The sequence below is a fragment of the Papaver somniferum genome, chromosome 4, assembly GCF_003573695.1.
Source record: "Papaver somniferum cultivar HN1 chromosome 4, ASM357369v1, whole genome shotgun sequence".
In the NCBI taxonomy this organism is placed as follows: domain Eukaryota; kingdom Viridiplantae; phylum Streptophyta; class Magnoliopsida; order Ranunculales; family Papaveraceae; genus Papaver; species Papaver somniferum.
Genome location: NC_039361.1, coordinates 21,203,923 through 21,276,011, shown reverse-complemented (window position 1 = coordinate 21,276,011; position 72,089 = coordinate 21,203,923). Strand labels below are relative to the sequence as shown.

Below are 72,089 nucleotides of genomic sequence, written 5' to 3'. Positions count from 1 at the left end.
AACATGATTAATATGAGAGGCTAAACCCCAACACTGGGATGATGGAGGAAGCCGTACTTTATACATATAAAAATTATATTTAATTCTTTTATGACTTCTTGAACTTTTATTAAATGTTTTATGATTTTTCTTAATTGATTGTCATTTCTTTTGATGGTTTATGCTTGGTCTTAGTACTTTTGATATGCCATTCTTTCGATTTACAGTTAATCTTCTAAAAATCTACCTTGGCAAGAATGAGAGTCTTTTTATTTAAACTATAACTGTTTGGAAAAAAATATAATAATTATATGAATAATTATGGTGGAATCCTGAATCCTAGTAACTCTTGATCCTGTGACAATTTTGTATATATTTATGTTTTAAAAATCTATTCAAGTCCGAGCAACGAACTTTTACTACCACTTTCAACACTATAACAAAATGGCGCAGTTGCCGGGGACTAGCAAATAATAAGTTTGGGGGTATTTGATAGACGCATTTATGTGTCTATTTTGTTCTCAATATTATGTATTGTTAGACTCGATTAAGTACTTATTGTGTTATTTTGTGTTCTTGTAGGAAATTTTAGAGAAATAAGCCCTTGCAGCGAAATGGGCTCAAAAAGTGGTGTTTTACACCCCCAAGATAAAGTATTAAAGGAACCCCACAAATGCACTGGAAACGTCACAGAAATGTCCCGGAGGAACCAAGAAAAAATACTATTTCCACCCAAAAATTACTATTTCAGCCCCAATTGCTAAAGGGACACCAGAACTGGATTAGGGGGAGGCCAGTTTTCTTCCCAAATTCAAATTCCAAAATTGGCGGGAAAATTTGGTTATTTACTGGCATATTTGCCAATCGATTTTTGAAGGAGTTTCAGGCCGATTCAATGGCTGAAACTCATTGGGTATCTTCTGCTGGGCTAGACAAGAAGGATATGGGTGTTGGATGCGATCAAATTTGGATGGAAAATCCATCAGATGAAATCAGAGCAGACGCGTGCATGGAAAATATTTCACGGGGTTTTGATGAGTTGGAAGTGTGCTTCTCGTGTTTGGATGGGGCTTGGCTATATTCTGAAGTGTGTTTGAGATAAACAAAGAAAATATACTCACCATTTACAGCTCCAGACGCGTATAGAGATAATTCAGGGAAGAAAATATTCCGAAATATTTTTCTTCAATGGCCGAGTAAATGAAGATTATTTGGAGTTAATGGAGGAGATTCAATGGTTCAATTACGTATAAATAAGTTCATAATGTGCTACAGAGAGGTTGTCGAGAGTTTGGGGTCGAGAGGAGGTCCAGAGAAGCAGAAATCAAGAGTTGATGAAACTCTGTTGCTGCTGCTGCTGATGATGAAGAACACCAAGAACACGAAGAACGGACCTGCAAGGACATTCGTTTATGAACAGTGTCTAAGACGCACAGCCGTGGGTCGCACCGCAGTCTTAACAGAAGCAGCACTTGTCTTTTATCGTTCATTCTGTGACGCTTTTTGTGCGTCGCAGATTACAGTTTTACACCATTTTCTCTTCTTCTCATCATTTGTAAACCATTTTTGAGCCATAATAAATTATTTTGAGAGCATTTTTACTATGATGAGTTAAACCCCAACACTGGGACGACGGAGGAGGCCGAGCTTCATACATGGGTAATTTTATTAATTCTTTTTAAGACTTTTGAATTAAAAATTAATTAAAATATGATTTGATTAAATTGGGTGTTATTTGATTAGATGGGTCATGCTTAGCTTAGGTGATTTGATGTTCCATGCTTAACATTTACTATCAATGTTTTGAGAATCTACTTTGGCAAAATAAGAGTCCATATATGTTTTGAACGATTATTGTTGAGAATAAATCATTGAGCCCTATGTTATGAAGATTGGACGAATCATTAGTCCCAGTACCTCTCTACCAATTTGTCAATATTTTTGTATATAATTTTTATAAATCTAAAAATCCTCCACCTTCCTTTAAAGGACAGTCGTTTACCAATTTGTCCTTTTTAAAGATTTTTTCGTGGTTGTAATAATGAGGTTCAAACTCTCGGACTTGTGAAGGTGGAGGATTTTTAGATTTATAAAAATTATATACAAAAATATTGACAAATTGGTAGAGAGGTACTGGGACTAATAATTCGGCCAATCTGCATAACATAGGGCTCAATGATTTATTCTCAACAATAATCGTTCAAAACATATAGGGACTCTTATTTTGCCAAAGTAGATTCTCAAAACATTGATTGTAAATGTTAAGCATGGAACATCAAATCACCTAAGCTAAGCATGACCCATCTAATCAAATAACACCCAATTTAATCAAATCATATTTCAATTAATTTTTAATGCAAAAGTCTTAAAAAGAATTAATAAAATTACCCATGTGTGAAGCTCGGCCTCCTCCGTCGTCCCAGTGTTGGGGTTTAACTCATCATAGTAAAAATGCTCTCAAAATAATTTATTATGACTCAAAAATGGTTTACAAATGATGAGAAGAAGAGAAAATGGCGTAAAACTGTAATCTGCGACCCACAAAAAGCGTCACAGAATGAACGCTAAAAGACTAGTGCTGCTGCTGTTTAGACTGCGCTGCGACCCACGGTTGTGCGTCTTAGACACTGTTCATAAACGAATGTCCTTGCGGGTCCGTTCTTCGTGTTCTTGGTGTTCTTCATCATCAGCAGCAGCAGCAACAGAGTTTCATCAACTCTTGATTTCTGCTTCTCTGGACCTCCTCTCGACCCCAAACTCTCGACAAACCTTCTAGGACTCATGTATCTCCTATTTATACATTCCAGGCGCATCAAATCTCGCCATTAATTCCTCAAAATTTTCACAGTAAAGGAAAATTATTCTAGGGAATAATTTCTTATTTTCTTTCTCTGCATGCGTTAATTGTCTTGATAATTTCCAAAATCTGTTGATATGCAACCTAGGAGAATATCTGCACTTAACTTCCACAACCCATGCAGCATCTTTACGTAATTTTCATTCCAAGTTTAACTGATATCTCTTCTTTCCTGCTTTAATCAAGAATCGATTATCTGGCAAAATTTGATCGATCCCAACCACCACAATATCTTCTTATATCCATATCACATATACCCATTAAGTTTCAGCGATTTAATCTCCTTATAACACCTTCAAAAATCGATTGGAAAATCTATCAGTGTATAAAGAAAATTTCCCGCCAAAATTTATTTTTGAATTTGAGAAGAAGGGTGCCCCTTAATCAGAGCTGGGGTGCGAATATCAATTGGGGTGGAAATAGTAATTTTTTGGGTTCCTCAAGCACATTTTTGGGGGGGTTTCCGGTGCATTTATGGGGTGCCTTTAGTAATTTTCTCCGGGGTGTAAAACACCAGTTTTTGAGCCCATTTCGCCGCAAGGGATTATTTCTCTAAAAACATCTACAAAAACACAAAATAACATAATAAGTACTTAATCGAGTCTAACAATACAGAATATTGAGAACAAAATAGACACATAAATGCGTCTATCACGAGACCAAGCAATCTAAAATCCTAGTTACTTAGCTTCAGCAGTATTCCAATTTTTATAACATATCGAAGAACCTAAGTTCTCAATAGACGTTATAATACTAGATATCCTACCAGAACAGTTGTTCTCTTTAGGACAAGATCTAGTAGATCTTCTTGATGTATTACAAACTGTAAAGGATCGAAACCATTTGGTAACAAACTCACTTTCTAATCACAATACCGAAATATATATGATAAAAGTATAGTTGCGGATCATCCATTTGTAAGATATATCTGTTACCAGATCCGAAGCTCCTAGGTTACGAGATCTAACAAGACAATGACTACCGAAATAATCAATCTTGATTACAAGGTGTATGATAAAATCACTAACAACTTGTAGATCTCCAAAGGCTTATATCTATCGAAATAAACAACCTTTTTGTAAAGACCCTCAAGCTCGTCAACGCTATTAGACTAGTCAAGAGAGGTTTTAGCCGCTAATAACTCGATTAGTTTAACACGAACATTAATTAATATAAATTAATCTAACAATGATCTAGATACGAAACTAGTATCGTTAGCTAGAGCTCGAAAAGTTACGCAAAATGGACTACTCGAACGTGTCATTCGGACATCGGACAAAGAAGATATCTGTTATTTTAAGTGAAGGGTAAAATGATCATTTCGCATTGAAGGGTTATCAAGGCAACCGACTTTCTTCTCAGGGAACCCTCTGTGGATAACTCAAAAGCAAATTGATAAGGTCGAGAAATTATATTTCTCTTTCATTTTCTTTTCTTTCTTCTTCTTCTTTCTTCTTTCTTCTTCTCGTTTCTTTCTTCTTCTCTCCTTCATGTTCTTCGCCTACGAGAGAGTTGAGAGTGGTGAGTGAGAATTAATTGATGAAAATCAGGTAATGATGTTGTGAGACGATGCGGGGGATGTTGGAGATGTGAATCATGATGAAGAACAATTAGGGTTCGAATCTGCGAGTATCTAAATTAGGGTTATAGAATTGAGTTAGGTTTTGAAGATTTAAGAGATGAAATTAGATCTATGGTTGGATGAAGAAACAAGGGTTAAGGTTTAATTGAAATTTTGAGTCTGTCTTGGAGATGAACTGAGAAATTAGGGTTTATGTTCTTCCCTAAAATTGAGATTAAGAAGAATTAGAAGATGAATTGGGACTTCTGAGGAATGATTAGTGATGGGTTTGACACGGATTAGGATATAAGGTATAAAATTAGCCTAAAATCGATGTTTTGAAGTTGTTATCAAATTAGGGTTCGGTTCTATGGTTAAGAAGATGATGGGGGTTGTTTCAGTTAATCGATGATGGTAACTATAGAAGTTTAAATTGGGTACTTGTTGTTGATTGAAGTTGAGTGATAAGCACGTAAATGCTACATTTTATACAAATTCTGATCATCCCGAAAATAAACGGCTAAGTTGGAAATTAAATAGCATTTGCGACAAAAGCACGTCAACTCCACTCGGGCCTTGCTAATGATGAGACGTGGCAAGTTACTCAATGTCAGGGACAGCACACAAACTGAATTGTGTTTGTTCATTCGAGCAGACACGTGAAACTCTACTAGGTAGAGACTAATCAACAGTATGGGAATGAAGGCAAGATCGATTCAATAGAGGGAGAGGATTATGAGTTTTTATCGTATTAGAGTGAAGCAAACAAAGAAAGAAGACAAGAGGATCATTTGGTTTTGAGCTCAAGTTAGTGGTGATGGAGTTTTAACGTTATTGTGGTCGAAATTGTGAACTGTTGCCACTGGTGGTTAACGCCAGAGAAGTTGAGGTTATGACGGCCGCTGCATGGACAGGTGGACGTGACTGAGATGACAAGAATATGGAGGAATTAGTGGCTTGAAGTGATTGGTATGGGGTCATACTGGCCTGAATTGTATGATAAATGGCAGCAACCAAGTTAGAGCTCTGTTGTTGGAGTTGGATCGTACATTGAACTGTGTTACTGGTGCATGAAAGAACAGAATGGAAAGTCATTGAGCTGCGGGTATGGATTGAACTGTAACTGGTGGAGATGCTTAGAGGTTCAGGTTGATCGGATCTATGAACTGAAATACAGTGAGGAGAAATGGACAGTCGATACTCCTTGAGATTTGTTCTCGGTGCTACCAAAAGAAGACTCGATTGACAAGTTTGAGAAGCTGGTTCCATAGTTGAGATGCTGGTGTTGGCTGCATCCATTTTGTGTGCTGCTGGGAAACTGGTGCTGGTTTGTCGATCGAAAGAGATTAAGGTCGCATTCAATTGTTACTGGTGGTGGAACAACAGTGATAACCATGGAAGAAGATGAGCATTAATCGGCTGGAAAAGCAATACTTGAAATGTGATGTTTGATCGAATTGAGGATGGTACTATGCTTGGAGGGTCAGGGTTTGGATTCGGAGGAGTGGCCTGAGCTTGACGAGTTAGTTTTGCCGGTGATGATGGATTGTATCTACGGTATCCAACTGCAGGCATGGAGATACTATTCACGGAAACTATAGATATAGATGGTTGTTGTTCGAGTTAGTCTGCTGACAGTCGATGGAAGTGATGGAAGTGATGATGTGGTCGACTAATGGAGTTGTTAAGCTCGAGTAAGAGCTTTTGTTGGTGGATTGGAGATGATTGTTGCGGATGGAAGAAGGTGCATATGTCCTGGCAATAGTAGCTGACTGAGAAGGTTGCAATCACCGCAGGCAATGGGTGTTGTCTGTAGTAGAGAAGGAGCTGAACGTGGAGGTTACGGTCAGAAAGTGGAAACTGGTGTTGGTGTTGCAGTCGGATCCAGGGAGTACTCAGATTTTGAAGGGCCTGGATATGGAAATCAGCATGTGGCTGTTTGATGGACTGGGCCTAAGCAGCTGCTAGGTCTTATTCGAGGAGTATATATTATACACGAACAGAAACTCAAGGAGGAGGCCGGTTTTTGGAGTTCCAGTTTGAGGAGCCGCGGCTACAAGCAGAAGGAGAGCCGTCGAGGAGCTTAGGGTTTGAAGCTTATTTTCTCCATTTTTGATTAGCTAGGATTATACACCCATATTTTTTATGGTATTTAAGAAAGTCATGATTAGCTAATTCCATGTTAGGGTGAAAGGATGAACTTGTAGTATTTATTTATTTTCATGAATAATGGTTCTTATCAATCGAACTTAAAATTTAATAATTTTGTCTCTCTATCAATGTTTAGTTTCTAGCTAGATTTTTCATGTGCTATGCCATGTATAGTTCATTGTTGGATTAGTAGAAAAACTCATTGAACCTAAGTAATAATTGAATTATGAATATTCCTCGACTCTTCATGCCATGTATGATTAGTGCTTAGAAATTCTACTTTTAGGTGAGAACAAATACTTCATTTTTGATGATTCTTGTCAATGATTCGTAAATGCAATATCTTCCGTGTATGAGTAGTTAGGTTGCCGCTCTACATGAGTTTACTTGAGACCCTTTGTGGTTGAACACGAGTAATTTGCCTGCAACGAATTCCTGGAACCCTAACATCTTCATATTCCTGGTTACCGACCCTTCCTTTGAATTCATTTTGTAACTTTAGTTTATTTTTCTGTTATTATTCTTTCAAAAACCCAAAAACATTATTGTTGGTTAGTTAATTAAGAATACTGATTATTGATATTTCCACCGCTCCTTGTGGGAACGATCCGTACTTACCTCTGTCTACTAGTTAGACACCGTGCGATTGCGGTTTATTACTAAATTGAGGTAATTGCTTGAGTATTACTAAATTGAGGTAATTATTCTTATCAGTAAAATTAGTTCAAATTCATTATTCGGTTTATAAGTTTATTAATGGATTAAGGATTCTAAATGATATATGGGTATGAAAGGGAGTGCAGTTGTAGTTAGATTGTGTTGAAATACAGAGAGTTGGTTTGAGTTGAAGTTTTAGATGTATGTCAGGTTATTGTAGTTGAGTGTTTTAACCAATTGTCTATGGAGGTAGCTGTGGTGAAGGTGGTACTGTTTTAAGGAAATAGATGATGATGTTGTGGCAGGATATGTGTTGGTGGAATAATCTGAGTTGGTGGTAGTAGTGTTGCAGGTGTTATGGTGTAGTTGTAGATTGTAGTGTTGTTGTTATAGTTGAAGTTGTAAGTGGAGTGACAAAGTATAACATGGCTGATTTTAGCTGAGGTCAGATGGTGTTGGTGTTTTTCTGGTGATAACAGAATTGGAAATAGAAATGGTGGAGGTTTGTTGTATCAGTAATGTTGCAAGGAGTGGTACTTTTGAATTCCAGATGCAGATACATCAGTTTGTAGAATTGGAACTGGATTCTGGAAATGGAATGGGGGTAGAAATGATGGTGCAGGTTATGTAGGAATGAATGAAGGTTTTGCCTGAGTTGAGTTTATTGAATGTATGTTCTGGTGGTGCGAATTACTGGGAAGAAGTTTTAAAGAATATATGTGTTGTTGTGTGTTTGTGGTTGTTTGGATATGTAACTGAGGTTACTTTGTGTTGCAGATGAGATTATAGGGTGTAGTTAGTGATTGCTGTGAAAACTTGCGGCTACTACAATTGCAGGTAAGCTTGTTATAAGTAAAATTACGAAGTTTTCATGAATTGAATCTATAGTTAAATTGTTACAGATGAAATAGAAGTTCATGTATAATCTAGTAGAATGGGAATCCATTATTGAATCAATGATTTAGACCTATTAGTCATCCTAGTTAGTTTAGCTGACTCAGTGTATCTGACTGAGTTGCCTGTCTTGACCTGAGTTAGACTATTGACCGATTCTAGTTTGACTCAGTTGACCGAGTTAACCCTTTGACTATGGACCTGACCTGACCTTGGACTTTGATTGTTAGTTGACCTCTCTGACCGTTAGTTGACTTTAGTGGACTTGGGCTTAGAGTTAGCTAAGAGACTATAGAACCGACCTAATTGAATTACTAGACCTTAGATGTGCTAAAGATGGATAATGAAAATGGGCTTAGAACCATTAAAGTAGCTCACTTAGCCTATAAATTAGAGAATTGTATGAAATTATGTTATGAGCCTTGTGTGAGCCTTTTGGCTAAACTCTTAGAGTGCTTGTATGATTAACAGTTAGTTATTAACAACAATCGATTCAAAGGATGAACCAGTGGATCGTGGATCTCGAGGTAGGCGTGACTTGTCATCAAAATAGGTGGAAATACTGTTAACTCTTTTGAAACCATTGTTGTCTCTTTTACAAAAGTTTATGTTTAACAAACTCATGCATTGTCTGTTCGTGCATTTCATGCATTGTTTAGTTTATGTTATGATTGTTCTGTTGATTCTTTGAATCTTTCCATGAATTGGAAAGGACTTTTAATGTATGTCATTATGAATTATTATGGGAAATAAGAATTTCCACTTGTGGTATATAAGATACGCTCCTTCACATTTATACCTATTTACTTTTAGCTTTTATGCATATTAGGTGTGGAACAACTCGGCATCAATATATTATTAGGTGTGGAACAACCCGGCATCATTATTATACATTGTTTGACGAATGAGTTTGTCCATATACATGTTTGTGTATTTCCAGTGACTTAGTCACTTTGATGTTTGGGAAAACATGTATTGTTTTCCAAATCTTGCTCATGATTTCTTTAAAGTTAAATGTTATTCCTGCTGGGCACCCCTTCTAGGGATGATGTGCTCACCCTTTCCCACTTTCAGTTTCAGAGAAAAATCAGAGTTGCGCAGCGAAATCTTCGAGGAGTTGAGTCTGTTTGTTAGATTACTTTCGCTATGTTTATTATGTTGTATATTTTATTTGCAAACCAAATGACTATTGTATATGTATCATTTGAAAGGAGTTCTTGTATATATATTTCTGAGCGGAGCTAGGGTTAAGTTTTGTAGTAGATTTCTTAATTTAATGTTTAAGTAAATGATTTAGATTCTTAGTGCCTCTTTATTTAGTTAATCTCTTGACTAATCAGCTTCTAGCTTAGGGGGCGCTACAGTGTTGGTATAAGAGCTCACTATTAGATCTTACATGGGAAATAATATAAATAACCAGTGCTAGTTAGTGAACTAAACTAGATTAGTACATAGCTGGGTTGGGTTGTGAAATAAATCTTAATCACTAAAAGCTATCAATAACTAAAACATTTATTTGATTGATTGATTTTGTTTGATTGTTTGTGTATGTAGGGAAGTAAAAATTGTAGGGTACGCCAATAACTTTAGGTAATCAAGATTAGAGAATGATTAGTCTAAAAAGTGTGAACACGTAAACAATTCAATACTCAAAAATAGTGAAATTAGTATTATTGATAAATCTTGAAAGTCACATCGAAATTTATTAAACACCTTGACTTATACGTAGAGTCAAAAATTTATAATCACATAAATGTTACTCCCTCCGTCCTAAATTAACAGTCCGCTTTGACTTTGTCAAGATATTAAGGAAATCCTATAAAATGTCGTGACTAGCCTTTGACTAGCCTATTTAATGTTAGGTTATTACCAAAACTAAAATTATTAGTGTTAAAAATTCTAAATTGGATAGTATTATTGTTTTAGGAAATATTTTAAGAAATGAAAGCAAACTTATACTGCTTTTATTATGAAATCCAGAATTTAAGAATTTTTTTTCCTCCATTTGATTTTGGTTTCCTGCACTAAAACTTTGGAGCCTTTGGAATTTTTATTTGAGAGGGAAAAAAAATTGAAATTGTAGATTATTTCCTCTTTAGATATACTCGACCATGAATTTGGAATTTTGTCATAAATGTTTTTGTTTAAAAAAGGAATGACAATTAATACAAAGATATGGAGTAAGGCTGTCCGTATCTTCTGTGCCAAAGGCAATATGAGCCACCTGTGCCAAGCCAATGAAATCGCCCCACGTATTCCTCTTTATTTTTAATATCAAAACCGGATATAATTTCCTTAATCCACTCTTCTCGGTTTGGAAACAGTATCAAAACGGATTCCGTTAATGAATTTGGGAGAGAGAATATAAATAAATTATTTTCTGTTATTTTTATATAAATAGAAAATATAAAAAATATTTGACCGTATATATACACTATATATCTACTTTTATATACTTCGTTCATGATGCTAAGAAAAAAAAAACACAAACAGTTGAGTTTTATGGAGCCTGATGATCTGGAGGTACTACTTATATGAATACTAATCATATTGTATATTTCACCCAGTCAAAATATGTATGTTGTTTCTAGATTTCATATGCTAATTTATGTTTTGTATTTTGATGTTGTAGAACGCATGCCCTGCGGATAAGTTTATAGAAGGAAGTCAAACTAATCGAAGATTGGATTTTGATCAAGGTATAGATTTAAACACTTCTTTAACTGATGAACTTATTGAAGAGCCAGAAAATACTAGAAATGTTGATGAAAGTATTGAAGAGCCAACGAATACTAGAAACGTCGATTTAATGCATTTTAGAATACGAAAAGAAGAAATTCCTGTCGTTGGAATGGAGTTCGGAACCGAAGATGATGCATTCAAATTTTATAATGCATGCTTTTATGATGGGTTTTAGTGTTAGGAAAAGTAGAACACATTTATTCCAAGATGGCAAATTGAGAGACAGACTTTACGTTTGTTCAGCCCAAGGTACCCGCGAAGAAGATAAACGCGATGATACTGTACAAAATCACCGAGCAGAAACGAGGTTTGGGTGCCTAGCAGAAATGAAAATTAATCGCACACCCGATTGTAAGTATCGTGTTAGTAAATTTTTTCCGTATCATACACATGTGACTACAACTCCTAGTAAGTCTCATCTTTTTAGGTCACACAGAAAGCTAAATATCGCAAATGCAGCTCAAGCTGATATGGCTGATAGTTCAGGAATTGCTCCTAAAGAGGCTTTTGAGTTTATGAGTAGACAAGCTGGTGGTCGTGAGAATCTTGGGTTTATACCTATTGATCATAAAAATTATTTACGTACTAAGCGAACAAGAAAAATAAAATATGGAGAGACAGGTGGTGTATTAGAATATCTACAAAAAATGCAAGTAAATGATCCTAATTTCTATTCTGCTATACAAGTTGATGAAGATGATTTGATAACTAACATTTTCTGGGCTGATGCAAGGATGATGTTAGATTATGATCTGTTCGGCGACGTAGTATGTTTTGATACTACTTTCAGGAAAAACAAAGAAGGACGACCCTTTGCCATGTTCGTCGGAGTGAATCATCATAAACAATCAATTATTTTTGGTGCTGCATTATTATATGAATCTGCAGAAACTTTTATCTGGTTGTTTGATACTTTTTCCAAAGCTATGTCTGGAAAAAAGCCAAAAAGTATTTTCACTGACCAAGACGCAGCAATGGCTAAAGCATTAGCTTCACAGTGGCCAGAATCATGTCATCGGTTGTGTATTTGGCATATTTATCAAAATGCTGCAAAGCATCTTAGCCACGTGTTTCATAAATTTACCAACTTCGCAACTGATTTCACAAATTGTGTCTATGATTACGAGGATGAAGAAGAATTTACAAATGCTTGGTTTAAGATGCTTGAAAAATACAATCTCAATGGAAATGATTGGCTAAGAAGATTATATGATCTAAAGGAAAAATGGGCACTAGTTTATGGGCGAGACACCTTTTGTGCTGAAATAACCACCACTCAACGCAGCGAAAGCTTAAATAGTCTTGTAAAAAGATATGTCAGCTACAAGTATGATCTATTGCGTTTTTTCGAGAATTTTGAAAGACTAGTGGATGATCGTCGTTACGAAGAAAAAAGGATGGATTTTAGAGCGAGCCAAAGTACTCCTACATTATCATTTCCAGTAAAAATTTTGAAGCATGCAGCAAGTGTTTATACACCAGCAGTATTCAAGTTGTTCCAGATACAACTATGTAGAGCTCATGATTGTTCCTTTAGCTGCTTTAACGATGGTGAAAGTGAAACATTAAGTAAATATAAAGTTATTCCACATGGGAAAAAATACCACCGCACAGTCATTTATGACTCGAAAAATAATAATGTTTCATGCAGCTGCAGGAAATTTGAATTTGCTGGTTACTTGTGCTCACATGCTTTAAAAATCCTTTGTGTAAAGGATATTAAGAGCATTCCTGATCAGTATATTTTGAAGAGATGGACAAAAGATATTAAGTGCGTTAGCACGAAAATCGGTTCAAATCTTCATGAAAAAAGAGAGTCAAGGGAAAATGTCGTAAGGAGATATAGAGAGTTGTGTAGATCATATATTCAACTAGCAACAAGGGCAGCTGAGTCTGAAGAGGTATATGAAATTGCCAAACTAGGACTGGATACCACGTTGAAGGAAGTTGATGCAAGTTTGAGGGGACTTACAATTCAGGAAGACCCAATAAACAAAGACATCACATCGGAAACTAGCGATGACCCAAAGCTAGTTGTCACTGCTATTCATAATAGCTATCAAGCAGTAAAGGGGATTAAAACAAAAGAGAAGGCAACTGGTACTACTTCCGTTAGGCCAAAAACCGCTTTAGAAAGAGCTACACAACCAAAAAAACCTCGACAGACAGTTTTAGATCCTCATGAACACCCATCTGCACTTCCACATCAAATCCAACAGGTAAAATTATATTTTCTTGATTTTTGATTGGATACAAAGTTCATTTCTTAATCAATCATCCATTATCAAGGCTAAATAATTTAGTTCATTCTTGTTAGTTATTAAACATTTTTATTCATGTCTCAGGAACCAAATTCATTTACTGGAACCATGGGAATATATAGCAGTCAAATGTTGCCGATGCCGTCATCGACATTGATACCTCAACGTAGTAGCCATGAGCTACCGATGCACCTACCCATGTCTCTGCCTTCGCATGATTTCTATATGGGAACCATGCCTACATTGACGTCTGTACCTATCTATAGTAATCCTATGTTACAGACAAATCTACCTTCAAACAATGTGCCGGTAATATACTTTTCACGACTGTTTTCATTTTTGTACGCATGCTGATTGTGAACTCAATTGTACATCTCATGTTTCGATGATACATGGTCATTTAACTAATTTTAATTATTAATATAATAGCAGTGGTATACGGGAGGTAGTGGAGGCTACAATACTACAAGCAATTATCAACAACATTCCAATGGCATGGTTAACTTCTTACAGGTACAGTTGATGAATTTGTTTGTCTTCCCTGTTCCCCTCAAACATTTGTTCATTGGACCTTGCTACTGAAAGAGAACCTTGTTACGTCAAGGATTTGGGTCATTGAAGCTTGTGCGCTTCATAGAAGCTGTTTTATATAAGTTAATTAGCAAGTTAGTTCAAATTGATATTTGTATATCTAATTATGTGTACATTTTTATAATGATTTGCAGGAACAAGTGCAACTACAAACAAGACAAGGCAACGAGCAGTTGAATAACCTACATCCCCGCAGCTACCAATTAGTGAAGGAGCAGGATATTGATGCAATTATATTCTGTCTTTCAATTAATAAGATAATTTAGAAATTTTTAAATTGTTATATTTATGCTTTTAATACAAAAATTTTGATTTCAAATTGTTATATTTATAATTTAAAAATTTTGATATATTGTGCATTATCACTTCCTAGCGGTAGGTAGATCAGATTTCTAAGTGAAACTGAAAGACGGCCACACTAACAAACGCCTGAACTCTTTTTTTTTTTTGAAGCAAATGTAGTCTATATAGCAATGAAAATAAATTAATCTGATAAATTTAACTATAAAAAATAATTTATTTATATTCTCTCTCCCAAATTCATTAACGGAATCCGTTTTGATACTGTTTCCAAACCGAGAAGAGTGGATTAAGGAAATTATATCCGGTTTTGATATTAAAAATAAAGAGGAATACGTGGCGCGATTTCATTGGCTTGGCACAGGTGGCTCATATTGCCTTTGGCACAGAAGATACGGACCCTTTTTCCTTATATATGATGATTTTGAATTAAGTTTATATTAAAAATGATTTTATGATTATTAAAAATAAAGGGTATACTTGATAGTTTAAGGGAAAAGTATGTCTATAAACAGAGCGGACAGATAAAAATGGACAGACCAAAGTAGAAATTAGGACAGATAAAAACGGACAGAGGGAGTAATAATTTTGTTGGAATTTAGTAATATTTGCAGATAATACTTCGACCATCAATGTTAATAATAATAATATTATAATAGTAATTGTAGATGAAAATATATAGTAATAATAATTTTAATAAGTAATGTTAGCATTTATCCATTAGAGACACTAATTTGGCTGAAGGGTTGGTTAAGATTATGAATTCAAGTGGCAGTGAACCATTCTAAGGATGTCTACAGAACAAAAATATTAGCAATATGGTCTTAATCATATGGGTCCACAAGATGCAAACAAAATGAAAAACATGGAGTTACAGTAAGTCCCTTCAGTTGTCCCATGCCAGAGGAAACATTAACAATTCTCGGTGAATCAGAGAGATGAAGTAACGAAATAAGTGCTTTAGTCACTGATTTAACACCACAATAATTTATTTGTATTCATAAATTTCTGTTATCACTTGTTTTAATTTTGGTTTCACTTTGTTCTGGTCTACCTGGAAAAGTGAGATAGTAATGAACTATCTTATCTTATTTTGATAGTTTAGTAGTTGCAATATGTCACATGGAGATGATTCAAAAGCCAATTTTTAGTAGTTGTGTAGTGTTAAATTAAGAAAATATATATTATAACTAAGAAAGGAGTCCAGCCAGCACCCCAAAACTTCTTAACTCCTCAATTTAGCAATCAGGTAGGTTATCACATATTTCCCAATGAGATACTCTCACTAACAAGATATATCATTGGATAGATATTTACCTCAACACGAGCTTGCGCCATTACCATGAAACCAGCGGCATCAGTTATAGCTCCAAGAATTCTAGCATTATTCAACTTTCAAATTTTCAAACTAGAGTTTAAATATAAATTCATATCAAAGCACAAACTTTTTTATCTTTACAAACTTATGACTTCTTTTAGGTTATAACCGTTAATCATGCCATCTGGCAGTTGAAATTATCTAAATAGATAAACAAACATCGGGATCATACACATGGTGTATGGGGTCGTCGAAAAGAAACAATTATTTTATTCCCCGACTTTGGTAGTAGTGGCACCTAATATATGATCCCTTCATCGGAAGAAACGGTGTTTCATTTTATATCTTGGTCTTACAAAAAGTGATGCGACTTTCTTGTTTGATATGATATATTTCCAAAACAACTATTTATAATGATGTATTGTTAAATTTTAGGGATAATGGGTGTTTGATACTCAGGTTTTGACCAACATTAGATTTTGGTCTAACATTTATCCAACGTTAGGGCTTGGTACTTGGACTGGACGTTGACCTGCGTTGACCAGGTTAAGTCCTAAATTATGTTTATTAATTATCAATGAATTTTTTATAAATATAATTATTTAGCGAGATTACAATTATACCCTTCATTCTACTAATATTTTACACAACAACCATTGAACACTAACCTTAATTCTTTCACCTTCTCCTCTTTCTCCTAATCCTTGCCGTCGACTCTCGATTCAATCTTTTACAAATTTAATTCATCAAAATTAAAAAATCCAAATTCACAGAAAACCTGTTGAAAAGCTTGAAAAAAATCCACCTCAAGTCTTTTGGATCATCTTCCATCAGTCATAGCCATCAACAGAATCAATGACAGCGGATTCATCTTCTTCATCTCATGACCACAGACACAGCTACAGAAAATCATCTTCTCTGTCTTAATTTCTCAATCAGATTGAACCACGGAAAAATCCTAAGTTCATCTCAAATGGCAACACAAATTCGAACCCATTATTCAAAACAAAGAATCATCAGAACCCATAATCACCTTCTTGTTTTTCAATTGCAGCTGCAAATCGAAACCCTAATTTCATTTACCTATTCAATCACCACCATCACAACACAGAAAACTTGATTCAAAGTGAACCCGTGTCTTGATTCATCCTCTGCAACGACTTTATCTCATATTCGTTTAGAAAAGGAAAGTGAATCTTAATCAATCAACACGAGATCAACCCACAAGCCATTAAAGAAAGTTATACTCGATCTGACCAATCTGACTCTACAAGGAAATAATCAAGACGAGATCAACCCCACAAGTCGTAACGATACTATACTCGAAGTTGAATCTAATTTCTTCTGAAACTTTTAACTTGAGGAATCTAATAATGAACCATTCAAATTGTTATACGAAACATCTGGTGATTTCAGAGAATGAATACGAGAAGTTGATTTTTTCGGGTTATCAGAGAAAACACGGTGAAGAAAGAGGTGGCTGAGTTTTAAGGTTTCTCTTTGGGGAAGAATACTTACCTAAACACAGTGAAGCAATGATAGTCCTTCAATGATCTTAACCGACTAAATGTTTTTAGTCTTTTCTTTTTTCAACCGTTGGATGATAGACCCTGTTCAAGGCTAGATTTGTAAACTCGGTATATTTACCTTTTCTTATTTTACAAAATTAATTAAAGTTTGGTCATAGACAGTCAACGTGAGTCAACGTCCAGTCCAGGTACCAAGCCCTAATGCTGGACAAATGTTAGACCAAAGCCTAGTGTTGGTCCAAACCTGAGTACCAAACGCCAATTATCCCTAAACTTTATCATAGTCATGTTTATACTTGTTATGCAAGTCTTTTAAAAAAAAAATCTAGCGATAATTATAATTGTTTGAGAGAGATAATTTCCGGTCTACAGTTTGAGAGAGATGTCAATCCTAAAAAAAATCTTCTAAAAAAGTAATCTTTTATTCTTTTATTTAACACAAAAAAACAAAAAAAAAATAATCTTTTAATAAAAAAAATCTGGTCTATAATTTGAGAGATGTCAATTTTAAAGATAATTTATAATCTTTTAAAAAAAAATTAAAATTTCCGGTCTATAGTTTGAGAGAGATGTCAATTATAAAATTTTCTTAAATTGTTTGACGTAAAGGATAGATGGAAAAAATGAAAAGAAAAAAACTTTCCTTTTTTTTTTTGTTTTTTTAAAAGAAGTGTGCAAACAGGAAAAAACACACCTGTTTGTTTAAGAATTGTATAAAACATAAGTGATTGAATTATTCTTATCATGAATCAAGCTTCCAAAGCCGCTTCGAATGAAATCGTCAAGAGAAGAAATAGTAATTGGATTCATCAAATCAAGTTAATGAGAAACAACATTAGAAAGTCCAAATGAAGTTTTGATCTTTTCATCAGCTTCTGAACCTTTAATTAATTATTTATATAGATGTCAACACCACTAAAATCCCATTAGAAAATAATTGTCTACAAATCTCAAATCCAATTGCCTTATTTCCATCGGTAACAACTGCACACCTGAAATTACAGATCATATATAGCAACATAGATACAAGAACACAAAGTTTAAAACTAATACAAATACTTTGAAATACTCTTTTTTTCTATGACTAGTACCTGGTTTTTGTTTCAGTGTCCGAATGCATTCCTGCCGTTATGTTTCTTAGTGTCTTACTAGATGGTTATATACTATAAGGCTTAATAAAGGAGAGTGTGGCTCACAATATAAGTTGAAAAGCCCTAAATGAACTATAGTTGAAGTGTTCTCGATAAGTGTAATTAATGCACAAGTGACACAACTACACAAAAACTTAAGGTTAAGTTTTAATCTGGTCATTGAAAGTTATACTTAGGGTTAAGTTTCTAGATTAGTGTAATTTTTTCATTTGAAAATAACAATAAGCATGATTTTTCAATCTTCATCTCTAGTGTGTTATGTTAATTCTTTAACAAACTAGTTTTCTTTATCTTTTGTTTAGTTCAAAACTTTATCAGTAATCATGATTTTCAGTTATCTTTTCTTCATAGTTTTGTTGATACTCTCGGAACTTTTTACTATGTTTATTATTTTTTAAATATCACTTCTTTTCTATCTAGGATCTCATACTAATGGTTTGCTAGTTTTGTGCAAGGCCTCTTGAGTTCATCAAATCATGGGATACATTCAGTTTTGTACCTTTACTAGTCTATCTCAACCAATTCCAGAAATATCATCGACGTATTTAGCAGTATTTCAACCCATCAGTTTTATGATGAATTCAAACAGTGTGTTTCAGTATTATCTTCTTTATCATGTATATGACTAAATGGTACCACCAAGTCACCTATGTGTTATCTCAAACTATCCCCCTTCAGTCTTTCGATTTTCCAGTCACTTTAATTCTCAGCCGAGATTTAAGCAATTGACTCTAAACACATTCAAGATCAAATATTTCCTCCTTAATGAATGGATTATTCTCTATCCTTTTATAAAAGATAACTCTTATTCTCATGCAACTAATTTTAGTTATTTTAGATGTCATATTTACTCTTATGAACAAAAATATTTCAATCCACAAAGTATCACAACCATTTTCCTCATCAACAAAATAATTTTGCATCCTTCAATGGCATCTTCCCAAAACTCGCAAGTTTCAGATATCACTAGTAAGATGCAGAATACTAAGATAAGAGATCTATGTGCCAGGAAGATACGTAGAGTTTTAGCTGCTAAGAAAGCTATTGTTGAAGCCTCTGACGAATGGAGTACCACTCTGATATGAAATCTCTTCTCCAAAGATCATGTGGAGAGACATGTTGTTAGGAAAGAATTTAAAGTTTTATGGGATAAATATATAAGAAAGGATATGAGAGCCTTAGACAGGAATATCTTTCTCTTCAAGTTCCACAGAAAGGAAGTCATAAATGTTGTTCTGACCAACGGCCCATGGAATGTCAAAAAATATCATCTTAACCTACAAAAATATGATGTTTCCATTTCTGTAAAAGACTAGGTTTTTTCATCTCAGGAGTGGGGTTCAGTTCCAAAAAATCTTACTGGAACATTACTTGCATACAGTTATTAATGAAGCCATTAAGAAACTGAGCACTAAAATATGGATTGATCCTGAAGATTGCAAATTAAAATTTTGGAGCACTACTACAGATAGAATCAAAATAAATCTTATTTCAAAACCACTTCACATAGGTGGTTTGTGGAATACAGCAGCATGAGATGTTACTTGGATTCATTTTCACTGGGAAAGACAACCTAATAGTCTTTTTCCTAAGTGTTACACTATAGATCACAATGAGGAGGAATGCCGAAATGTTGCATATGATTTAATGATTAAAAGATTTATTATTGAACAATACATTAATTATCTTCATGAATTAGCCATGGCCTATGGAGTAGAGATTGTAGATGATCTTAATCTTTTGATTCAGAGAATTTGTGAAGCTAGTAAGAAACAATTTAATGAAGTCATTGAGGAAGAGTTAGAAGAAGATCCCAGGAATCACAATAGAACTAGAATGGCATCTGAAGCTACTAACTCACAGGATTTGGATACCATGGAAAATAATACTGAAAAACTGAATTTATATACTGATGCTGATTATATGGAACATGATCTGGTTGAAGAAGGGGTCTCCGAGGCAAAGGAGACTTCTCATGAGATGAATGAGGTCTCAGTTAATATGGTAATAAACATCCATCCCCTTTACAAATTTGTTTCGAACTCTCTCAAAGTTTTGCATTATTTATCTTTATTTCTACGTAAACTTACATGTTATTTAATTCCTAGTTGTTTTTCCCACTTTAAAATCCCTAATAGTAACTTGAGTATCAAGTTAACCATTCACATTCCATATCTTAAAATGAAAATTTTGATATTGAATTGCCATGGCTTAGTTTCTAGATAAACATACTAGGGATCATTTAATGCATTTGAATAATCTTCATTCGCCTAATATCATCTTCTTGTCAGAGACCAAGCTTAATGATGACAGAATTCTAAACCTTACAAATGGTCTAAGGATGCCAAATAGGACCTATGTCCCTTCTGTTGGTCAAGCAGGTGGTATAATCCTCCTATCCTATGGAAGGATAGCTTCTTTTTAGATGTAGTGAACTCTTCTAGTAATATGTTTCATGCAATAGTTAATAATGACCCTAGTGAAGTTGAATGGTTTCTTTCCTGTGTTTATGACACTTCTTATAGAAATGTCTAACCTAGTCAGTGGGAATACATTAAAAACCTGAGTTCCTCAGTACACATTCCTTGAGTATTTTTAGGAAATCTCAATATTACGATGCATGAATCAGAGAGAAACACTTATACTAATCATACTCCCACTAAAGTGCTTGATTATATTAGAGAATCTGACCTACATGATATGGGTTTTGGTGGTAACTCTTATACTTGGATAAGTAATAGTCATGGCACAGGTAGCATAAAATCCAGACTAGATAGGGCACTTGTTAATAGTGAATGGACTCTTGGCTACCCTGATGCTAAACTTTTACATCTTCCTTAAAAAAGATCATACCACTGTCCAATCCTATTGTCCATGTATAACAATAGTAATCACACAAGAAGAAATTGGAATTTTTTTGAGCAATGGCTTCAAAACAATTCTTATAAGGATGAAATTATAAAGGGTTATTTTGTTTTTGGTACTCAAATTTTGACCAACTTTGTTGTTTGGTCTAACATTTGTCCAGCTTGGTGTTTGGTACTTGGAAATGACGTTGATCCGCGTGGACTCGGTTTGACCTAACACCAAGCTGGACAAATGTTAGACCAAACAGCAAAGTCAAACCGAGTCCACGTGGGTCAACGTCATTTCCAAGTACCAAACACCAAGCTGGACAAATGTTAGACCAAACAGCAAAGTTGGTCAAAACTTGAGTACTAAAAACAAAATAACCCAATTATAAATGCTTGGAAAACTAATAAAACGGGGTCTGCAGCTTTCATATTTTCTTATAAGTTGTCAAATACTAGACACTTATTATCACAATGGAATAGAAGCACTTTTGGTCATATTTAATCAAGAATCACAAGTCTTCAACATGATTTGTCTCAACTGCAAGCATCTGATATCCAAGAAAGTAACATAATTGAAGTCTTAAAGTTGGAAGAAGAGATTGATTCACAAGCTAGTTCTGACAGACAAAAATCTAGAGATCATTTCTATAATGATATGGATAGAAATTATAAGTACTTTCATATAAGAGATAATCAAAGAAGGGTCAGAAATTGAATTGACTCTCTTCAAGCTTCAGATGGTTCTCGGTTCCAAGATATAAATTCTATAGAAGACCTGTTGGTTTCCCATTTCAAGAAGATTAGTACAACATTTAATCCAACAGATAGTTACTACTTCCTTCGGCATATCACATCATGTATCACAGATCAAGACAATGAGGAGATGGTAGCTATTCCATCTGACCAAGAGATTCTTCAGGCCTTAATGACAATGGATCCATGGACTTCACCAGTACCAGATGGCTTCCCACCATGATTTTATCAATCACAGTGGCAAGTTTCAAAATATGATGTCTGCAAAACAGTACAAGCTTTCTTTAATTCTGGTTATCTTCTTATGAAAACAAATTACACTAGAATAACGTTAATTCCCAAGACAACCTCAGCTCACAAGCCAGAAAATTTTAGTCCAATATCTCTTTGTAACACAATTTATAAATTAATATCCAAAATAATTGCATTGAGACTCAAGAAGCATATGACTAACACTATATCACCTATGCAGTCTGCATATGTCCCAGGTAGAGTAATATCACAGAACATTTGCTTAGTACAAGAACTAGTTAAAGCCATGAAGAAGGAAGGTGGTAGAACATGTCATTTAGATCTAAAGATGGACGTGTCAAAGGCATTTGACAGGCTAGAATGGGTGTTTTTCATTGAGGTTTTGGGGAAGTTTGGTTTCTGTGAAAATTTTTATCATCTAATACTTCAATGTATCATCACTACACAGTTTAAAGTAATGATTAATGGTTTTCCTACATCATCTTTCAAACCATCAAGAGGAATAAGGCAAAGGGACCCTCTTTCCCCCTACTTTTCATTCTTGCGATGGAAGCCTTCTCAAGGTAATTACATCATCAAGAGAAATGAACCAGTTAACATGTATAAAAATTTCTAGGTCTACTTCAAAGATAAATTATTTATTATTCGCGGATGATTGTATCATATTTTGTAAGGAAAATCTTGTCCAGCTAATAAGCTTCTTCTAGTTCTAGAGGAATTTAGTGCATGCTCGGGCCAATTAATTAACTTCCACAAGTCTGCTGTCTACTTTAGTAACAATATGACTCCATCAAACTGTCAAGTTATTTTTTCCATTCTTCAAGTCAGACAACTAGACATCTTTGAAGAAAAATACCTAGGATTACCATTTTTATGGGTAGCAACAAGAAAGTCACATTTTATTCTCTCATTCAAAAGATGGAAACTAGACTTTCAAGATGGTCATGCATTAATATATCTGAAGCTGGGAGATCAGTGATGATATGAAATGTCAGCAATACCATTCCTGTGTGGGATTTAGGCGGTGGTTATAGTTTGACCAAAAGTCAAACTCTATCCTATCCAAACTTGTGCCTAAAGTTTAGTTACTTCTAAACCAAGTTAGGAAACCTTGTTCCTAAACTAATGATTTCTTAAGGGCCAATTTTGTATCTTTATATATAGGACTAGAATTGTAGGTTTGTAGATAATCCAACCTAGAAGAGTGGTAAATCCTTGTGCTTAGGATTTTGGTCTCTTTGTTAGGGAGGATCGTGTGCTACCGTGAAGGTCAATATCAATGTGAGAGAAAAACTTGTAGAGAGAGGATTTTGGTGTTATGGTGTTTAGGGTTTGGGGCTTTGCCCTAAACCTAGTTTCTAGTGTTTCCATGTTTTTCCTCTATTATTAGCAACTGCAAAGACGGTGTAAAAGAGAATACATGAGGCTGGTTCGAGGAATGGTTAGAGAATTGGTTCATATGATTTCTTCGATGGTGTTCTCGGGTATGTCTTGTTAACTCTTTGGGTCTTATCTTGGGTTGCGGAAAGAGCATGTAATGGTCTTTGATTTAATGGAAGTTTTTCTGGTGGTGTTGACCGTGGATGTAGCCTGTAAAGGTGAACCACATATATCTTGTGTTGTGGTTGTGTGTTCTTGTTTATTTTCTGTCTTTGTCTCTTATTATTTATCCCATGTTTGGTTCAAATCACCAATTGCTCTTTGTGATCCTGTGATCCCATTGCGCTCGGGTGCCAATTTTCCCAACAATTGGTATCAGAGCAAGGACGGGCTGGTGTGATTGAACCTGGAATTGAACGATGGTTTATTGTTCTGGTGGAGAAATTTGTTTTGAAGATAATGTTTCAACCGGTGTTTACACAAAGATGAGTTTGTGCTGTGATTTACAAATCGGAGGTTCAACTTGGTAGAAGTTTATGTTCTTCGTTTGGTTTTATGATGTAGTATGGGATGCAGAATAAGGCCGAATGTGGTGGAATACATATATACTTCTTGAAGAGTGTTAGTAATCATACACTATAAAGAATGGGTTACAAAGTTTGAAGAAAGGATGAGGCTGTGAAGTTTCATGTAGAAGCAAGTCCAGCAACGCTTCGAAGTTATGCACGAGAGGTTATAGATTTATGTTCTTAAGTCTATGTTAAAGTATTCTTGATGGCTTGCACGTAATTTCAAGAATGTGCCCGATCTCGAAAGCATGTACCACAATACTATGGGCATTCACACGGTATATATTCTAAACGAGTATGTTGGGTGTGATGGTGGTAAAAGTATGTCAGATTGGTGATGGTTTTGAGAATCGCTTAAAGGATTAAGCCTGTTAATCGCAATGGAGATATCTAATGGTTTGTTTCAGATACACAGTAATCATGACATGTTCTGGAGTATGATATTGAAGCTAATTCTTTCTTTCTGTGTTAGAATTTACTATGTTGTTAGCTTACTGGTTAGGTGGAGCTAGCGGTGATTCTTCTAGATGGTTCTCAAGGTGATCAATGGTGGAATCTGTGCAAGGATTCATTGATGGTGGTAGAAGATTTTCATGGTGTTTGTGAAGCGTGGCTAGTTTCAAAAGTGTTCTTCATAAAGAATATGGTTTGAAGACTTATATCAATGTCATGGTGTTTTGGTCGGAGAGATGGTTCTATGAAGATGGAAGTTCGGGTTTGAGCTTCAAAAGTGATTCTATAAGTATATAGAGATGGTGAACAACTCTGGTGGAGATGGGCGTGATTTCCTATGATCGTCTCATGCTTGAAAGCATGATCCGAGGTGGAGAATTGTGGGATTTAGGCGGTGGTTATAGTTTGACCAAAAGTCAAACTCTATCATACCCAAACTTGTGCCTAAAGTTTAGTTACTTCTAAAGTTAGGAAACCTTGTTCCTAAAGTAATGATTTCTTAAGGGCCAAGTTTGTATCTCTATATATAAGACTAGAATTGTAGGTTTGTAAACAATCCAACCTAGAAGAGTGGTAAATCCTTGTGCTTAGGATTTTGGTCTCTTTAATAAGGAGGATCGTGTGCTACCGTGAAGGTCAATATCAGTGTGAGAGAAAAACTTGTAGAGAGGGGATTTTGGTGTTATAGTGTTTAGGGTTTGGGGCTTTTCCCTAAACCTAGTTTCTAGTGTTTCCATGTTTCTCCTCTGTTACTAGCAGCTGTGAAGACGGTGTAGAAGAGAAGACATGAGGCTGGATCGAGGAATGGTTAGAGAATTGGTTCCTATGATTTCTTCGATGGTGTTCTCGGGTATATCTTGTTAACTCTTTGGATCTTGTATTGGGTTGCGGAAAGAGCATCTAATGGTCTTTGATTTAATGGAAGTTTTTCAGGTAGTGCTGACCGTGGATGTAGCCTGTAAAGGTGAACCACGTATATCTTATGTTGTGGTTGTGTGTTCTTGTTTATCCTTTGTCTCTCTTATTATTTCTCCCATGTTTGGTTCAAATCACCAATTGCCCTTTGTGATCCCGTGATTCCGCTGCACTCGGAGTGCTAATTTTCCCAACATCCTGTGCATCGTATGACTAGTTTTAAACTCCCATATAGCACTATAACAAAGATGAACACCACTGAACAAAAATCCTGGAGAAATAAGAAGTCCAATAAAGGTAAACATTCCATTGCTTGGAGAAATATTAGTAAACCCAAAGAAGAAGAGGGTCTGGGGTTCAGGGATCTTGAAGTCTTCAATAGAGCTCTGCTGAATCTGCTTGGAAGTTCTGCACTGATGAGTCTTCTATATGTGCTAGATCGCTTAGAGAAAAATACTTTCCCGATGGTCAGTTTTCTAATATCCAAGAAAATGATAATTCCACATAGTCCTAGATAAGCATAAGTTGAGAATTACACTTCATTAAAAGGTTTTGGATGATGGTCAATTGGAGATGGACAAAAAATCATGATTTGGAAGTATAGATGGATTGAAGAACTAGATGCACCACCTACACCTAAAATGGAGCAGGTCATTACCAAAGCTACACTTATCTCCATCAACTCTTTGATGCAGATACTGTAGGATGGAATATCGATCTAATTTTCTCTCTATTTAAAGCCTCAACAGCAAGACTTATTCAAAAGATCTTAATTCATCATAGTTATGAGGATAGACTGATCTCGATGCTGGAGAAAAATGGTTGTTTCTCTGTTAAATCAACTTACAGGAAAATGATTGAGGAGGAGAATGCTAATAATTCTGTTGGTCAAGGAATGCAAGGTATTTTCAAGAAACTCTGGAAACTCCCTCTGTTTCATCGTATAAATCAGTTCGTATGGAAATGTTCAAAGACATTCTTCCTACAAGAGATAAGATGCAACACTTTAATCAAAACGGAAGTCCAAACCGTCCTTTCTGTCATCAGGTTATTGAAACTCCTGCTCATTGCATCCTGGAGTGCTCGCCATCTAAACTCTTGTGGTTTGCTACATTGGGTTCACATGCTGACAATAGTGGCAACTTGATGGATTGGTTTTGTAACTAGTTTGACAAACTAATAGCACACCAGTTACATGAAAAGAAAATCTGTAAGATTGCAATAGTAGCATGGTGTATCTGGACAGCCAGATTTGACAAGGCTTTTAATAGCAGCAACAACTCAACACCAAAAGTTATTATTCAAAAGTGCAGGAAAGAGATAGCAGAATTTGAAGCTAAGCCATCACCTTCAAATTCAATCAGTTTACCAAGTCATCAGTCTAGAGAAAATCTTCGCTGGTCTCCTCCTACAAGAGGAACATTTAAAATTAATGCCGATGGTTCTTTTATCAATTCTAATAATACAGGTGGAATCCGCCTTATAATACATGATTTTGCAGGTGTTCACCAGGGATCAAAATGTATCTACCTAACACATCTGTCGAGTCCGGAGAAAGCTAAATGTAGAGGATTATGGGAGGCAACACAGTGGGAAAAAGAGAGGTATATGGAGAAAGTAGAGTTTGAGCTGGATTCAAAGACAGTGGTGGACGCAGTGAAGAATGATAGCTTCAACATAGATTGGAGAATTCGTAATTTAATTTTAGAAATAAAATCTATATTCAGATTGGTCAGCTCTTGGCAATGCTATTATGTGCCTAAAGAGAAAAATAAGATACCGAATGTTTTATCCAAACTTGCTAGAGTAGATGGATTGAGCAGTGTATGGCTGTTAGAACCTCCTAGTGATATTTCTGCCTAAGTGCGGGAGGAGGCAAACTATGTTCTCTCTCAAGTCTGAGCAATTCAATCTTCTAGTTTCAAAAGAAAAATGACAATAAGCATATGAAAACAAACTAAGAAACAAGATTTAATGGCAGCCGATGAATTACACAAGCTTTTGGTTCAACTGCACTTTACATGTCAGTTTCTGAATCACATAAATCAATTACATCAATCTGTGAACCAAATGTCTGTTTATACTTTGAAACTTGGCGAACACGGACTGCTGGGGAAGGGGTCAAGAGATCTATGACCTCTGGTACAACATTCCTCTGCTTAACTGGTAGTCTTCTACAAACCACAGTGGAAACAGGTCTGTTTTCTGCTTCTATGTCAAGCCGCGAAGCTTGGAGCTTGAAATCAACTTCTGGTACAGCATTTCTCTCCTCAACTGGTGGCCTTCTACTAAACACAGTGGAAATAGGTCTTCTTTCTGCTTCTATGTCAAGCGACGAAGCTTGGAGGTTCAAATCAACGTCTGGTACAGTATTCCCCTCCTCAGTTGGTGGTCTTTTACTAAACACAGAGGAAACAGGTCTGCTTTCCACTTCTATGTCAAGCAACAAAGCTTGGAGTTTTGAGTCTACTTCTGGTACATTATTTTTCTGCTCAATTGGGGGTCCATTAGGAGACAGTGCGGAAACAGGTCTGCTATCTGCTTCTATGTCAAGCACCAACGCTTGTAACTTTAAATCAAGTTCTGTCATGGCAGCTTTCTTATCTGATTTCTTCGTCCTTGGTTTACGTTTCTGATTCTTTCGAAGAGTTTCTCTCTCCTGGAACTCAGTAATCCTCTCAGGGCAAGCGCTGCAATATCAGAGAATAAGCTCTCATTTATTTAAGTGTGAAGAAAGTTTATATCAAGCTGGAGAATGTCACAAAACCTGAAATTCTTACCTCTCTATAAGGGCGGCTGGGACTACAGAGGTTTTGAGGCCATCTAGATGCTCCCAAGCCACTTCAAAACAATCACTTCCTTGCACTTTCCTATGCTTGATTATTGAAGATATGGGACAGGGGACAGGCATCTGTGGATTGGACAGAAACAAAGTGGATCCACATCATTAGAACGCAAACAAAACTTTGAAGCTTTGTGACTCGGGTATTCATAAATTAAGGCATTATAAGGACAATTGAGAATCTAGAAACAAAGGCAAAGTTACTACCTCGTTTAATGGAACCTGAACTCCTACTGCTGATAATGTGGAGCGCAGGTTGGAAAATCGCCTGAGGTCTCTTTCCCCGATCTTAGGAAGGATGTACTCATCTGATTTACAGGGGGAAATAAAAGGAATCAGATCAGGTGTCTGAAAGAAAGAAACCCGTAAATCGCCTTACAAGTTTTTGCGCTACAAGAAAGAATCTATAATTTTTGAAAAAATTCCACTGGAACATTGCGTGTGCAGGCATTCAAGATTACAAAATGACTTGGTCTGAAACACTGCAAGGACAACATCACTATTTTTGGGGATAACAGGAATGTAATAAAGACGCTTGCAGGCACTGATAGTAGTGTCTTATGGAGTAACTGGAGTATTATTTTGGATTGTAAATATTTACTCCAGACTTTTGATATGTATCTATGTAAACAGAAAACTAAACAAGATGGCTGATTCCCTCGCTAAGAATGCCATCTCAGTTCCTCACTCTCAAATGTGGATTATCCATCCACCACGAGGTATGTGTAAATATCTTACAGGGGGTAACTCTATGTTCATATAAGCTAATATATTTTCTGATTATTAAAAAAAAACACTGCGAGGAAGAAAAGCACCTGTTTTCTCAGGAGTCCAACCAAAAAACCCATCACACGCTTGTTGAAGTTTGCTGCGCTGAAATGGGTACTGGACAATTGCTCTGCAGAGATGCAAGGTAAACAGAATTAGGATTAACGGTCCTTTTCCATCAAGTTACTCACTAACTAGTAAACAAGGCTGGATTTGATCATGTAAGTCTAGTATTCTTAGATAAGGATGACACATAGTTCATTTTTTCTTCATGAGAACTTTTAAATCAGAGAGAAGAATACTTTTAATCAGTTAATGTCAGAAGTATGAGAGATCGGACTTGTTTAGTTGATAAATGTCTAGAGGAAAATGTAACTAAGAAGTATATTGATTAGTAGTATAACAAGAAAATTGCAAAAACTCTACCTACGCACTTCCTCTGAGTTAGGGGAGAGACATTTCGGCTTCAAATATGCATCACTCACTTTCACGAACTGATCACGTTGTAATACATTTTGCTCATTGCCTGGAAGATTAACAAATCATGATATTGTGTAGATTCACAATCCTTCCAGAGGACAAGGGCCATTTGGTTATACTTTTACACTATAATGTGCTATATTCTAGCTAAAGGTCTTAACTCAATTACCAGCGATGTTCTGTTGATGAACCAAGTTATTTTCTTTGTTGGTAATTAGGGATTTTTCACGTTTCTTTCCTTTTGTTTTCTTCACAAGTTCCAATCCCTCTGATCTGATTTGTTGAAGGATAATATCATCCCCGACTGCTTTAACAATCTTGCACGCTGTTTCCTGCATCGTTTGAAGAAACAACACTAAGAACAATGAAATCATCCAGTTCAACGCATCTATCACATATCTTATGCATAAACAACTTCCTAAATCATTTTCTAAAGAATAGAGATAAAACTCTAGGCATTAAAACAATGGTTTGTAACCCAAAAAAGTAGAAAAGGAGGAAAGGAAATATCCATATATCCAGTGGTATCTTACGCACAAACATGTTTTACTGTTTAGTAAAATCAAATTAACAATCGCAAGTAACGACATTTTAACTCACCGGGCCAAATCCACGAACACCATGAGAGTAGTCACTGCCAAGAAGAATCGCAAGTGTAATCTGAGAATACAAGTCACAGTGTTCGCAGACACGTAATTAGCAAAGGTTAGAAAGCCAAAAGAATATATCAAAAATAAAATAGCCATTCAACACTCGCATACCAGTGAATTTCTTCCATATCCAAGTTTCTGTTGTATATCCAACATTTCATAACAGACTATATGACCACCATCGCCTATTGCATCACCAAAAAGTTTCAATTGATAAGTCTATAATCCAAAATAAGGGATTACAACAAACGACATTGAAGTATATTTTGAACAAGCAACTAAAGGATTGTATAGTTCCACTCATTATCCACTCACTTAGGCACATGTCTCTATACACTGTTTTGGCACCAAAAAGAAAGATATCTGAATCTGAAGAGAAACATCCATCCTGTAGAAAACAGTAACAGTTATGAACAATTTGGTAACTCCAGGAACCAAAGCATAGCAATAACATTTTTTTCCAACTTACACACAATGATTCTAAATTCAACAAGGCACACTGCGCTTCCGCTTCCTCGAGACTGAAATAAAAAACATCATTTCTCAATAAAGAGAAACAAAAAAAAACACAAAACACAAAACAGCTCCAACCACGACTACCTGTCCAAGCATGGTATCCCAAGAGCCATTCCAAGAACTTTAGCTTCTTTGATCATACACGAAAACTCCGAACCCATGTTTCTTGCAAGTGGCAACACCTTTTTCGCCTTCGCCCCAGCCTATCTCCACCGCAATCATACCCAACATCATCAGTACTACAACCAAACCTATCTTCAACTTAATACTTCAAAAAAGATCAAGTTTTTCAATTCATACCTCATTTACTAACCCCAAACGCTTTCTATATGTATCTAACTTGATAGCAGGAATCGACCCATCTACACGAAAACAAAACCCACAATTTTCATTTCCAAAATTTACCAAAAAATTATAAAAAGAAAAAAAATTAAGGAAGAGTGGGGAACTGACCAGCAACAAAAACAATGGTACAATTCAAGGCAAGGAGAGCTCTAAGACGATGAAAGATGCCTCTTAAGTACATTTTGTCCTTTACAGAAGCAGTGTTTTTACTTGAATTTTGTAGTTGAACTATCCAACATGACAGATCTATGCAAACCCTTTTGTTCCTAATCACACAAAACAATTACAAATTTAAAAGAAGTTCAAAAGAAATTCAAAAAAGGAGCAATTTTTATCAATCATAAAGGGTAAAATGAATCAACTTACTGAAGATGATGAAGAGGGAGAACTTTCTTGCATGATTCTAAGATATCCCACAAATTTTTCACCCCCATTTTCCGATGAAGAGAAAAACAAACCCCAAGAAATTTCTGCAGCGAGTGACTGAGTGAGGAAACGGGGGAGGTGGAATTTTAAAACTGAGAAAAATAATACAAAGATATTTCTTAAAAACCCCTTTACTTTTGTATAATTTCACTTTGCCCAATAATTTGTCTCGTGCCCAAGATTTGCTATCAGGGTTAGGGCAATTCCTATGGGAATGAATAAACCCATCTTTTTGGTGAGCCAGGGGATGGCCAAACTGGCTTTTTCACTATGATAAAGAACTCGGCGTTTGATAACCAAACGCGCGCGCGTAATACAAACTCTAGCGTTCGTAGGTAAAACGCGAGCGTTGGAAGGACAAGCGCTGGAGCTCAAAGCTTTAACGCGACGCTTGAACCTAGGATGCTGGCGTTTGTAGAAAAAACACCAACAGATAGTTTTTTTAAAATTCAAAATTCGCTTTTTACCTCTATAAATTACCATCAATTTCAAACAATTCACTCACACCAAAATTCACTTTTATCTTGAATTTTCTCTTCTAAAATCTATTTCTCAATGGCTGAAAAGGCGATCACACTTTTTTGCTATACAAAACTTGAAGCTGATGTTTCTAAGATATGTGGGAGTTTTAAAAAGATTGAAAATTGTAATAGGAAAATGCAAGTTTTTGAAGTTGCTCCAATAAAATGTTCCGCTAAAAGGCAAAGAAGAGCTACAGTTTTGAAAGTTAACAACAAAAAATTCGAAAACAAAGGCGAAACTGTCAAAGAGCGCGTTGAATGTGTTGTAGTATTTCGATTGCGGTAAATAAGGATTCGTTGCTCGGACTTGAAAAGATTTTTAAAACAAAAATATATACAAAATTTGTCACAGGATCAAGAGATACTAGGACTCAGGATTCCACCAATTCTTATACTCATGCGAATCAACTATTAATTCTAGACAATTATAGCTTATAATGATAACAAATATCGACTCTTTTCTTTGTGAAAAATAGATTTTGTAAAGTATTAGATGTAAATCATAAGCATGATGCATCAAGAGTTCCTAGACTAAGCATACATCATCAGATAAAATCACAAATAATCAAGAAAAATCATAAATCAACTCATAATAGTTCAAACAGTCATAAAAGAATTAAATAGAATTACTCATGCATAAAGAATGGTTTCCTCCATCATCCCAGTAATGGGGTTTAGCTATTCATAATAATCATACACTCAAAATATTAATTCAAAGATCAAAGTGTGATCAAAAGAGTCAAAAGTTATAAAACAGTGGTTCTGTGACCCACAAAATACGTCCAGATAGAAACGATGCCAGGGAACTGCAGTAAAACAACGACACTCCGCTGCTGCTGTTGACGCTGCGGAAAATAAGACTGCTCTGTGCAGTCTGTTCTTCGTGTTCTTCAAGGTCTTCTAATGGCAGCAACAGCATGTGGAATTGTTTTTAATCCTTCTTCTTCGCTCCTCTGCATCCCAAACCTTCCCCAAACTCTTGATAACTTTTCTAAGATTCGAACCAGCCTTTTTATACCCAGCAAAACCCACAAATCTGAGTTTATCTATGAATATTTTTTTTATTCTCTTCGGTCAACAGTTGAGAGAAAATCTCACTTCAATCCTCTCTGTACGCCTCTTCTGGCCTATTCTAACTCTCCAAACTTCTCCTCTGATTTGAAAAAGACTAGGTACATATTTATCAAGCGTAAAACTTTCCCAAAATTCTTCACAAAATCTTTGAAAATAAACAGAAAGAATACGTATCCCTGTTGAACTTTGATTCACTTCTCCCGGCCATTCTAGCCCAATATGTTCGACCCAAACGCACACACAAACCCTGTTTTGCTCTAGTAAGTCCATCCCAATTGAATTCCACAATTGAATCTCTTTAAAGCTGCCCAAAGATTCTCACACAAAAATTGCTCCTCGTTGCTGCCAGTTTCCCGCCAAAACGAATGTTTGAAAACGTGAAGAAATGTGACCTTCCCCTATCCAGTCCCGGTCTCCCTTTAGCAGATGCCTGGAAATGGGTCACCCCTTAGTAATTAGGTTACCCCTTATCCAAAGTGAGAGTCCGTATAGTAATTTTCTCCCACGAGCGCAAAAACCACTTTTTTAGCCAATTTCGCCGCAAAAGCTTATTTCTCCAAAAATACCTACAGGGACATAAAAAGCCATAATAAATATAAAATCGAGCACGAATAATATATACAATTGAGATTATATAAGACTCAAAAATGTGCCTATCAAATACCCCCAAACTTATTATTTGCTAGTCCTCGAGCAAATCAAATAGAAAATAAAATCCTAACTCATTGTCGCAGGCATCGTCGATTGCATTTAGCGTATGCAATAAGCCTTTAAACCCCTAGGTGTCCCTAGTGGCCGAGTTATAGTCTCGGGAGGGCTTACTAGAGATATACCCACAAAACGTTAATACTCCAGACCCTAGCTATCTACAACGAACCTTGGAAGGCACTAAAGAATCTCCTTGGTTGGCATACTTATTGACTACAAGAGGAAGTACCCTGATGCGAAATTCCAATTGATGTACACGAGTTTGCACTCAAGCATACTAAAATTCATATAAAGTGACAGAGCTCTACTCAAATAGTTGCACTATGGACATCAATATCCGGAGTCAAAACTAATCACATGGATAGATCAAGAAGATGGATATAGAAAAACATAGATGGTTTTGATGTTTACTAAGTGAACGGCGTTTCCCATATCTGTCTGAAGGCCTCCGCCAAAATGAACCTATCCTAATGGATTGAGGTACTAGTCTGACTAATATCAACACACTGGCATATACAAGGGAACCAGTGGTCGATAACCTAACTCTAGGTCAACACAACTGGCATATACAAGGGTACCAATAGTCGACTTTATTGAATTTATTCCTTTTGGTCAAATGGTCTGGTCTCTTTTTTTTTCTTTTTTTATTTACATTTTTTTTTTCCTTTTTTTTTTCATTTTTTTCCATTCATTTTTTTTTTCCTTTTTTTTTGTAACTCAATCACTCTAATTCATCCTAGCGTTGGTAACAACTTGAATCGTGGGCCCCACCTATCACTTAGAGAAACATGGTTTAAAAACAAAATAAAATAAAATAAAAATAGAAGTGAAAAGGACTCAACGAGATATGGTGAAACTATCATGTTATTTCTAACACCTGAGCTCTGTGCTTTTATGAATAGACTCTTTAGATGTTTCCATCTATTCAGATTGGTTCCTCAACTCCTACAACCAAAATGCTTCCATCCACTTAGATTGGTTAGTGCCATCCTGAATACGCATAAATTTCTAGGCTCTGGAGTTTATTTATTCATACTGCAACTAAAAAGTTTCTCCCATACCCCCAAACTTAAATCTAACATTTTCCTCAATGTTCTAAAGATGAAATTAAAAGCATGAACAAGAAGAAACTGTTACCAATGAAGCAAAAGAGATAAGGAAAGATATTACCGTGTCGCTTGAGCATGGGATACCTCCCAAGAAGTGCTAAGTTTAAAGTCTTCAGCCAGACTTAGAAAAAGATTAGTCAACTCGAACCATAAAGTAACAGTCGAAATAACTGTGGGTCTTTAAAACTAAAAAGAGCTTACTAAAGGAAACTGCAGTGAACCAACGAAATTAACAATACTAGCATGCCCTTACCTAGTTTCCTGATAACTATCGCTATTTGCGGTTCAGGTTCAGGTTCTATGAAAAGGTCTAAATAGAATATTTTCCTCGGATGCATTTCTTCATAGGTTGGATCCAAATTATTAGGTCCTAGAGTCTGGAAAAACTCAAATAAGAACTTAGAATCACAAAATAATAACCTAAATAACTGAGGATCCTCTAAGTCAATCAGGTTTGACTTACATAATTGACCACAGTGAGAGTAGTGGTCATTCTTAGGAAAATGTGTCGATTCTATTAACCTAAAGTACTTAGGCTTAGTCTCAGAACTTAATATTCGGCTCATTTTAAATACAAACGTTCCCACATTTGGAAGAAAACTATTTGGTGGGAAAATAAATTCAAACTTGGTGTTATTGCCTGGGCTAACCACATCTACCAGAGGATGGGTTTCTAACGACTGAACTTCTTCTTGGACATTATGAGGTTCAGGAGAGCGAGTATGAAGATAATCTTGTAAGATGGTTGAGGCATTGATGTCAAGTCCCAAGTGAGGGACCTTTCTAAGAGTTAAAGCATATGGAGAATGATAATCACCCCAAACTTAGAGTTTTCAGTGTCTCTAGTTAGACTAGTCACAATCTCCCTAATTCCTAGGTCATCAGATTCCTGAAAATGGGCAATTGATTCTTCTAAGTCAGGTTCATCCTCATTAATTTCTACGAGTTCATCTAAGACTATTGTTTCTAAATCGTACGACTCTGAAACAGTATTCTCAGGGTAAAACCGTTCCTCGAAACCTTTATCGGATTCGTAAACAGGACATACTACATCGTCTAAAACGGGGATATTTCTAGTCAAATCCTTGTCCTTTTGAATAGGTGAATAATTGTTAAAATTATTAGGTTCTGAACCAGAAATAATATAATCATTATAAGGCTCAATTGGGGTAAGAAATTCCTGATCACTATTCCCACATGTTTTCGATTCTTCATCAACACTATCCTCATCACAATCGTTATTATAATAGCATGAAAATGGTTGAACCTCATCTAAAGTAGTGTTATCAATTCTAACCTCGTCATCCTGATTATGGAAATAACTATTCTCAAGGGTATTATCGGAAACACTATATCGAGCATTCTGCGCCTCTAACAAACGCTTCTCAATCCACTCACAAGATTTCCTGATGGTATCATGTATCGAAGGTTCACTATTAGTTGCGATTCTTTCGTCCATAACTAAGTCATTTATCTCAGTTGACTCATATGTTGACTCAAGTAACCTACGACGTGATGACTCAATTAGCCTACGCGCCTCATCTAGAGGAGAGGAATTATAAGATTTTTTCTCGTAAAACAAATTCGTGTGTGGATAGTAATTGGGCTCACCATGGTATGAACCATAACCTTGAAAAGGTTGGCGTTCCCAACTACTATTCCCACCATGGTCATAAAAATGATGATGTCCATATTCAAATTCAGATCGATACTCATTGTATTGGCTTCTATCATACCAATTCGACATTCTCAATTGCAAGGGAATTCTACACAATCACAAACAAGGCTGACTCGACCAAATCAAACCTATAAAATCTAGCAAACAACAAGCATGATGGCTCCACTTAGATTGTTTCTAGACCAGCTTCTATTCCTTCGAAAAGGAATTCGTTACAATTTGAGCACACCCCTATGGAATCAATCCGAGTCAGAGTAAGTTGAATTGAGGCGAGGGAAGCTCAGTGGAGCTTTGATACCCAAGGCCTCACCGCTATCACAAGGCGGCGCAGTCACGCATTCAACTCACAGAAACCATCATGAACTTTGAAGTGTGCTTAAAGAGCAACCAATATTTTTCGAACGAGTTTCCTATTAAGCTCGTTACCCTATCGGTCTCGTTCTATTACAAATTTTAAAGCTTAGGTTCACGTTCGGTTTTGTTTTCCTAAGACGGGCAAGAAGGAAACAATGATGAAATCCTAGTCCTTATCTTGATTTGGCCAGGCCTTGCCCTTTACTAGGAAATTAAAAACAGTCCAAATTCTTCCTCAATCAATGAATCACCTTAAGGAATACAGTAACTCGCTTACAGGAGATTCGCGAGTGTTTCGATGGACTTACCTCCGGTACCAGACGGGGGATGAACCGTTGAAGTCGACTCGGGCCACGACTCCTATGTCATGTACGAACCCGAGGGGCCGAGACGATATTGTAATCGTCGTCCTTCCCTGCAAACAGTTTATATTTAAATTTTTTTTTATATAACCCTTCTGTAGGGTTAAAAAATAAAAAAATAAAAAAATGTCCAAAAGTCCAGAATAAAGTCCAAATAAAAAGTCCAAAAATTACAAAAATTATGAAAAATAAATCCTATTTACAAATTCTAAAAAAATAAAAATAAAAGCTATAGACAAAAAAATAATAATAATAAAAATTAAATCCTAAAAAAAAAATTATGTCTTTTTTTTCTTCTCTTTTAGCTTTTATCTTTTAGCTTTAAGCTTTTTGTTCCCAAGTCTTTAGTATTCCACTTCGAACCTGTAAATCAAAGACACAAAAAGAAACGTAAAAAGAAACAAATAATAATAAATAAATAAAAATTAAACCTAAAAACAAATCTATATACAAGTTCCCGGCAGCGGCGCCATTTTGTTGTAGTATTTCGATTGCTTTAAATAAGGATTCGTTGCTCGTACTTGAAAAGATTTTAAAAAAATATATATATACAAAATTTGTCACAGGATCAAGAGATACTAGGACTCAGGATTCCACCAATTCTTATACTCATGCGAATCAACTATTAATTCTAGACAATTATAGCTTATAATGATAACAAATATCGACTCTTTTCTTTGCGAAAAATAGATTTTGTAAAGTATTAGATGTAAAGCATAAGCATGATGCATCAAGAGTTCCTAGACTAAGCATACATCATCAGATAAAATCACAAATAATCAAGAAAAATAATAAATCAACTCATAATAGTGCAAAAAGTCATAAAAGAATTAAATAGAATTACTCATGCATAAAGAATGGTTTCCTCCATCATCCCAGTAATGGGGTTTAGCTATTCATAATAATCATACACTCAAAATATTAATTCAAAGATCAAAGTGTGATCGAAAGAGTCAAAAGTTATAAAACAGTGGTTCTGTGACCCACAAAATACGTCCAGATAGAAACGATACCAGGGAACTGCAGTAAAACAACGACACTCCGCTGCTGCTGTTGACGCTGCGGAAAATAAGACTACTCTGTGCAGTCTGTTCTTCGTGTTCTTCAAGGTCCTCTAATGGCAGCAGCAGCAGGTGGGAATTGTTGTTAATCCTTCTTCTTCGCTCCTCTGCGTCCCAAACCTTCCCCAAACTCTTGATAACTTTTCTAAGATTCGAACCAGCCTTTTTATACCCAGCAAAACCCACAAATCCGAGTTTATCTATGAATATTCTTTTTATTCTCTTCGGTCAACAGTTGAGAGAAAATCTCACTTCAATCCTCTCTGTACGCCTCTTCTGGCCTATTCTAACTCTCCAAACTTCTCCTCTGATTTGAAAAAGACTAGGTACATCTTTATCCAGCGTAAAACTCTCCCAAAATTCTTCACAAAATATTTGAAAATAAACAGAAAGAATACGTATCCATGTTGAACTTTGATTCACTTCTCCCGGCCATTCTAGCCCAATATGTTCGACCCAAACGCACACACAAACCCTGTTTTGCTCTAGTAAGTCCAGCCCAATTGAATTCCACAATTGAATCTCTTTAAAACTGCCCAAACATTCACACACAAAAATTTCTCCTCGCTGCTGCCAGTTTCCCGCCAAAACGAATGTTTGAAAACGTGAAGAAATGTGACCTTCCCCTATCCAGTCCCGGTCTCCCTTTAGCAGATGCCTGGAAATGGGTCACCCCTTAGTAATTAGGTTACCCCTTATCCAAAGTGAGAGTCTGTATAGTAATTTTCTCCCACGAGCGCAAAAACCACTTTTTTAGCCAATTTCGCCGCAAAAGCTTATTTCTCCAAAAATACCTACAGGGACATAAAAAGCCTTAATAAATATAAAATCGAGCACTAATAATATATACAATTGAGATTATATAAGACTCAAAAATGTGCCTATCAGAATGGAAGATACGTCAAATGAAGATAACCAGGAGGACAAAATAATTGAATGGAAATCTAAATCTAAATATTTTTATTGAAGTTGTTTAGTACGTTTTATTATTGCCTAAGTTTATATCTTGTAAAAGAATTGGCATCAATGAATGAAAATATTTAGATTTTAAAATAGAGATTTCCACTTCAGATTAAGCGAAATTTATTAAAATTTAAACTTGCAAATAATATCAAACTACATTCTAATAAACCACAATAAAAACATCAAACTACATCAAATCCAGCGACATTCTCTTTGTAGAGTTCATAACATTCAAAATGCTTAAACTCTCTGCTTTCTTCAGTAAACTTGGTCTGAGTGATGGTTTTCTGTAAAACATATAAACAACAAGTTCAGATATTTATGATGCAGTTGACCAGTGAGGACAAAGGTAAGATACTCACCAGTTCTTCGTTGGATAATCCAGAAGAGCTACGGTGAACCATCCACAAAACTTCTGTATAATGTTTGACTTCCTTAGTGATGAATGCAATTCTTAGTCTAGGTTCTTACTGTTTCTTATGGTTTCGTTCTGCGATGCTACAAAATGTCCCAGTACTCTTTCCCAGAAATAGTCATTGTTCATTGGTATCATCAAACGATGTAACCAACATCGAACAAGAGTAACATCTTCTTTCATTGTAAAGACCGGTATAGGCATTCGAGTGCAGTACAAATGTGCTTGAGATGGACCATCTTTTAGAATTCTAAAACACGCTTCGTAACGAAAAGGTTCTTCGTGAGCTTCCTCCAAATTATCAAGAGTTGTTTGGATCACTTCATCTTCAGTTACATCAATGAAATTTTCTCGATCAATTTCCATTACCAGAGCAACAAATGGTTGGACTGCAAGCCTAATAGATTGAAAATGAGCACGCAATCGACGAGCATCTCGGTTTCCTGGGTTTCCCGTCAGTGAGACGAACATTGAAAAAACGTTCTCCCAAAAATAAGTGTCTTGAAAGCCCATACCAGTGATTACCCTATGAAAAAAAATATTCTTTGCATATAGTTATATCCTCTTCTTCATTAAACTTGGGACCACGATTTCTAACAGACCTTTATGGAGGGTGAGAGAGATTAAGAAGAAGAAGAAGAAGAAGAAGAAGAAGAAGAAGAAGAAGAAGTGATTTTGGAGATGGGAAGAATGGAATTTATAGGTCGAGAAAGAAAATCGATCCGTTGGTGTTTGTAGTATAACTGTGTGGCTTTCCTTTAACCGCATGTTTGAATTACCATATGAGTTGGAGTTTGTAGTAAAACCGTGCGATTTTACTATAACCTCCCATGTGAATTACCGACGGGTATTTTTTTGTTATAAATACAACACTAGGGGTGGCCTCTCAACCAAACCAACAGATTTATTTCTCAACATCCACCATGTTTTCTAAAAGCAAAGTGAAGCAAATATTATGTGTCGAAGCAAAAGAGGTTTGTCCATTATGTTTCATGGATAACCACAGTCTTATGCAATGCCCTTGGATGTATTCAAAGTGTCCGCGGGAAGGTTATTCACGCATCAGAATGGTGATTGAATCACAACTGAAAAAGCTCAGGTATTTGCAATGTCAAGATCTCAACTGTCCAGAGGAACCACATATGCCAGATGATGCTATGAAGATTAAAAAGGAAGATGAAGAAAAGATTGCAACACTCTGCAAAAACTTCAAACTTAAAGCCAAATTGAAGAAGGAGTTATTAGACTGCAAGCATTGTGGATATGGAGATCACGAATACAAACATTGTCCACAGAGAATCAACGGATGCTGAAAGCCCGATTGCAAAACTTTTATGCATTTGCGGACTTCTTATGAAGAAGACACATATGGAAGGCATTTCTGGGAATGTCCTAAGTGTTTTTTGGTGGAGTGGGTTGATTGAAGTTGAAGGAAAAATCGATTCACTATGGTATTATGTTATTTAATTTGTTGTTTATTTTGTGTTATTACGATTATCTAAAACCATCAATATCATAAGTAATTTTAATTTTTCCTCGATTAAACATTGCACCATCAATCTCATAAATAAAAACATACTGCATTGAACAACCACATCATACATTAGAATAAAAGAAATACATTAGATTAAAACAACTACTACATAGGCGTTAATTCTCGGCGGGTGGTGGAATTCCTAGGGTGATCTAGGGATCGTATCTGTTGAGCACCCTAAGAATGTTGAAACAAGCATGGAAGTTGAAAGGACGACTGTCGTGAGATGCTGGCCACATCGCTAGAGTTCTGGGCAAACACTTCATGTTCGGCTTCACAGTTGAGCTTATTTTTGTGATTCTCAATTAGTAAAGCGGCGAACTCCGATATATTCATACTAATTGAACTAAAACGATGCGACAATCCGTGAGAATCACGCCCATGGAAACGGGGAACATCCTGTAAACTTTCTCTCAGAAAGTCAACGTTGAAACGACTACATTACTCATGACAACATCTTGAGTGTGAAAAACAAAGGCTCTACAAATAGTTAAATCCTCTTGTTGAGTGAATCTAACACCACGAACTCTGGGAGGCATTTTTGTAGATGATTTGAGAGTGAAGAATGTGTAGAATGTGTGAATTTGGAGTTGGCATGAGGAGTATTTATAGAACTCAAAAATTATAGCCGTTAGATCACAAGAGTTTTTAGTCGTCCAGATTCAGCCGTTGGCGCTTCTATGAAAAACGCGGCGTTGTAAGGACAAGCTTGGTGCTTTATTCAATAGCGCGCGCTGGAAAGAAAAGCGCCAGCAATTTTGGCTCAAACGCCAGCGCTGGAGAGAAGCTCGCCCGACCTTTCATCAAACGCGCACTACATCTTCCAACTCAATGAACAAGCCAACAAACTTGTTGGTTTGAATATCCATTTTTCATGTTTGTTGAGTCCATAGTGGGAGCAAAATGAACAAACTTTGAGTTTGTTCATTCCATAGGAAATGCTCTTACCATTTCATTTTGCTTAAAGGGGTGCGGGACTCCATATAACACGAAACATCAGTTACTTGTATCTTGAACAAGCACGATCAAACCACATTAGTTTTAAATAATACTCGGAAATACTCGGTCTATTTGTAGCCACCTGAGCTTGCATGTACTTGTAGCAACCCAAAACATATTATAGCTCGCCATGGGCTGCGTCGGATGGCTTTCATGGGCTGCGTCGCCTGGCTTGGTTATATTAAATGCTCGGGTTCAGATTTTTCTTAAAATTTAATATCCTAACCTGGGATTTTTCCAAATAACTCGGTCTGGTATCGTTTGAATTTTCTTAAGAGGTTTAGTTTTACGTTGGAATAAATCGTTGTGTGTTTCGATTATTTTGGATCAATATTCTCACTTTCATTTTTTACACTTAGAAGATTAATTTATTTAAGATTGTTTTAAACTTTAGTTCATTCAGTCTCCAAATTCCAAACAGGACCTAAATCAGCTATTACAGAACTTTAAAAATACAAAAAAAAACACGGCTTGTTTTTCCTACCTGGTCTGACCTGGTTAATAGAATGGATATTGGGAAGACTTGAGGCCTCAAAATAAGTGTCTTTACCTGGCCTGCCCCGCCTGATACTTTTTGGGTTGCTGAATATGAGGCATGTCTGGCCAGACAGACCTGGATAGGAAAGGGGCCAAGCTGTCCGACCTGGCCCGATTTACACTACACATACCAAAGTCCTAAATTTAGGGTTTCACGAGTAAATATATATAGGAGTTTTGATGAATGGATTGTGAGACTCATTATATCAATATCGAAGGAAAATCAATGTCGAGCATTCTAGAGGAGATATGTCACGAAATCCTTGTAGAGGTACAAGTAAAATCCTTATTATCAGCTTGTAAGTTTGTTTGCGGGTTTTCTCTAATCTCTAACCCGGATTTTGTTAAGATGCAACTTAATTATAATATCCAGAGAAACAAACCTAATTTCTTGCTTAAAGGGTCCGACGCTAGGCTGAAAGAGAATCGCACTGTATTCTACTCCATAGATCATGATTCATCAGAGCTATTATTGTTGAGGAAAAGGTTTCTTGAATATGCAGTGGAAATCGATTATCCGTTCAAATCCTTAAGTTGTTCGGTTGAACTTATGGGTAGTTGTCATGGTATTGTTTGCCTATGGTTTTATGGTAAACGTTTTTGTCTTTGGAATACAACCACTAGGGAGTATAAGGAGTTGCCCAAATCAAATCTAGATTGATATGGTTGCATTTGGTTATAATATAAATATTAATGATTACAAGGTACTAACTGGATGTCTAGGTTCATTCGAAGTCTTTTCACTAGGATCAAATTCTTGGAATACCATTGAAAACGAAACATTTGAGTTTCATCGTTCTAGCAAACAATCCAGGGTGCGTGTAAATGGAGATTTTCATTGGTTAGCACAAAGGAAAGGCTCTTTCAATGATTTCTTAGTCTCTCTAGATATCAGCAATGTGACATTCAAAGAACTGGATGTACCAAAAGAACCTTCGGAGGAGAAGGGTTCTGAGTTTCGTAATTTGGGGGTGTTGGAGGGTGCCTTTTTTTATTAGTTGTAGCTCGGAAAGTTGATGTTGAAATATGGGTAATGCGGAATTATGGAGTAGGAGAATCTTGGACTAAACGTTATACTACTATTTACAATGATATAATTGTTACGGACGATGATTCTTTGAGGCTTATGTGGTCTTTTAAGGGTGGTGATATTTCTTCTGCTGGTCTACTGTTATACTTCCCGGAAGATGATAACAATGTTATAAAGGCAAACATAACCAGTTTGACCCACTTATACCATCAAGAATGTTACTTTGAAAGCTTAGTTTCGCTCAACTCTAACACTTATGTGATGGGAGAAAAACAGATAAAGGCAAAAAGGACTGGGCTGGAGAGGAAGTTGAAGAAGAAAGCATGAGAATTTGTTATCAATCTTTATAGTTGTTGTTTTTTTGTTGATGCATTTTCATTGTTTTAATGCTAAGCTTCTGTAACACTGCCTCACTTTCAGTTTTCTGTACAAGTTTTAGTTTTAAATTCTCTTATTTTCTTAGGTCGGGGATCTTTATGGATTGCAAGATTTTTTATTTTTTGTTTGATCAGACAGCAGCGGGAATTGAACCCCTAACCTTTCACTTGGGAGTTCAACTCCTAGCCAACTGGGTTATTCCCAGTTGGTTTTGACTGCAAGATCTTAGGGAAATTCCTATGGCAAGAATCAAATCCATTTTTTTGTTGAGCCAGGTGGATGGCCAAACTGGCTTTTCCACTATGGTAAAGCACTGGGCGTTGGATGACTAAGCGCGCGAGCTTGATACAAACTCGGGTGACGGACAGACAAACTCGGGCGTTGGACAGACAAACTCGGGTGCTGGACCTATAAACGCGCGTTTGTGCTATTAACGCGGGTGTGAGATACAAAATCTCCAACGTTCATATCTCCAACGGCCATAATTCCAACGGCTATATTTTCAAAACCTATAAATTGGATTAAACTCACTTCATTTCTATCACACCACCACTATTTCCTTCTTTTAAAACTGTTCTAAATCAAAAAAATTTGATACAATATGAGCGGTTTGGTCAAAGAAGAAAAGAGATCGAAGAGATGAACCGGCACCGCTACCTGCCACAGGTGTAGATTTTTCTCAAGATCGTGAAGCAGAGTTTGCTGCGCCGAGTGTCGTTGTTGGTCCATCAATAGTCCAAGATCATGTATCGGGGCATCAAGATCGGTCTGATGATTATGTTTATGTGAGATGTGGATTTTCAGAGGTAAAGGCTATTTATGAAGTTTTACCCCCTGAAGTCCGACAAAGGGTTGACAGATATCCCTGGCGTGCGCTTTATAGTGTTAAGGCTAGAAGACACAACAAAAAAATTCTGAAAACAATAGTAGAAAGGTGGTGGGCGATGCACACATTCCATTCATTGATTTTGAATTTGGTAAGCTTGTTTAACTTAACTTACATTATATTTTTTAAATAATTATTAAATAATCAAAAGAATTAATCATAGTTGATATTATACTTGTAATAGGAATTACGCCCCTTGATTTGTATTTCATTTGTGGGATCCCAAGTGGAATAGGAGAGCCGCCACCATTCAACACTGACGAATGGATATCAAATAGTAAATGAGAGACGCTTTTTCCCTTGTTTTTGGATTCAGAAATACCTGAAACTAAAAAACAATTGAAAGGAGGTGGGATTAGATGTTCAACATTGAAGCTTTTCTTAATCCAACCCAGAAACCCAGAGCATGTAGATGACTATGTTACACCACCATCACAACAACAACAAACATCAACATCTTATATGTTTGGAGAACCGAGTGCACCGAGTGCTTTCCAGCAATCACCTAATGCTTTCCAATCGCCTAATGTTGGTCAACCAGGTCCATCGCCAGGTTTATCAACATATGCGCATTTATTTAATATGTTGGAAAGTGGGAATGTCCCAGGTCTATCCCCACGTCTTGCAAAATTCTGGACTCCATAAAATAACAATGGGGGAGCCCGATGAGCGACGTTAGAGAGATTGTAATTTTTAATTCTCCTACATTTGTAATTTTAGTTTTAAAAGTACGACGGTCATAATTAAATAAAATTACATATGTTTAAAATTAAGCGTTTTACATTAGCTTCACTGAATTACGGCGGACTACATTAGATTTAAAATTAAGTGTTTTACATTAGCTTCACTGAATTACGGCGGACTACATTAGCTTCAAAGAAGGGGTTGAAACTGTTCAACACCTTAAGGATTTCGAAACATTTTTCGAAAGGAAAAGCCACATTTTTCCATCTTCGCCATTCAGCCAAAGATCTTATTACCATCTCAGCATCAGTTTCACCTCTCAGTCTATATCGATTGGCTTGTATGGTTAAAGCTACAAAATCACTTACTTCTTTCTTAATTGTACGAAAACGATTTTCTATGTCGCATATAGCACGACGACTCGGATTACGGGTGTCACTGCAGAACCCGTCGTGAATAACCGCCCAGAAATTCACCCATGGATAGTTTGCTGAAGCAAGCTGAGTAAATAAAAAAACATAGTTTCTGCAAATAGATTCATCTTCTTCTTTAGTATACGGAGCGCGCCGAACTAACAAGGGACGAGACATGTTCAAGAAGTTGAAAATTTTGTTGAAGTTGAAGAATTTTTTTAAGCTCAGAAGTAAAGAAGACTAGATGTGTAAATGTGAATTTGGAGTTGAAATGAGGAGTATTTATAGAACTCAAAAATTATAGTTGTTAGATCACAAGAGTTTTCAGCCGTCCAGATCCAGCCGTTGGCGCTTCTATGAAAAACGCGGCGTTGGAAGGATAAGTTCTGGTGAACGCGCGCAGCGCGCCCGGCCTATCATTAATCGCCCGCTACATCAATGAACAAACCAAACAAATTTGTTGGTTTGAACATCTATTTTTCATGTTTGTTGAGTCCATAGTGGGAGCAAAATGAACAAACTATGAAGTTTGTTCGTTCCATAGAAACTGCTCTTAAGTTGCCCATGCAGTGTGAAACTATACACAGACATGATATGGTAAAGTAATTTCGACGGTGGATCATCTGAAATTCCCCAGTTTTCCCAGATTTCTCAAATACCATAGAACTGTTATCTAGAACTCCCTAGCAGTAGGGAATCACTGCAAAGCAATGGATGTTTCCTTCAAATTGACAACCATGGAAATATAAGAAAAGTTTCAAAAGAGATGATTTCGTTGGTAGTTTGCTGGAACAAAAAAAATTGTCTGGACCAAGTGACGAAATGTTTATGATCAACAATCAACTGATAGTATCCTTTTCTTTTTTGCTTTGTAACTTGTAGTAGTTTCTCAGTAGAGTTCAGATTAAAATGGTACAAGAGTGAAGTTCAGCAGTCAAAACTGCGATGATTTGAATCTGTGTCAGAGTATTTCAATATTATACGAACAAAAATATCAAAAAAATATATACCTAGTCTAACTAGAAACCCTTTTCATGAACAAGAGGGTTGTATACAGGAAACCACATGTTACGAGCTACATATTCCACCGTTTCATCCTGTACCACAGTGAGATTAAACCAAATAAGCAAACGCAGAAAGTTTATATGAAAAGGAAAATCTTCAAATTGGTTTGTCGCAAGTAAATCTGAATTCTAAACCTAATCATACCTTTGACATGTGCATGAGCTCTTTGGCTGCAACCTCACAATACCCTTCAGCAAGTTCTTCAGCAACAGCCTCTTGTACTACAGCTGCCGCTACTTCAGTTGTAATATGTCGAATACTACATGATAGCCAAATTTGTAAAAGTCAGTTACAGACCAAAAAACTTGAAGCGCAGTTTCAGTTTGTTCTTAGTCACTAAATTACTAAACTCGCAATATCTCATTTTCACTGATAAAAGATTGTGCCCACCAACCCAAGCCACTTGAAAATATTATACATACATGTAGTAACAAATGCAATATAAATAACTTTAGACCAGGTTACCTTGAAATCGAAGGATATAAGATGCCGTTCTTGATCTGCTCATCCGTCATATATGATGCAAGGCTGTTAAGCATTATCATTTCGTTAGGGTCGAATAATCGAAAAAGTAGAAACCTTGAAATTAACTAATCTTCAACATCAAATTTCTACACGATAATACATTAGCTTAAGGTAAGTGCTTCTAAGTAACTGCTATTACCATTCAGCAGCAGCTTGGAGCATTCCATCAGTAATAAAATGAGAACCTGAGAGTAGAGTCCCCAAACCGATCCTGCAGCAAACACAGCACCAGATATGAGACTACAAGTAAGTGTTTCTTAATTTTTGAAAGCAAAATAAATGCAAGGATCTCATTACATACCCAGGAAACAGATACATGTTATTTGCTTGATTAACATGGCCTACTTTCCCATTTCCTGCAAGTAACGAATGCTTTGTTAAAATCAAATGAGATATTACAGCTAATGAACCTTTTGGCAGGTTTAACGATTTGATGACCCTACTTTGCTAAACTTACAGTTCAGCTTGCAACCACCACAAGAAAGAGGTCTTAATAGTACTACAGTATTATAATAGTAGATATTGAAAAAAGAAAAAAAAAAAAAAAACTCATGCCAAATAAGAATACAAGACAAACAAACACTACTAACCAAGATTGACATTTTCAAAGGGGCTCCCACTAGCAAAAACTATGTTCTCTCCTGCATACTTGAACGCGTCAGCTGCTGTGCACTCAGCTGTTGTACATGAAATGCGAAAAGGTTAGAATGATTAAATAGGTTGCCGATTAAAAGTCAGTATCGGAGAAGATAACGAACCATTCATTGTAGGATTTGACATAGCAAATATTGCAGGACGAGAAGAATCTGAATCTCGCATAGCTTCTAGGACCTGATATATGCCACATAAATGATGCCAAATAATATTATGAATGAAGATCCTTAAAAAGAAAATGCAATAAGAAGTCAATTATAACATCTATTCACAAATAGACGAGGTACAGAGTCTATGTAAACTTCAGAAATCAGCAGGTCAGAGTGTTGCGGAAAGAAATTCACTTGTCATCATTTCGATCAGACAGTGAAAAGAACAGATATAGAGGTTTAAACCAATTGAAAATTTGCAAGAAAGTGCATCCTTTTCGAATTGAACAAATAAAATAGGTATCGAGTCTAACCTCCTTAGTGAAGATACCTCCTACTCCTGATAGACCAAGAAGGACATGGGGCTTCACCTTTTTAACCTGATGAAAATTAAGGTGTTTTATGATGTGATCTTTTTTAGCAACTATCAGAAATTTAGAGTAAACAAAATCAACGAAGCCATTTTTGTAATCTACAAAGACCCTAATAATTTGAGTAAGGATGTAACTCTTGCATAACGTACCACTTCAAGAAGACTAGCCCCTTCACCGAGTCCCTCGATCTCCCCTACACCAAAGCCTCGTGCAAAAGGTGCAGCTGTTGAATCAAGATTCTTTCTATCTTTAGTAACAAGACCCTGTGAAAATCAATCATCATCAATCACGGTCCATGGACAAAAACAAAAGGATAGCCACACTTGGATAATGAAATCATACAGCATTTGAATTGTTAATGTAGGATTTCTGAAACAGTAATGAATGTAAATGGAGAAGTATTAAAATCCATAGCGTTACATTTTCTTGTAGGAAAAATGGCAAGTAATCAAAAAGGATTTGTCTAGAGATCATTTCATGAAAATCTCCGTAAACAAACAAATAATGGGAGCGACATTATCCGGAGCAAGTATCTAGGATAGCGATTCAGAAAATGCCACAGAATATGATGGATACAGAAATAGATCTCAAAGCAGTCTAAGCTGGAGTAGGATAAGAATTAAACCGCACATCTTTGTCGAGTAGCCAGAATGGATTGTGCGCTGCCGTCTCATTGTCCCCTGTCATCCTAGCAACAGCTTGCTTAGCCGTGCTTAGAACACCTATCCCTGCACTGGATATTGGATGAAAGCATTAGAAGATTTGGACTAAGGTCCAGATGCACATGTAAATAATCCATATTGCAGAGATCATTTTGGTTAAGTTTTCTACTACCTTCCAGCCCCAACCACAACTATCTTTTGTTTTACGAAGTCACTCAAAGGTCGATTTTGTGCCCTTACAGCCCCCAGTAATCCAGCAAGTGCAACACCAGCAGTTCCCTATTTGACATGAAATGTAGGCAGAAAGATGTTTAGATTAGTGAAGACCCTAAAACAGATGTCAAGTTTAACTAGCACAGCACTCGAGAAACACCAACCTGTATGTCATCATTGAACATGCAAAACTTGTTACGATATCGGTGTAGCGTTTCAAAAGCCCACTTCATTTGAAAATCTTCAAACTGATGAAATCGTCGAAAATTCTTGTTAGTAAACAATATCTTTCCCAGTTGTATTTGTATAAAGTCAGATGTTAAGGATTAAACCTGCACAATAGCCCTAGGCCAACGTGTGTAAACAGCTTCAATGAATTCATCAACTATGGCTCTGTATTCATCTCCTTCTAGCCTTTGTTGTCGTACTCCTAAATCTGCAAAGCTATTATGATGTGAAAAAAGACCCTTATAATTTTCACATAACGAAATTTAAGAAAAAATTAAATGAGGTTTATTCTGGAAAACAGAACATAGCATGACTGTCATCATATAGGAAGATTTGCTTTTCCATTAGAATGTTCCCCATTTATGAAAGCTAAAGATTTCGACCACTTGATGAAAAGTTGCACAAATAACATTTTTTATACAGCAATACATGTCAATTTAATAAAAGGCTCACGCAGTTCTGATCCTAGTAACTCAACAGGGCGAAATCTGGTAAGATACTTGATTTGTTATAATTTTAAGAAGGCTGAAAATTAATTTTTTTCATTGTTAAGAACGCCGAAACATGTTCAGATAAACATAACTTGTAACTAATAAGATGGCACGGAGAAGAAGTAAAGTTCAAGTTTCAACTTACATAAAGGATTATCAAGAAGCTTTTTGTTGTTGGTTCCAACATCAAGCATAATGGGAAGTATCTGCCAGAGATGAAGTGGTGGTATATCAATTTATTAGGAAAAAAAATCATGTGTGTTGTTCATGGATCTCAATGTATTATCGACATATAGAGTGAGAGAGGATGAAAGGACATACTCTCTGTGGGTTGATTCCAGCAGCAGCAACATACATATCGAGTTTCCCAATTGGTATTCCTATCCCTTGTACTCCGAGGTCACCGAGGCCAAGGATACGACTTCCATCTGTCACCACTATCATGTCTACCTACAGTAAAGAAGATCCTATGATATGTCAAATGTCTCAAATGTACTCATATGGTTTCCCTTTGAGTAAAATATACTACTGATTTTAAAGCCATTTTCATAGCACTTACGACACTTGGCTAGATTTACATCATACCTTATTAGATGGCCAATTATAAATCATGGACATCATCTCTCCTTTGTCCTTAGCACTAAAATACATCCCACGAGGACGTCTGAACAGACCCGCATAGTTCTGACATACCAATCCTACAGTAGGAGTGTAAATAATTGGAGCGAAGGCTTCGATGTTGTCAATAAGAACCTATACAAAAAACAGCTACAACATTAAATTAGAATCCTATTTAATAAACAGTTTAAGTAACATTGGTAACCAAGATTACTTTGTAGTATAATGTCTCATTCCTGTCGTGCAATCTGTTCAGGAGCCTCCATTTCGCTAAAGCTACAACTTTTTCTGGTTCGTTCTTGGTGTTCTTCTCCAGTGAACGAAATGACTCCACTGCAATTTGAGCAAAAGTCTTAGATCAAATTTACTACTCTAATAAACAAGTATGACATACAATACAAATCTTACGTCTAAGTTACAGTGGTCACAGAAAGGCTCAGCTGAACTTACTGAAACGCTCATATTGCTCGTCAAATGATATAATCCGAGGTGGAAGGAGTCCTCGAAGCCCGAGTCGATCTCTTTCTGTTAACGGGAAACCAGTATCCTACTCAACAAAATCAAAGATAGAAAGTCTCACATAATCTGAATACACAAATTACAAACAACACTTCCGCTCCAAAAAATGAATCCGCAGTGCGCAACTCTACATATATTTCTTCATCAATAACAGCTATAAAATTTCTAAAAACCTCTATTCATCCAAGAAGACACCATTGTTTACAGTTACCACCTAATTTATCAAATGATTAAACAACAATTGAGAAAAAGTAAACACAAAGACATCAGTCAAAATGTGAGGTCAACTTCATCATTCTTCATTTTTAAAAGTCTTAACTAATCAAAATTCTAACATTAAGCAAATCAACAAACACATATTTCTCTCCACTCTAATCCAAAATTCAGCAAAAATAAAATAAAAATAAAAATCTGAACACAAGTATCTTGAATCACTGTTACAGATACTTATATTACTGAAATCAGCTAAACACGCACACTCCAAATTATCAGAATCCAACACCAAAAATACCATTTCAATCAGATCTTTACAATGAGATTAAAAACGGAAACTCAAAATCTGACCTTATTGAACCAAGGATCGTGAAGAATATCAGCACCACGTTTATGAACAATACAAGGACCTGGAATCGCTAATGAGAATCTACGAACCTGTTGTAAGGTTCGTAGATTCATCATTGCTGCTCTACTAACTTTCCACATCCTCCTCAAACCTCTGATTTTCACTTCAAAACCAATAGAGAAATTTCTGGATTCTTATTCAGATTTTTTCTTTATATTTGTTAAATCTGAACATAAAAATGTAAAGAGAATCCAATTTCTATTGATAGAGATTTTTGTTGTTTTTAAGTCTTGAGTGTTTGGGGAAAGTAGTAATTTAAACAGTCCGAGTTTCCAATAGTGAAGGACTACTGCTATTATTAGGGAGAGGTCTAGGTGCCCGTAAAACTTTACGGGCAGGGCACAGAACTGGAAACGGAGAGTTGAAATTGGTAGTTGAAACTGCCCGGATTTTAGTTCGGGTAGAAGGGTGTTTTTGACATTGACTTTTTTATTTAACTCTACACGTGGAAATATTTTAGTTAAAAAACGGATTAATAATTGGTTGAAACTCGTTTTCTTTTGGGTCGGAGAGGAATGAAAAACGTCAATGTTCTGGGTTCTGATTCGGTGTGTAAGAAGTATTTTAATAAGTTACTGATAGAAAAATGTATAAATCTTGACGGTTGAAATAATAAGGGTGAGTTGATGTACCACGTGTCTTAATGATGGGAACACAGATTCTGGAGATAGATAGTATTGATAGTAACAAATCAAATTGGAAATACAGATATTTGGGAGCATCCTGGTAACAGCTGAGGCTGCTCTAGAATGGTATTGGTGGTGTGGTGGTACAAAATTAGGAATCCAAGGTAGTAATAATTACGAGGAGAAAATAATATTTACTTCTGCTCCGAGGTAAAAATAAAATAAAATACTCTACCCAAAAAATGTATGAAAAAAGTACCACCACTTGTGAGAGACCAATGTGAAATGCATACTGATTTCGTTTCTGGAAAAAAAATTACTTTCATTTTTTCAATTTAGCGTGGTAACTGTAACCAGAAATAGAGTAATTAACTCTTCTCCAGGAATGGATAGAGTAATTTTTTACAGTACTATAAATACCGGGTAAAAATAATTTACCCCATGTAGTGTGATTTCTAGTCTTAACCCATGTTTGGTGTAACTTAGTACGCCAAAATGCACCTAGTAGTATGCCAAACTAGAACAAGTTATGCTAAAAAAAGCAAACGCCAAGCAAATATAAAGACAAACTTTCTTCATCCCGTCTTTTAGCATCATTTTCAACAAAGTGTCATTATATGGCAGACATGAAATCAATGTATCTTGTCTAGAGTTTACTACTTATGGGGTCAAGAGTGACTGCCAACAGATTTTTAAAGATGACAGTGTATTACCACAATTTAGGTATTGATTCTGTACCTAAGTTTACCCAATTTGCAAAAACTTTTACTGATGAAAAAACTTCAGGGAGAAGAATTACTGTATTTGTTATGGATGGTTGTTAATGACTGACAGCAATAAAATCTCTAAAAAAAAGAGGAATGGCAAATGTCTCTGATCATTCATTTAATGCTGGAATAACTTGAGATATTTAAGATGGAACTAGAGAATATATCACTTCCCTTGACAGAAAAGAATGTGAGTAAAGCGTTGGATGCTGCTGAAGAACAAACCAGGTTACCTTGTTACAAGGGTGTCTAAATATTCTGTCAGGTTTCAACTTGACATAGCACTGATACCACTAGTATGGAAGTTCCAAGTTGATATCAAAATACCTTATCAAGAGAAATATAATACAGACATAGTCACCAATGAAACAGAATGGCTGACTTACTCTAGCAAAGAAAGTTGCCAGAAATAGACCAGAGTTTGAGGACTTGGTCAACACATGGGAACATTACTCTGGTACATTCATTCAAGTCAGAGAGAGGTAATACTTGTTCTTCTTAATAAAATCTCTGGTCTTTTGAAAAAGAAAAAAGAAATAAGACATAGTCAATCCTTATGTTATCAAACTAAAAAATAAAATCTCTTGAATGACACCGACAGGTGTTGCTACAAACCCTCTTCACCAATTGCCACTGCCTCACTTATGCTAACATAATACAAGACTGCGTCATAAATAGTTGGTTTATACAGTTGAAAATATCTAGATGAACATTTTAAAGTATAAAAAGCATATTCCATAATACTCTTGTATGGACTACAGAGAACAAAAAGTTGGTATAAGAGTTAACTTACGAAGATTTGATAATTCAAAATTAAAGAAGTCGTAAATGTTTCATACAATCGATTGAGACAAGTAAACTGATTCAGCTTTGCACAGCTATTATTCAGCATATCCATGGAAAGATACTTTTTTCTAGTAACCAATACAAAACACACAGGTTGATATGGCAAACAAAAAGGGACATGAGTTCCAACAATTTCAGACTTACTATCAACACAACATTATATCAGTAGTCCTTCTTTGAGTTCTCTCCGAAATTCTTGCACCACATTTGTGAAGGAATTGGCCTAACAGGCATATGAGGCCGTTGCTGTCAAGAAAAAGCAAAAGATCTGGTTAGCTTTCAAATGACAATATGTTGAGAATGATCTTGTTGAGAGGGAGAAAAAGAGTTTCACTAGATAACCACCAAATTAGTTCTAGAAATGAAACTAACCATAAGACACACTGACACCATCAATGTTAAAATGTTTTGGCGAATGAAATTAAACATGAGGCACATGCACAACTCATTAACGCCTACTATTTCGGCTTAAACAATTTGGTGAATGGCGCATAAAAAATATAAAAACAATCAGTAGTTACTATCAATATTGAGTTGCCTTGAGGCAAGTATCAACATAAGATTATGCCAGCCAAATAATATCTCTAGGATATATCGACCAATATACCTGCGGGGAATATGACGGCAAAATTCCAATAAAAAAATTCAGGCAACATACTGGGAATACTCTAGCGAAGCAGAACGAGAATATTTATAGCAAAATGCATCTCAATGATCAGAGACCAAGTTGATTTCGTGCACAAGTGGCTACACATTTGACTAATAAATGCTGATTTATATCCACCTATTTTAAAAGAGCAGTCTCAAAAAAACATTCATTTCCGAGGAAAAAAAACACAGTATTTTCGTTTACCAAAACATGAAAGCATGTGCATCCTTCTGGCCTAGCAATTTTCAAATAAACCTAAAGTTTGATATGCAAATTCAACTCTGGCTCGAATTGAACTACGCGGGGAGAGAAAGAAAGGAGAAACAACCACACAAGAAATACTCGATTTTACGAATATACCAACTTTCTTTACTCACTGGTTTTGATGGCAAACACCTGAACCAAAGATGCTAAGGAATTAAAACAAGATAGCATAGACCATGAGCTGTTCACAGGTTGGCATTGTTTCCCTTAGAATGGTTAACTCAAACCTTAGCAACCATACTACAGCACTCAATATCAGATTTCCTCAAAGGAGGGCCCTTATAAGAGATAAAGCTCCTGAGAGTCCCACGGACTATGTTGTACCCAAGGGTGCACTTCCCAATCTTCCTCACAAGAGCAAGTCTGTTGTTAATGCTGACAAAAGAATTACGATAAGCTACTTGTCGAGTTTCTTAGAGATTTTTAATGCTCTTAACTTTTAAGGAACTCTTAAGAGAACAGATTAAACAACAAACCAGAGAGGTAAGCTAAAGAAAGATGAACAGGGTCTTTAATTACAAAGTGATATCAAGTTGTTGTCAAATGGTTGCCTACATCCAGTGTTATTCGCTTTGTTTAGTTGTATTGGCTAATAGTTGTTCTAATTTTGAAATAGAAAACGTCTTTGTATTGATTCTACAGCTACCAGCATCCATTTAGTTTGGACACTAAAGTACCAACACCAGTGTGCATATTTACATAGAGGTTCCATTAGCATGCTTACAATGACATTCTTCACTCACATGGTGAAGCCCAAGGGTGGATTTCGAGTGATGATAATGTACATATAAAGAATATCACAACAACATGCAGTACATTCTAAAACTTCTAAACCTACCATCCATCAACCACAACAATTGAGTGGCACAATCAATGTTAATGATTTAAAAACATAGATGACAGTTACAACTTTCAATATAAACTGCTTTCTGATGCCATTTCATTCACGGTCTAGATAACTGTAAACGAGCGTCCGAGTCTTCACCATATGTTCCCAACAAAGAATGTCAATTTAAAAATGTGGGAGTAAGTATTCATTTCCAAGGAGCAAAAGCAGAGTATTTTCGTTTTACCAAAACATGAAAGCATATACGTGTACTCCCCACAGTTTGATATGCAAATTCTACTATGGGTCAACTGAAACTAAGTGGGAGAGAGAAGAGAAACAACCAAACAAGAAAAACTCGACTTTATGATTGAAGATACCAACTTTCTTCACTAGCTGTTTGATGACAAACACCATCCAAAGATGCTAAGGATTGAAACCAGATAGCATCGACCACAAGCTGTTCCCAGGTTGGCATTGTTTCCGTTAGAACGGAGAACTCCAACCTTGGCAAGCATAACACGGTACTAAATCTCACATTTCCTCGAAGGAGGGCTATTATTTGAGAGAGAGCTTTGATGTAGAGCTCCTGGGAGTCCTAAGGACTATGTTGTAAGCAAGGGTGCACTTCCCACTCTTCCTCACAAGAGCAAGTCTGTTGCTAATGCTGATAAAAAGATTACTATAAGCTACTTAGTCGGGTTTCTTTGAGATTTTTGATGCCCTTAACTTTTGAGGAAAATTTCCACCATGGAACTCTTTTGAGGACAGATTAAACAACAAAGCAGAAAGGAAGCTAAGGAAAGCCGTACAAGGTCTTTACATGCAAGATTATATAAAATTGTTGCCGCATGGTTGCCTACATCCAGTGTTATTCACTTTGTTTACTTGTATCGCCTAATGGTTGTACTAATTTTATAATAGAAAACTACTTTGTATTGATTATACAGACTACAGATACCAGCATATATTTAGTTTGGATACCAAAGTACCAAACCGATGTTCATATTTATATAGAGGTTGGATCCGCTAACATGCTTATTCTCACATGCTTAAAATGACATTCTTCACCCCACATGGTGATCCAAGGGTGGATTTGAAGTGATGATAATGTAATGTCATTAAGAATATCACAACAAAGCCCAGTCCATTCTAAAACTTCTAACCCTATCATCCATCAGTTACAGTAATTGAGTGGCACAATCGATGTCAATGATTTAAGAACATAGATGATAGAGTTACAACTATTAAAATGAACTGCACGGTCTAGATAACCTTAAATGAGTGTCTGAGTCTTTACCCATATGCTAAAGAATGTTAATTTAAGCATGTGAGAAATAGGCATGTCAGCGGAACTTACCGGATATACATCGGGAAAAAAAGCAAAGAAAAAAGGGAACTGCCTATTATCTTACTGATAAAGTGGCTGATTCTTTCCACACGTTGGTTCAGTTTGAAGTCCTATTTCAACTAAAACAGCTAATTTATAAACCCTGAGTCAAAAAATACAATACAACATCTAATCTCATACCTAGACCAGCATTCCAGAGAGAGTTGTGCTCCCATCATTTCAACCACCACAGCTACGATTTACAACTGAGCTCCTAATCTTATCTTAATCTCATAATAGTTGCTATAAAAACAAAATGAAGTAATCTCTATCCATTAAGTTCATCCAAAAATTCACCAATTCGGAGATTCAAAAAGTCTTATTTCCCCAGTTTCTATAACTTTACTCAATAAAACTCCTCTCCTACTTCTAATCTAACATACCAATACTATCTCCTACCTATTCAAGAATATACGAAGAAACAATGTCGCAGATGATTTGCCTAGGGAACTCTGCCAGATAATCGACAACACAAATCATAACCAATCAAAACCCCAAAATAACAACCCAAAATTCAGATCTTTCAGTATAAACACAAAATATATAGAGAGAGATAAAAACCTCGAGTTCAGCAGACTTCATAGCGATTGGGATACAAACAAGGAAGATACCAAACATGGCAACAGCAGTGTTTCGTTTCCAATGTACTGGTCTACAATATGGACCTCCAGGCATAGACCATACTTTTGTTCTAAAATCAACATGGCTAGCAGCTTCTCCGTGATGAGCACCACCTCCACCCATTATTATTACTTCAGATGCAAAAACAAAAACAAAATCAGATCGAAATATTTTTAAACCCTAATTCAAATTGACTAATGAAAAATGCATAGAAATGAATCTCCAAATTGAAAATTAGGGTTTCAAATAGTGAGAAACAAATCTAAGTAATGAAATCACGAATCCCTGAGAGACTCTTACCAGAATGCTGGAAATGACTTCTGCCCTTTCTTTCACTCGAGAGAGACAATCAGTTCGATGAATTCAAGCAGAGAAAATGGTTTTCTTTACTTTAAAGTTCACTGGCTATATAATGGAGCTATCGAGGTCCGGTCCAGTACAATGGTTCACAAAAAATGGATTTTTTCGCCTCTAGAAATCAAAAATTATGTATCCAAACAAACTTGTGACATTTTTTATTTTTGGAAGTTATTTTTCGACTTTTTTTAAAATGGAAAAACAGGAAACTAGTACGGGTATCTTATTCAGCCGACTTCTAGAACTAAAAAAACATCTTCAAAATGAAGCAAAAAAATCTTGAAATCTTACTTTTCTCAGAAGCACCTTCTTGCTTTAGTGTTTGTTTAATAAAACAATCTGAATATGACAGTACCGAGTACAGCACAATCTTGTCGATATCAGCTTATGCCTGCATACCTTGTATAACCTTACTGAAACAATGACAGTTAAAATATTATTTCAGGAAGGAACACTTGGAAAATAATCAGTTCAAAACAAACTAACTATATGATCGTTAGTAAAAGCGATCACTTAGCTACAACTGTAACAATAATTATAATGCAGAAAGTAAAGTAATGGTACAACACACAAGATTTTGTTAACGAGAAAAACTACGTGGCGGAAAAATCTCGAACCTGGTCCAGTTTTGAAATATTCTCATAATTAAAGTTGTTGTATATTTTGACTACCGCAACTTCGTAGAGTCGAGACCAAGTAAACATTCCTTCGCTACTCATTTCCTTCAGTATCTTTGAGCCTACAACCAATCCGATCTATGCACGTGAATCCTAAGACAGAGTCCATTATCTTGAGTTGCTTCACTGCTGTAAAGACCTGCGCGCTTAACTCCTTTGGATCATAACCCGAAACAGCGAAGGATTAAATTTGTTTCAGTAACCAACTCTCTTATCGATCTCCCAAATCAATCTTTAGATTAGATCAAATATAAAGTATAATAAAGGATCTTCCATTTAATAAATATATAATCCTTTGGTGAATGATCAAACCAAAAACAATGATTACCGAAATAACCAATCTTAGTGTACAAGCTCTATCCAAGCAATTTAATGCAACTAAACAAATTTTTCGATCTTTATCCAACTCTTATTTTTATCAAGATAAACGGCTTGTTGGATCCCATAAGTATCACAAATATCAGGAGCCAAAAAGAAAAGTCTCAAAGTCTTCAATCAAATTTCAAAGTAACTGCTGCAAACAACTTTATAATGCAGAAAGTAAAGTAATGGTACCACACACAAGATTTTGTTAACGAGAAAAACTACACGGCAGAAAATAAAGGAGTCTGTCAACATTGATTTATCAACAGATCTATCTGCAGATCCTGAACCACTAGATCTTTAATAGGCAAATTCTCAAACAAACTTGAGTGCTTTATATCATAAGAGAAGGATCATAGAATAAACAAGTTTGATCCATCAAGGATAACTCGTTAGTTGTTAATCAATTATTGATCGTAAAATAAAATAACAATATGTTTTAGTTCCCATCAACGGTACTAGTAAAATCTTCTTGATCCCAAACAGGACTTCAAATGAAGGAAACGCAAGATGTTTCACCTAATTAGATTACGAGTGATTTACTGATGCGACCTCAATTTAGTGTACACTTAACGTTTTTGTCCCGTTTTTTTCAGAAATTGCAAACATGTCCCTCACGAATTTTTCTATATTGTTTTCTTCCAAACGACTAATAGTCAAAAAAAAAAAAAAAAAAAAGGTGCCACGTTTCCATAAAGGAGTTCGACTCTAAAACTTAACCATTTGAATTAAAAAAAAAAAGTCAACTACCCTGATTAACTTGTAACAACCGACAAACACATGTCAAAATCTTATCGAATAAGAAAATAGACGTCATATATTAAATACTTTTTTTTATCTTTGTTTTCTTTTCTCTTATTTTCTTACTTCGTTTTCCCTCTAGGTGATTCTTTTAACAAAAAATGTGTATATTTTTTAATTTTAATCCTATAATGGAAAAATCAAGGGTGAAAACTAATACATATGTGAAAAAAATAATTAAAAAGAAGTTTTCAGAGGTGAAAAGATAAGATTTGTCTTTGCAACGTTTCACACATTTGTAAGCTTTATTGCATGAACCATGGTGAACTGTCACTGTGTCATGAACGAATTTGTACTTATCATATCGTTATGTTGATCATCTTGGCAAATGAATCCTAGTTCTGGAAACACGAAATAAACAATTAGTTATCATCATAGATTTGTTGTCTCATAATATGTTGGTTGGGTTAAGTTATCAGTGCTAAAGACAATTGCATATGTGTCTCGATGAACCTGTAATAAATCCTTAACAAGATCAATTGTTGTGAATCCAGCACTACAGCTCATCCCTCCCAAACTAAATCTCTTAATATTACTTCTCAGTTAATATTTGTTAATGATTACGACAGAAAGCAATGGGACATGATTAAACAAACTGCAATTCACCACAAGAATACCAATGTCCCAAGGTTTAACACTATTATTTGAGAAGAGACTATCCAGAGCTCCAAACATAACTTGCTCTGTCTCTTTCCTTGCCATCACTATAGATCGATTTAGTGGTATGCAAAGAAAGCCTTTAGGTATACGGGTATCTTCACTTAGTCCAGATCGCTCGAGAACCTTGCATTCGAATTCAACAGGAGAGACAATGTGGTTACTATAATGTTGACCATATTCCGTGAGTAACTCAAATGGAACAAGTATTTCAGTGAAAAGAAGTAATCTTTTGGAAAGATCCACTGCAATAACTCCTACACTCCAACTCATGCTTTCCAAATCAAAGTTTTTAACATCACTTATCATTTTATCTTGGTGAATGATCACGTACATAAGAGAGCGACTAAAACTAAATAACCTAGAATTCGTGAAAGGAATACTAATCCTCGTTAATTAAGGTTAGTATTTGAGAAGATGTCATTATCCAAAGCATTAAACATAACTTGCTATGACTATTTACTATCAAACACTAAGGTTTGATAATCGTATAGGTGTCATGTGTATTCTTTTAGAAAGACAAGTCTCTTCGCCTAATCTAGATTGGTCGAGAATCTTATGTTGAAATTTAACAAAATAGTTATTCATATTATCACAATGTGTGAAACATTCAAAAAAATATTAAGATGGGACTTGAAGATGAATAACTGGGCAATAACATACGAAATCAACTAGGAACACATATCAAGGACATCTCCCCATTCTATTGAACTAAAAGCAATGACACCTGCCAAAGTTACAATTGCACCTAAATTGTACGTGATGACTTGATGATGCCGTATGTTTTTTATCTGAATAGCTTCATCCAGGGTAAGATAAAAAATTTAGTAAACTAACATGGATAAAATGAGTCAAGTAATAGTATGCTAACTAAACTTTTAGATTCGTATTCTTCATGAAATATGATTTATTTCATGAATATTATACACAAAAATGACTTTATTTCTACTATGTGTGCAGGGAGAAAATGTTATCTCTACTTCGTAGTTAATGGTAGTCAAAGATAGATAGATATTATGTTATTACTTATTGTAATGTCACGGTGGTCCAGTCTCATATGTCTATCTTAAACAACTGTCCAAACTTGAAATATTATACATCGAACACACGTGTAACACCATATTGTACCAAACTTGTAATTCAAAAATTTTACTTGTGAAATTATCTTATCAATTGCAAACTTCACAACGAGTTGTGATAGTCATTGCCTATGTTAGATATTTATAACTCTTAATCATGTATCCCATTCGGTGTTCACAAAAGAGTGAGAATGTGATTGATAACCATACAACTCCTAAGACATCACATATGCTTAGGAACCTGTTCTTGTTTCATCAAAAGTGATAACTCTAATTCAAAGAATTTGTTGTCAAATTCAAATTTAAGAGATCTAAATCCACAACCTTTGTTGTTTGTAAACATTTGGTGTTATAGTATTACTTTTGCATCCTTGCTTGACTTTTGAGACTGAATCTTCATGATATTTACATCGGTTACTTGTATGTTGGATTTTTTTCCTAACTAAATATCTGAATTGTTCATTTAATAAGGAATCAAGGAAGAAAAACATACGACTGCTAGAAAGGAAGTAAAATCTATCTTTAGTCCATTCATATAAAAAGATATTCATCTGGTTCATATTGAAAAAATAATGCCTTTGACAAATAATGTTCTTATGTCAAATTTGGATTATCATCATCCATAAATCATGATTTGCAATAATCTTTAACCGAATGATAATATATCATTTTCAATAAAAAAATCGTAATTTTTTGTATCATGGTTTAAATTCAGGCGTGTTGATAGATCGATGTGAAGAAACTATAAGGTTAAACAATATTATATTTTATATCTTCTATTTAAATTGTGAGTATGATCTTTATACCCGACTTTCATGGTTTCAAAAACTAAGTGGCGTGTTTAAAGTTCTTAAGTAGAAAAGTTATATGATACAAACAAGATAATCATTTAACAAATTACAATTCTAAGGAAATAATCAATCACTAGAATTGTATTTGATGAATTTATTGCAACAGTTTCAAGGTTTTTTTTTTTTTTTTTTTTTGCACAACAACTTTTTCAAATTCTCTTAAAAAGATTTGCTTAATTATTGCAAGGAATACTAGTTAATGTAGTCTAGCTTATCGAGAAGTCAAGAACCAAAATACATGATATGAAATGATGTCATAACATTATGCACTTGTTTTTGTCTTTGAGAAAAACAAACTCGGATAACTAACTAGCTATAAAGCACACAGTTTTTTAGTTTAAGCATGCACATATAATCTTAGATGATTGAAGAACAAGAATAACCAAAACATTTACCACTTAAAACCAAAAAACAAGATTGGATCCTAGAGTTGTGATTGTTGGAAGTTGTTCTGGAGGCTTGTTAATCCCCATCTGTGATGCTGACTTAACTAGAGGCTTTTCCACAACTACCCTAAAGTTACAAAATCTGTATTTGTTAGTATCGCAAAGAGAAATCATAAGTGGCTTAGGAATCGGTAGCAAAGCAGCATGTAAAAAATGAATAAAAGAAAGAAAGGCTAATTATGACCCACTTGGATACATTTGGTTTACAAAATTTCTGCATGGGACAGCTAGAAGAGAGGGGGAAAGGGTGGGCCTTTCTTTCAACTCTTTTAATATTTCTTCCTTGAAGTAACATAATATTGATTTGTTAGTATCACAAAGGGAAATCATAAGGGGTCTAAAAATCAATGACAAAGTGGCAAACAAAAAATGATTGAAATCCGACACATGGTAAAATAAGGCATAGTTATGTATGATACTTGACCAAAAAAAAAGAACAGAAATTGACAAAAGAAAACAAAGCCAATTGTGCAGTATTCTCTGGAGGTTATATCTACAAATCGAAACCCATTCAAACTCGTAACTATTCAAAACTTGAAACTAAAAAGGACATTTGAAACTCTCAATTTAGTCACGGTTATTAAATAGGTGAATAGATCAAGTTAGAATCTCGCTATAGGTACCGTAATTGGGTCAATTTCTACAAATCCCACTACAAAATTGCAAAATGAGGATATTTTCCTGATGACAAAAAGAAATAAAAATAAAAACTCATGATAACACATAAAACATAGAACAATATAAGTATAACTTCATATTCAATTTTATATTGGACTTTGGTTGCTGCTAAGTTAGAATATTAAGAGTGATTTACTGATAAACAAAATCGAACTACCTTAATTTCACAACACTATGTTATTTGAAGGAAACTTAAAAGAAACATGATTTGCTAAGAGAAAATATCAATAACGAGTATTATTACAAAATACTTACATTAATTTTTCATCAGGGCAATACTTTGCATACTTGACTTCAAGTTTTCTATTATAATAAAGCGGCCTCTTGTTTAGCAGATCTTCACAAGCCTTCATCGCATGAAAAATCTTGGTGAATCGCATATGAGCAAATGGTTGGGGATATTTATCTGGTACATAAACTTCCTTAAAACTTTCATATCCATCTTTTGTAAAAACTGAAAAGGAGAGGGTACCAAGTACACCACCAACATTTTCGTTTGAACCTATTAGACAAAACCTAATACAATTTTAAGTAGACCAACTTAATTAATGATCCTTGAATAATATGTATAGACGGCTTATCTTTATTGTACAATCACTAGTTTTAGATTAAAGATCCATGAACTCGATTGTGTACAAGAGCTTTTGTAAGATCTCCAAAATAAATATCGAACAGTGCACGAACCGAATTCCAACAAGAACAAGTCTTGTAATCTATATTTCAAGATACGAATTCTCAAGAAAAAGTCTTGTAGGTTCTATACAGTTTTAGTTAAAAACAGTCTAGGTTTTTTATCGGATCATTTGCTTTTACTTTAATTATATCAAACACAAATATAATGCAAAATTCTAAAGTAAAGCAAGACACGGAGAAATTTAGTTAACGAGGAAATCACAATAGCATAAAAGCCCCGGAATCTCGTCCAGATTTGAACACCGAGCCGTATTAAGCCACTAAAAATACTAGCCTATTATCAGACTTCGGACTAGAACATAGTTAGGACCGAATCTACCCTCCAAGCACTTCAGTTACATCGGCGTCCTTACGTCTCTTGAACCTCGCAAGGTTCTGCGCACTTGATTCCCTTAGATGACGTCCTTTACAGCCTAAGAGTTGCTTCAACCTAAGTGAAGACTTTTTGATATTCTTCTTTCACAAAACACAGGTTTGATTTCCCTTTAGATATGAATCAAGGTTTTGGAAATGTTGTTTTTGTTTTTAAAAATTACTAGGTAAAAGTAATATGAAAACAAACGTGTTGAATTAGGGTTTATACTTTTCAAAACTTATAGAGATACCTAATTATTCTACAACAAGAACAACTAGAATAAATCTATAGATATCTTACTAAAACTTCTTAAGGAATTAATGAGACACCTTATATGAACCTTTTTTTTATATAATCCAGATTTCGACCAACTAGTGTCGGTATACGATCTTAAGTTGAAATTTATCAAATCTAGGGGTTATGATAAACAATTCTTGAGTGGCCTTATATAAGAAGAGAAAGACCTTAGAATAGACAAGAATTATTGAATTAACCTTGATTATAAGTTGCCTAACTATCAAAGAAGATTATTACCAACTCATGCTTCGTGATCCCCATAACAAATCACGAAAAATAGAAGTAGTGGAAAACAACACTAGTCCAAAACGCGGAATTTAGGACAGGCTGAAACTGTCGAAAATAGAGTTATAAGACTATTATGGTCCGTCCTAAAGTTTGTCATATTTTCGGTGTACTATTTTTTATCGGACGGTTCGTTCTTGTCCAAAATCAACAACGCATTCTTTCAGTCCAAATATAACGACTAATAACGATTGTTGAAATTCTATTATAAGAGAGTCAGTCGAATCTGTTTCAGCCTTTCAGGTGAGTCAGCCGAATCTGATTGAGTTCTTATTTTTCTCCCTACTTTTTCTTCTTTTTTGTTAATGTGTTTAGATTAAGAATACCCAGACAAGCCAACATATGAATTCTGTAAGCAAATGCAACCCATTCTATAAAAATTAACTTTGATTGCAATTAACAATTTTACAACCCAATCGTCTAAGAACTCAACAACAAAAGCTACATCATTACAACAAATTAGAAACAAATAAATAAGAAAAACAGTACGATCTTAACTTTATGGTGTATAAGTCATACATTGTTGTGGCCGTTCAATCTATCCCAGGGAAAAATGCCTCAAAGTATTCCATCTCCAACACAACTCCACGTTGTTTTTGATAATTTCACCGTAATATTCTGTAATTTCCATCATTTGGTGGTGCACTAAAATTAACACACCCAGGTGCAACTGTTTTCCTTTTCTTCTTTAGATTCCTCAAGGCGCATTCAATCACTAGTTCCTGCCCACAATTAAATAAAACACTTAACTTCACATGCCTTGGTCGACCGACATACTAGTAAAATCCATGATAATTCGGATTCACATTAAACAGAAACGAGTTATTAATATCTGTAAACTGATATCTAAATAACAAATCTTAAAGACTGGTGCCTACAAGGAATACGTTTGAGCAGCAACTAGAGAACCCACATCTAGTATGTAGTTTTAGGTGTGTTTTCTATCGATGAACATAGTAAACGATCCTTACCACCCATCTATATTGACAAGACCAGGATTCTTCCTGTACCACCTTAGAAGGCATTGTGCAGCTTTCATTCTAACAAGTGGTCTATCATTACTGGAAATCTGATATAGGTAATGGAACTCTGATTACTTGTGAGTATATTGAATCTTAACTCAGTTCAGAAAAACAACTCAGTCATATATCTTACAAGTAACTTTTGGACATTAGGTGCCAAAGATTCACCAGACTCTCTTTCATCTATATTCCCAACCTGCAAAGCCAAATTGAAACATCCAGCCTGTGTGGTTTGGTAAGAAAGAGAACGCAGAGAGTAATCCAGTGTACAAATATGAAGCAATATCAGAGCATGAAAGAGAAAATATAAACTGAGTTAACGGTTGTACACTAAACTTGAGCATGATTAGTATACAAGCATATAAATTAACAAAAATCAAAAAGATACCCAGGTGGCGAACCTACTTTCATTCATAAATTAACCCTAAGCTTAAATGTTGCAACAGCTCATACCATTGTCAACCCCAAGCACTGGATTGTTAAACTGCAGCCAATAACTGCGTTCAGAATTATTAACCAATCTCAGAGAGTCGTGGTCCTCGTTTAGTAGACATGCTGTTACTATGTACCCAACCTGCAGCAAGTAAAACATCTTACTCCAAGCCATCTTCTGAAACTTCAAACCCATGTTTTCAAAACTGTCCAGATAGATAAATAAGAAGAATCTCTAATTGGGGATTTGATATACAGTAAGAAAAAAAAAATCAATCAAACAATATCGATGTATTTTATTAAAATCAGAAGAATTTTTACTTACTCTCTGGGTTTCTTCGCATCAACATTTTTGGATCGAGATGTGACAAAAAAAATCGTAAGAATCGAGGAGAGAACTTTTGAGATAGAAGATATATGTTTCTTTGATAAACACGCAGAGGAAAATACGGGAGCCTAGTGTTTCAGTTTTGAGAAGCTTCTGGTTACTGATTGTACTGGGAGGAATAAATCTGATAACTCGCCTGAAGCATCCATGGAGCCAATCAAAACCTCCTTCTTGGGGATTCTTCCAATGTGAATCTTGATGTCTGTTAAAGAGAGCCTCTTGAAGCTCATTTGGCTTCCCACCATATCAGCAGCATCAACAAGTCCCTGTTCCATTCACAAAAATAGTAATAACCAAAATAAAAAGCAGATAACACAGTGCAAACTAGAAAGTACTAGGTATCCAGTGTTCTTAGATCCATGGGGGGAAAACTAGTTAAGCCAACAGGAAACTAGCAGACTGGAATATCTGAATCTTATCAGATAGCATAACCCAATATCATTTGTATACCCTAACAGCTATTCTGCAAGTTAGAGGGCGTACCATTTTAAAGAGAACTAGCTAAATACCGAAGGTATGTTGTCGAAGCATTACATAAAGGAAGGAGTGGTATATGTAAAATATTATGCAATATCACGCAGGACCAAGAAATGTACAATATTATGTGCAGGACCAAGAAATGGAATTAAGTGAAACAAATCTCTAAAATGAACATGCAAAGATTCACGTCTGGAGCTACCTGAGAAGATGCAAGCAAGTGGCTCTCTGCTCTTCACTTGGCGCTCCATTCACCCTAAAATATGACCCTCTTATTTAGAGCAAGGAACAAACAGTAAGAGCATAGACTAATCCTCATTGATCAATTTCAGAATATTTGACCACACGGCGTAAGTTCATTGCTAAATTGACTAAAATCTCATATCCGAGTATAGATGATTGTACTACTATTTTCCTGGCAATAATCAGTTGTGGAGTCATTACTAGTAACAATTTATCCAGGGCAAATTTCCTTGATATCAAGCATCTTAACACTACCTTCCAAAACTGGATTCATGAGTTCATTAAATTAACAAGATGCATTAAACCCAACACAAACCCTTCCTTAGGAAAGCATAAAACACCTTAAGCGATATCCAAGAAGAAGAAAAATTGTACAGCTCAGAAATCCTCTGAATGTTACATGCATTACAAATTCATTCAGAGATGAAAACAGCAATTCGATCTGAAAAAAAAACTTACCCTGTTTTGGTCGGGAGAAACTCTCCCAATCTCGATATGACTCTTGAAAGACTAAGAAATCAGAAATGATAACACCACAAATACTGTTAAACCCTAGTTTTGAAAATTGAACCAGGAAATCAGAGAAATCAAACACCATCAATGTGATTTTAAGTGTATCTGCTGATATCCGATTTGGGTGGAATTTGAAGGGAGTGGGGCTAAACAGAACCGAAAATCTGGACAGTTTCATACTGTATAAACTATTTTGACGAATCGTAATTGTAAAATATATATCCACGAGTGGAATCCGTCATTTTTCTCCCTCTCCAAGTGTCCTAAAAACTAAGTTTTGGACTAGTGCAACCTTATGAAGCACACAAAATTTTCCCTTAGGGATGAATTGTTTAGCTTACATGAACTTTATTTATAGTAAATGGATGAATTGTTTAGTTTACATGAACTTTATTTATAGTAAATTGCTGCTTGAATTCTAAACCAGTGCATGAGCTACTTCCTTGCACAAAGACGTACTCTCGACCAACACTAGACTTTAATCTAACATTTGTCAAATGTTAGGACTTGGTACCTGGACTGGACGTTGACTATTAATCTAACGTTGAGGTTAAATATAAACTTCTGTTTAGTAATTATTATAAAATTTATATAAAATGTAATTATTAAAACATTTACTATCACACCCTTCAATTTTCTTAGTATTTACAACACAATTCCCTGCAAAAATTTACACCATGACCAAAAACTAATGGCAGCAAAAGAATTTCTTGATTGGTTTTGCGGCAATGTGAATCCAACAAAAACTCATTCAAATCCCTGTATCAAACCGAAACAGACCTATCTCATATCACCAGACTACCTCCACGTTTCTTGTCTAGAACAACAAACTCTAACATACATGATTCAAATCCACATAGATTCTCATACTTGATTCTTGTCCTGCACCAAAAACAACACCACCACCTGAATTGCAGCTTCAATCACCTCAAGTATCCGTCACAACACTTCTCTATTAGCTCCTAACATACATGTACACAGCTTAATCAATCAGTTCCTGCATCATTTCCATCTTAGAAAAACACAATCATTCACAGAATACCCATTGCAGTACTTCTTATCCTCTGCAAATTCAATTCAATATCAGCTCTATCTCTTCTCAGCACGAACACTATTGCTTCTACCTCTAAATCACCTGCAACACCACCATCTCTTCATACCTAAATTACATATTCATTCCTGCAACACAACCCACCAGCACCAGTTGCATTTCAACCACCACCAGTTCAAACAAACAAATCACTACCAAGTTCGAACAAACAACAATTGGGGTTTTAAATTAGTGAAGTTTTGGTTTCGATTCAATGATATTAAGGTTTCAAATTGATTCAGTAAATTGGAGGTTTGATTTGATTCGAAAAGGGGTTTTGTTTGATTCAAAATTGGGGGTTTGTTTGATTCAGATTTAGTGAAATTGTGGGTTTGATTTGATTGATAAATCGGGATTTTGTTTGATTCGGTAGTTCGGGTTTTGTTTGATTCGGAAAATTAGGCTTTTGTGAGAGAAATAGATGATGATAGGTCTGGAGAAACAGATGTGAAACAAGTGATCAGAAGTGGTTGGATTTTCATGGCTAGAAATGGATTTGGGTGAATCTATAAAGATGTTTTCGTTGATGATATTGAAATAAAGAGATTTGGAAGATGAAGTTACTGCTATGGTTTTCTCTTCAATGGAGGTGGTCCGGTGGGAAGAATGAGTATTCTACAGAGGCGGGCGGAAAAATTAAGTGTGAAGAAGAGAAAGAGTTAGGGTTAGGGTAATGGATTAGATCTAAACCGTAGAGTATATGAGTCTATTAAAGCCGTTGGATGGCTTATAAGTTAGGAAAGTGAAGGGGTAAGATAGTAAACTCCCCTAACAATTTCATTTTTTTTTGTTTTTTTTCTTAAATTAATTTATTAACAGAAGTTAATATTTAACCTAGTCAGCTCTGGTCAACGTTCAATCCAGATACCAAGCCCTAACGTTGGACAAATGTTAGACCAAAGCCTAGTGTTGGTCGAAATCTGAGTATCAAACACCAATTATCCCAATAATTAAATAGATAATTACTTTAGCATAAATTGTATTTTCGTAATAGGAAGGAGTTTAAAACATCACATACGCTTTTATATAGCAATCAATTGTGTGTGAAAGAATAGACATCTTGCATAGAAGAGGAAACATAAAAAATGACAAAAAAGGCAACTAGTCATGTTAATTTTTGCGCTCAAATATGTGAATCTGTACAAACAGTTTCTGGACTGTTTCCTATTCACGAACTGTAGCAGCAACAACAACAACACTAATAAGTGTTGCTTCAATAAATTACTCATAACTTCTTCGTTATAACTCGGAATTGAGTGATTTTTGGATCGTTGAATTCGTATGCTCATTCACTACAACACAAGGACCTTTCCAAGGATAAATTTCATTCTCACTAAATCTACGGGCCCAAATATCCTTGAGTTATACATAAATGTATATATATATATACCGTCATAGGAATTGTTCCATAGAGAGAGCACTTGATTCGATAGATTAGAAAGGTAGAATCGATCAATAGTTCCAAATGAAATTAATAACCACAGACTGTTGTTTATGAAGTCTTCATTGATGTCTTTGTTTGATCTTCAATCTTCAATGGTTATTCAGTGATGTCTGATACTCAAATACCAATTTCTAATCCTAGTCCGAGACTTGATTTTAGTAGATTAGAACATAAGATATAAATTTTTTCAACTAACATTGACAACAAGCTTGAGATAGAAAAACTTGTGGGTTCAACCGAGCAATGCTCTTGATTCGTCGATTTCATCATTTTTGAATTCTAGCACAAGAGTATTAGAGCATTGCCCAGTCGAACCCACCAAGTTTTAGTATGTCAAATCTGGTTGTCATATTTTAGTTGATTTAATTACTAAAGTCAACTTCGTTAGGTTAGACTAGGAAAATAGAAATGTTGAGACTTTTTGTTACTCATGAAAAACCTTAAGACGTAGAAGCATCAAAGAAGATATCATCCTTCAGTAGTAACTACATACTTGACTTGTTCCATTTTTATCATAAATATTTCAAGTTGGTATTTATTGAAAACATAACATATGAAGTATAGTTTGTTTAATTGTCTCTAATATCATTTACTTGGTCATTATACTATAATCAAAGTATCAAGGAAAGATATACTAGTTGTTTTGTATAATTTAGGTATATAAGGTTATGAAGTATAGTTTATTTATAGGCTTCGTAAGTCAACGTTATACTAATTGGTATCTTTTTATTATTTAATGTGTTTGAACTTCGAGAATGAATTCAACCTTTGGGACTATGTATGAGAGAATTTTACAATCATAATTTAAGGAAATAGACTTGCGAAATCATATTTTGTAGTCGACAAAAAGTTCAGGACCGATCCCTGGTAAGGACCGACCCAAGATCGATCCCTTGTGGCAAGGACCGATCCCTGTCTGATCATGTGTGGA

General features: G+C 35.5%; 3 protein-coding genes and 2 long non-coding RNA genes across 5 annotated transcripts; 1 reads left to right on the top strand and 4 right to left on the bottom strand.

Annotated features, from left to right (window-relative positions):
* Positions 1 to 11,311: 11,311 nt before the first annotated feature.
* On the top strand, positions 11,312 to 13,959 carry LOC113272150 (protein FAR1-RELATED SEQUENCE 9-like). The gene is made up of 4 exons (XM_026522042.1): positions 11,312 to 13,060; positions 13,187 to 13,411; positions 13,532 to 13,615; positions 13,828 to 13,959. Exons 1-4 carry the CDS (start codon positions 11,312 to 11,314, stop codon positions 13,957 to 13,959), a joined length of 2,190 nt encoding a protein of 729 aa, XP_026377827.1.
* Positions 13,960 to 27,084: 13,125 nt separating this feature from the next.
* On the bottom strand, positions 27,085 to 31,258 carry LOC113274903 (flap endonuclease GEN-like 2). Its single transcript, XM_026524322.1, has 14 exons — positions 31,136 to 31,258; positions 30,878 to 31,035; positions 30,725 to 30,786; positions 30,509 to 30,627; positions 30,378 to 30,429; positions 30,224 to 30,296; positions 30,020 to 30,093; positions 29,859 to 29,918; positions 29,428 to 29,590; positions 29,205 to 29,304; positions 28,826 to 28,908; positions 28,218 to 28,318; positions 27,949 to 28,079; positions 27,085 to 27,858 (listed from the first exon to the last, which is right to left on the bottom strand). The coding sequence occupies exons 1-14, from the start codon at positions 31,201 to 31,203 to the stop codon at positions 27,186 to 27,188; spliced, it is 1,917 nt and encodes a 638-aa protein (XP_026380107.1). The 5' UTR covers positions 31,204 to 31,258; the 3' UTR covers positions 27,085 to 27,185.
* Positions 31,259 to 46,702: 15,444 nt separating this feature from the next.
* LOC113274902 (NAD-dependent malic enzyme 59 kDa isoform, mitochondrial-like) lies at positions 46,703 to 52,272 on the bottom strand. Its single transcript, XM_026524321.1, has 19 exons — positions 51,964 to 52,272; positions 51,331 to 51,427; positions 51,095 to 51,213; positions 50,848 to 51,015; positions 50,584 to 50,712; positions 50,408 to 50,468; positions 49,876 to 49,979; positions 49,708 to 49,791; positions 49,503 to 49,609; positions 49,299 to 49,401; positions 48,818 to 48,931; positions 48,609 to 48,674; positions 48,250 to 48,322; positions 48,082 to 48,168; positions 47,793 to 47,847; positions 47,631 to 47,702; positions 47,432 to 47,494; positions 47,111 to 47,225; positions 46,703 to 46,998 (listed from the first exon to the last, which is right to left on the bottom strand). The coding sequence occupies exons 1-19, from the start codon at positions 52,099 to 52,101 to the stop codon at positions 46,921 to 46,923; spliced, it is 1,833 nt and encodes a 610-aa protein (XP_026380106.1). The 5' UTR covers positions 52,102 to 52,272; the 3' UTR covers positions 46,703 to 46,920.
* A 1,914-nt stretch (positions 52,273 to 54,186) lies between these two features.
* Positions 54,187 to 58,574, bottom strand: LOC113274901. The gene is made up of 3 exons (XR_003323311.1): positions 58,311 to 58,574; positions 57,951 to 58,141; positions 54,187 to 54,506 (listed from the first exon to the last, which is right to left on the bottom strand). It is a non-coding gene; the product is annotated as an uncharacterized LOC113274901 (long non-coding RNA).
* A 7,607-nt stretch (positions 58,575 to 66,181) lies between these two features.
* On the bottom strand, positions 66,182 to 66,912 carry LOC113273599. Its single transcript, XR_003322506.1, has 3 exons — positions 66,705 to 66,912; positions 66,521 to 66,618; positions 66,182 to 66,271 (listed from the first exon to the last, which is right to left on the bottom strand). It is a non-coding gene; the product is annotated as an uncharacterized LOC113273599 (long non-coding RNA).
* Positions 66,913 to 72,089: the final 5,177 nt, after the last annotated feature.

Bases quoted from the DNA above. Each gene is read 5' to 3' on its own strand.
- LOC113274903 (XM_026524322.1), bottom strand. From the start codon at position 31,203: ATGGGGGTGAAAAATTTGTGGGATATCTTAGAATCATGCAAGAAAGTT. The intron at 28,909-29,204 runs GTAGAGTTTTTG...GCATCTCTGCAG, and splicing joins AACTCAGAGGAAGTGCGTAG to AGCAATTGTCCAGTACCCAT. The intron at 28,319-28,825 runs GTGCTTTTCTTC...CCTGTAAATCAG, and splicing joins TTGGACTCCTGAGAAAACAG to ATGAGTACATCCTTCCTAAG.
- LOC113272150 (XM_026522042.1), top strand. From the start codon at position 11,312: ATGGCTGATAGTTCAGGAATTGCTCCTAAAGAGGCTTTTGAGTTTATG. The intron at 13,061-13,186 runs GTAAAATTATAT...TTCATGTCTCAG, and splicing joins TTCCACATCAAATCCAACAG to GAACCAAATTCATTTACTGG. The intron at 13,616-13,827 runs GTACAGTTGATG...AATGATTTGCAG, and splicing joins GCATGGTTAACTTCTTACAG to GAACAAGTGCAACTACAAAC.
- LOC113274902 (XM_026524321.1), bottom strand. From the start codon at position 52,101: ATGTGGAAAGTTAGTAGAGCAGCAATGATGAATCTACGAACCTTACAA. The intron at 49,792-49,875 runs GTTTAATCCTTA...CGATTTCATCAG, and splicing joins GGCCTAGGGCTATTGTGCAG to TTTGAAGATTTTCAAATGAA. The intron at 48,932-49,298 runs GTGCGGTTTAAT...TGATTTTCACAG, and splicing joins TCTGGCTACTCGACAAAGAT to GGTCTTGTTACTAAAGATAG.